The sequence below is a fragment of the Neltuma alba genome, unplaced genomic scaffold, assembly GCF_004799145.2.
Source record: "Neltuma alba isolate B1F8T4 unplaced genomic scaffold, ASM479914v2 tig00010867_pilon, whole genome shotgun sequence".
NCBI lineage: Eukaryota > Viridiplantae > Streptophyta > Magnoliopsida > Fabales > Fabaceae > Neltuma > Neltuma alba.
Genome location: NW_021635659.1, coordinates 437,190 through 509,278, shown reverse-complemented (window position 1 = coordinate 509,278; position 72,089 = coordinate 437,190). Strand labels below are relative to the sequence as shown.

At 30.7% G+C, this 72,089-nt stretch overlaps 1 protein-coding gene and 1 pseudogene across 2 annotated transcripts; one reads left to right on the top strand and one right to left on the bottom strand.

The window, feature by feature from the left end:
* The first annotated feature begins 7,028 nt into the window (after positions 1 to 7,028).
* On the top strand, positions 7,029 to 9,217 carry LOC114759586 (uncharacterized). 2 transcript variants are annotated; one of them, XM_028948788.1, is made up of 2 exons: positions 7,029 to 7,801; positions 8,470 to 9,217. In XM_028948788.1, the coding sequence occupies exons 1-2, from the start codon at positions 7,370 to 7,372 to the stop codon at positions 8,815 to 8,817; spliced, it is 780 nt and encodes a 259-aa protein (XP_028804621.1). In that variant the 5' UTR covers positions 7,029 to 7,369; the 3' UTR covers positions 8,818 to 9,217. The 2 variants fall into 2 exon arrangements, with proteins under 2 accessions (XP_028804621.1, XP_028804620.1); XM_028948787.1 differs by having other exon boundaries at positions 7,036 to 7,908; positions 8,403 to 9,217.
* Positions 9,218 to 42,499: 33,282 nt separating this feature from the next.
* LOC114759572 (homeobox-leucine zipper protein HOX20-like) lies at positions 42,500 to 44,659 on the bottom strand (annotated as a pseudogene).
* Between the last annotated feature and the right edge of the window lie 27,430 nt (positions 44,660 to 72,089).

Below are 72,089 nucleotides of genomic sequence, written 5' to 3'. Positions count from 1 at the left end.
ACTACCAAGAAAAGTTATAAACTACCATGGGTATAACATAACGTTTATCAATCAAGTGTTAATCGATGAAGACTCAAATAACTGGTAAAGTTTTCTTTACTTAATTACTGTGTAGAATAGTTCATGAATTATCCATCACTTTATCGATCATTATTTTATCGATAAGTTATTCAAACTTTATGTGACAAAACATTTCTAGTGAATTGATAATGTGTTCCATCAAAGTATTCTGTGTTATTTTACAAAACAAGATTTTTCACAGTCCATGATCCATCAATTGATCGATCATCCTTTTATCGATAATATGATCGATCATTGTGGTCTCTACATCATCTTTTCATATCACGTGTTCAATCAAAGCATTACTCTGGTTACAATCATTTATCGATCACTTAATCAATTAATTATTAATCGATCATTTAATCGATCATCAACTCATCTTTGTGCATCACTATTAAAAGTATTCTTTGAACCATGTTTCAATCACTTGTTCAACCAACCCTTTATCGAAGAAGTGTTTGATCATCATAGCTTGAAAATGGTATTCACTCCAGCTTAGCTTATTCGATAATATGATCGATCAAATGATTTTCAATCATCTATTTGATCAATGCACCAATACAGTTCTTTATGGTGATCTGTCATAGAACATATTTTCATTTTATCTTTAAGCTTTTCTCAGCCTTCTTTAATCATACAATTCTCTTTTGAAAAGATATAAAGGCATACAAATTTGAGGAAATAAACTTTGAACTGAACTTAGAAATATTTCTATTTATAAAATCACTTTAGTTATATTTTATTGTTTATCGATCACTTGTTCTATCATTCTTTGATCTATAACCTATCGATAAATGCATATATCTGTTGTATCTATCTCTTTGATAATTAATCGATAACATGATCGATCAAAGAGTTATTGATCAAGGCTTCGATCAAGTAAGTTCATTCTTCTTACTGAATATCTGATGAATGATTCTGTGCTTTCCAATTTATGTTTCAATGTCAAGAATTATCACTTCTTCTGTCACTCATTCCTATTTCCTTGAAGAAGAAAACTTGCTTGTGCCAAGAGACTTTTGCATATTACAAAACGCAATGGTTATTTTTTAGTCCTTAACCTACTGTGTCAAAAGCATTAATGGCGAACCACTGTTATAACTGTCGAACACATGTAAGCGATCTTCTAACAGCTAAAAGCTTTTTAGTCTAACAAATAATTGAAATACTCCAACTACAAAAGGAATGAAGAGCATTGAATGAAGAATTGAATGCGCAAGCTACCATCTGCTAAAAATCTATTATTGCATTCAATACTCTGTTTTACCAAACTTCAATATTTATCATTCATATACTCTATGAGAGAGTTTGATATATCTTTCTTTACTCAATTCTGAGAGTAACTCAAGAGTGTGAACTCTTGAGGGGATTATAACCTTACAGGTAGTAAAGGGGAGAGATTAAGAGATTCAATTGTTGTACTGACTGGCGCACCAAGAACCTATTCAATCTTAGAGGTTTAATGGAAATCTTAGAGGTACTTTGAGGACTGGACATAGGTCAAGTAGTTCAGACCAAACTAGTATAAATTCCCTATCTTCATTCTTTGGTGAAAACTTCCAAACTCTTCTCCATTGTTTTATCAGTTCAATTATTTTATTTAGTCAAATTTTTATATATCACCCAACTCGTGCCCCTCTTGGGTGAAGTTGCCACTAACAAAAAGGAAATGAGAGGCACGCATGATCTAGCTAAGAAAACAAAACCTTTTCTTTTAGAGCAAAAGGCCAAAGAACAAGAAAGTGAGGAGAAATAATAATAAAAATGAAAACAAGTTATGCACATGGAGGCATTTCTAGTGCTCAAGTGAGTGCGCCTCCATCCCTTGTTAGAGATGTTCCTTGGGTTAGATAAGAACTTTAGGCTTTCTTAGATAAAAGGTTATAGATGAAACAAATAGTCCATTAACTTTCTCCATGAAAACCCTTCTTTACAAAAGATGATAGAAAGTAATTCTATGCCTTGCCTCTTTTCTCTCTGAAAATCTTTGTGCATCCTCTTCTAACCCTTACTTCCTATTTATAGGCTCCAACAAAGGTTTTTTGAATTTTTTAAATTTTAAATTTTAAATTTTTTTCTTAATTATAACTTATAATATGACTTCCTATTTAAGCACCAAATCATCATCAAATTATGGTTTTTATTTTTATTTTTATTTTTTAATTTCCATAATAATGACATCAAAAGATATTTCCAAACTGATAAGCCAATCATCTTAAATAAGGGATTTTGATTTTGATTTTTTGAATCTTCTTATTTTCCTTTTTTAAAGAGTCTACCCCATATTTCTTAATTTGGCAATCAATTAGCTTTTGGTTCTTATCTTTTATTTTATTAGCATTTATTATAGGGAGGATATTCTTATTTAATTTTTCTTTTTTCATTTGCCACATGGTGGACTTCTCAAACTTGATTTCCAGAAAGAATCAAGAAGAATTTTTTCCTTTACAATTATTCTTTTATTTTTTATCAATTTCATTTATATTTAATATTTTTTGTGGACCCAAACAAAATGGGATGTTCACAATCCTTATCTTGAATAATCATAGAATAGACATGATTCACACTTGGCAGAGGTGACATAAGAAGAATTTAGGACTGTGCTTGTTGGTAGGAGTCATTAAGACCCATAAGGAACTAAAATAATTTCTATTGTTGAACAGTTTTAACATATTCCTAGGAAGTGGCACATTTACGTGAAGGCAAAGGCATAATAGGGGAGTACACATCCAATAACTACTTAAGCTTGGTAAAGTACTCAGCCATACTATGGTGGGAGTAAATCTTAGTGCCATCTACTTTATGGAATCACTCCTGTAAATCCACCTAGACTAAAAACACAGTGTTTGAAAAGATAATTCCATTGGGTATTCCTTTATCGACTAAATTGATCAGCCACGATATAACTACTGCATCACACTGATCCCACTAGTCTTTAAACTTAGGTTCTTTATCATGACAAGATATATCATCAATAAACCACACCTTGTTCTTTCCCCTTAATGCAATGCATATTGCCCAACTCTAAACTGTATAATTGTTCAAGCCAATCAAGACTTGAGGGACGAGTGTGATAGCTTGAAGGTCAAAAAGGTGTAGGTAAAATAGATTATTAATGTTGATGGTTGTCTTTTTTAAAGCCATGGGATAGGTCGTGGTGTTTCTTGAAAGGAAAAGGGAAGAAATAAAAAGACAGATTAAGTGGGAGAAGAAAAGAAAGAGACAAGGGCTAAAGAAAATCACATTGAAGCCTCTCTTGGAGATGAGGGAGTTGATAATCTCTTGAAATTCCTACAATTTAACTTGTTTTAACACTCTTTTGCAGTTTTTGAAAGCTAATTGTGCAGGCTTACTCCCTTGAAGTTGGAAAATATGATTTGAAAATATGAAGCTTGAGTTATGCTAACATTTGAAGATTATTTGTGCAATACGTCTAAAATTCGTAGTGTAAGAATTAGCGAGAGCTAAGAGATGAACGATAAGGAGAAATATTTAACCTATTTTGGTTGATCAGAGAAAGATCATGGATGCAACGTGAGCAAGGATCAAAGAACCAAGTGAAGAAGGCTAAGATTGCATGATCCGCTATGGCCTCTAATGCAACCCACCAATGCCTCTAAAACAGAAAAGAAGGGAAGGGCATTCTGTACAAGGCGCCACAGCACCTAGCTAAATTCGCCATGGTACTTAATCCTTTCAAAGAGCTTCTCCCTCTCTATGTAATCCACCGTAGTGGATAAGCCAATCCACTATGGCACCTGTCCCTACATAGCTATGCGTTTCGCATCACAGCTTAAAGTGATATCTAAAAGGTTTGACAACTTGGAAATGCAAATCAAGAAGGTTAATACAATAGGAGTTCATGTACTTTGAGCCGCTGTGTACACTTGTGATCATTGTAGTGAGGAACATCATTCTGATTAGTGTCCTTATACCTTGGAGACTGTCAATTATATGAATAATATGCAGAGAAGGCCAAAAGGAAGCTCGTATTCTCAAACTTACACTTCGAACTTGAAAAATCATCCAAATCTCTCATAGCAAAATGGGCTAGGTTTAAATCTAGCACAAGCATCATTTTCTAGTGCTAAGAAAATGGTGCCTCCTAGATTTCATGGTCAACAACAACAATAACAAAGCAATACTATTATCAGAAGGAAGAATCCAAAATTGAGAAAATGTTCGCTTAGTTATTGGCTAATCAAGAGTTTGCAAGGGTTGGGAATAAAGCCACCTTCTCTCTTCATGAAATAACCATTATGAATCTTGAAGTTCGGATGGGTCATTTGGCATCACAGATGAATGTTCTTACTAGAAATAGCCTTCCAAGTGACACCATTTCTAATCCTAAGAAGGATGGTAAAGAAGATTGTAAAGTGACTTTGAGAAGTAGAAAGATCTTGCCTTATATTCCTAGTTCCAATAGAGCTGACAAAAAAGCTAAGAATGATGTGGTGATTAATCTTGATAGTAGTGAAGAAAGAAATGAAGAACACATCATTGAGGATGACAATAGGAAGAGAAAGCAAGCTAAAGAAGACATAGTGGATATGGTTAAAGGCAAGCATATAACTTTTAATATCACTGAGGAAAAGAAGAGGAAGACTCATAGCTCTCCTCCCAAATATGTGCCACCACTGCCTTTCTCTCAAAACTCAAGAAACAATAAAAGGATGGCTAATTCAAGAACTTTCTAGAGATATTCAAGCAGCTACATATTAACATACCTTTGATGGCAGCCCTGGAACAAATGTCAAAGTATGCTAAATTCATTAAGGACATCCTTTCAAAGAAGATTTATTGAGTATGAAACTATAATTGTGACTAAGAGTTTCACTAATGTCATCAACCAAATTCCTCCTAAGTTGAAGGGTCCTGGGAGTTTCTTTATTCCTTATCATATTGGAAACAAGTTCTTAGGGAAAACTTTATGTGATCTTGGAGCCATTGTAAATCTATTAAATAAATGATTTGTTGATAGAATAAAGATATATCTATTGACTTAGCATTGTCCAAAAAGGATTTTGGTTTTCAAAGTGTAATCTTTCCAATACAAGCAAGAGATTATGAAGGTTTATTAAGATTATGAAACTTGGTTTCGACCTGAGAAAACTTAATCAATAGTTGTGAACCTTGGACTAATGTATTTTATCATTAAAACACTAAATGAGAAGTTTCTAATCAAGTTTTATGAAGTACAATAGTGAGAAAGAATCCTAGATCCTTATCTGTTTCAAAGTCAAGTTTTTAACTTTAATTTTAACCTCTATTTTCAAAGTACCTTCTTTAAACAACTTCATTTACATTAATTTCACTTAACCTAATCATGAACATAATTGCGGTTTTTTAACTTGTTTGGCCTAAATCTCTAGGAAATTATACTTTTTATACTACTCGCAACCTGTATGCTTACGGTTAAGCTAAACGGCGAACAAGAGTTCGGTCAGTGCATTGGAATTCTTTGAGAAGTGGTTTCACCCATAGTAGCACCAAAGATCAACCCCGCAAGAGAAAGGTCGAACACGATGGTGGAGAGGTCACACACTAGAAAAAAACAATGTTTTTACCCAATGCTTCCTTCTTGGTCATTCAGTCGTACACGTCGTCAGAACCTTCTACAACAACAATGGCGATTGCAAATGTGGGCTAGGGCACAAAGAACATGATTTCAAGAACTATCTTGAAGAAGCAAGAGACATTATCTTGTAGGAACAAGAGACAGTGTCGTCTCTTTTGGATTCAGGGAGCTTGGTAGAGAAGTTGTCATTGGGCTTTTAATATTTGCTTGGATTGGGCTTCCCAGAATGCTAACTTTGGGCTTTGGTACCATGAAAAACAGAGGCTAAGAGACAAAAATAATAAACCCAATCAACCAGTATTGACCGATGGTCCATCTATTTACAAGTTATTCAAAGTACAAGACATTCAACATAATATTGAAACATACATAGCCAAATAAGTACATCAGCTGAGGCCCAATAAATGAGAAAAAAGAATAAAAGAGAATGTATAGAGAAATGTGATGAGAAATAGTGTAACAAATAAGAGAGAATAAATAATTAAAAGATAAAATTAAAAAATACATTAAATGTTAAAACAAACCCAAATTGAAGCATATAAATAGGATTGGAGGAAGTATTCATTATATATAAATACGTATTGTAAAATTAATAAAAGGACGGAAGTTGGTTAACAATATAAATATTTATAACCAAATATTTTTATAAATAATATAATATTTTTAATTTTAGTGATTAAAGTTTTTCAAGAATGGATATTTTTAATATTTTAATTTTTTTATTATTACAATTAAATTATTGGTGTACTTTCTTATATTTTGTTATTAGTGATTATTAATGTTAATTGTATTTTATTATTTTTAATTAAATTATATTATTTTAATATAACTGGTCGAACCTCGAGTTAACCTCAATCTGACCTACTGATCCTTGAACCATTACTCTGACTCGTTGAGTGACTAATTTAGTTTTTTGAACCTTATTTTTAAGTTTTAAAATTGTATTTTTAGTGCTTTAATTTCAACTCTTAAATAAGCTCTACTTGTTTCTTTGCATTTAAAAATCTCATGTCAAAGAATTAAAATTTAGAAAAAAAATATTTAAAAAATACCTTTTAAATTTCAAAATCTCAAATAAAAAATTATTACAAAAATGTGTTATAATTTGCTTTTTAAATATAGTCAATTACAATTAAAGTGTTATAAATAAAAATAATTTAGAATTTTGAAATTTAAGAGATATATTTTTTGGGATTTTCTCTAAAATTTAAAGCGTGTCTTCTTTTTTGTGACAAAATTTAAAGCTGTTTTATTAACATTTAACTTTTAATCTGCTGAGTCAAAATTTTGGGTTAGATGAGACAAACCAAAGTATACTCCACGGGTCAAAACGGATGCTCCTCTTTCTCATCCTGAGCCCATAGCAGCATTGCCTACTCCGTTGTTGTGTTTGGTAACGCCCTTCGTTTTTATCCAACTCTCAGAATCCCTCAAGAACCCATCTACCCCTCAAACCCCTAATCCTTTGCACCCTGGGTGTTGCTGTATTAATCTCGTCGTTGAACTTCGAAATGTGAAAGAACGGTATCGATTTTCCTTTCCCAGGAACCCTTTTCGTTCTATAGTCATCCCCAGAAGTGATCCCTGAAATTCATAGTTAACCCCGTAGTAGGCGCACTCCTCGCTGACCCATTTGGATGGAGTTGGAAGTGATTCGATTCCCTTCGTTTGTTCGCATTTGAAACCGTTTTTTCGTTATTCCTTTTTCCCCCTAATCGGTGTGATACTGCGATGGCCGCCTCTGCTTTAGCATTAACGCCCACATTCTGTTTTGCAAAAGTCCATCACAGAATTTCACCTCCTAATCGCTGCTCCTTCATCGTCAATGTCCGACAATGTGCTTCCAAATCAAAATCCTATATCACTTGTCGCGACTCCCACCATTTGAAGCCTCTTCTTGTGACTAACCATTCTGTAGTATCCAAAGTTAGAGCTTCTTCGGATGAATGCTTGAATGATGTTGATGGAACTGAGAGGTTACTTCTGTTGGAGGATAGGCCGATTAATTTCACTTTTTGGGTCCTCTTTTGTGCTTCTCTGTCTCTAGCTTGGTTTGCTTTTTCTAAGGATGCTAATGCTGCTGCTGACTCGATTAAAGCCTCAGGCTTTGGCTTAAATATTGCAAATGCGCTCAGGAAATTGGGTTGGCCTGATGAATTTGTGGTATTTAGCCTTGCAACGCTTCCTGTTCTTGAGCTACGTGGGGCTATTCCTGTTGGCTACTGGATGCAACTCAATCCTGTGTTTTTAACTGTCTTATCCGTTCTTGGGTTTGTCTCTTTTTTAATTGATATCATTCATCTTTAATTATTTGAAGAGTAGACTAACAATATGGGACTGAATTGTTGGCTATAGTCCTTGAAAATAACGAAGTGTTAATTAGTTTAACTTGTAAATTCACTCATTTCAGGTTAAAGCTACATTGGTCTAATAATTTAGGGATCAAACTGTTAGTTTTTCAGATTTTTCCCTAACATGAAATGATAAAATTCTGGTATGCCTGCTGATCGTCAGTTGGTTGAACTTGTTTGCTTATTGTAATACCCAATGTAGCAAATGTAGCTCTATCTTTCGTTGGCTGGATAGTTTATATTTAGAATTCCTTCTCCCTTATGCCTGTAAGTTGGTGCTTGTATAGGATATCCAAGAGCTATACATCGATTTTTTTTTTCTTGTATCAACTTGAAGATCTAGAAATTTTGATGCTGATAAAAGAGGTGATTGCTAGATAGTTGATTGGGCAAGCTTTGTGTTATTGATGTAGGAATATGGTCCCTGTGCCCTTCATTATTCTCTACCTTAAAAGATTTGCATCTTTCCTCGCTGCAAAGAGCCCTACTGCACCTCGATTCTTGGACAAGCTGTTTAAGAATGCAAAAGAGAAGGCTGGCCCAGTGGAGGAGTTTCAATGGCTAGGTCTAATGCTGTTTGTGGCTGTTCCTTTTCCAGGAACAGGGGCTTGGTCTGGAGCCATTATAGCATCCATTCTTGATATGCCATTTTGGTCCGCTGTATCTGCAAATTTTGTTGGGGTTGTATTTGCTGGGCTGCTGGTCAATTTGTTGGTGAATCTTGGTCTCAAGTATGCCATTATTACTGGTATCATCCTCTTCTTTGTTTCCACCTTCATGTGGAGCTTCCTTAGAAGTTTTAAGAAAACCTTGAAATCATCAAATTGACATGAAATATTCTGTTCTCACTGGCCAATGAAAGACAGTTCCTTAATTGTCAATGTGCATTGGCCAAAAGAAAGTAGTTAATGCGCATACTTGCTTACTTATTAAACCTGCCGTGTTTCTTCGTCTGTATTTTCCAAAAATGATGTCTCAGTAGCTCTATGTATAAGAAAGATCTGATATATAAACTCGGGGAAGGAAGAAGGATTATTAATATTTTTCCTACCAACAGAAACTATACTTGTTAAGCTTGTAGATTACTGGTTGAGTGGTGCCACATTTTTCCCAGGTAGCATATGTTTGCATCTGTCATGATGATAGCTTTATATTCTCCGATATACTGTAACTGCTATACGGATTTTACATGTCAATGTTCATTTCTGAAGTTGAGTTTGAGTTTCAATGGTCCGCCTACTTTTCCTCTCTGGTTTTCTTAGAATGCACAACTAGAACAATTCACAGTTTCAAGTACAAAGTTCCATTTACTATCAAATACTTGGATTGTTTTTGGACAAAAAAAAAATCAAATAATTGGATTGTTCTCTAATCTGATGAAAAATTAAGCGCAAGATATGGATGGTTATGACTTGCAAAAATTGTTATACAATCATAATTGTATTTCGGATTAACTTTGTGCAGCTGCTGTAATAAAACTTTAGTATGTCAAATGTAACGGAATCCAAAAAAAAAAAAAAAGGTAGTATTAAAAAAATTGCAGATGGGAAATGTCCCTTATATCAATAAAAAAGGAATAAGATACAATTGTTGTTGATCGATATCAATATAGGCAGAATACACGTTACTGATCTTGTATAGATATCTTGTACAGAGTTTGAGAAATCATTATTATTTGCTTGCGCATATGACTGGCTATAGATTATTTTATATTCATGATGATATTAATGGAAAGGAATTCTCTTCCTACAAGCTCAACCAAACGGGGAGAAAATACAAGGCATAGGTTGATTTATAGAACTTGCTGCTTATGGGTGTGGGATCCCATTAGGGTGTCGTTATGAGAGGGTGTCGTTATTTTTTCTTTTTTTGGTAGTTTTGTGAGTAATATATCTTCTTCTTTTTTTCCCCATGATTCCCCTCCCCAGTCTCTTCCCAAGCATAAACCTTCCAATTTTGAAGGTAACAAGGTATGCAAAGTTGGGTCTTAGAAGCTTGCGTGCCTGCAAAAGGATAATATGAATTTTCAGATGTAGAGATTCTTAGTAGATTATGTCAAAAAAAGGTGCATCAAACTCTAACTAATTATGTATTTTCATGATTTATTTGATTTGATCTTACTTATCTTTTGTTGACTGAATTCGCTTAAGTGCTTTCCTATGTTGAAGTGTGGAAAAAATCCTTGGGATTAGCCTACTGGGGGACACAAATTCTGTGACAGGTTTTGCTGGGTCTGTTCCTTAAAACTTTAGACCCAAATTAAGGTCCAAAGAATTGAAAGAAGTATAGAAAATTCAAAAGGAAGGGAAGAAGGCGACAATGCAAAAAATGAGACGATGAATTCTCCAACTTATACCATAAAACTTCTTATGGGCCCGATTGAAGTGGCTCATCGCTCATAAGATGCTTCTCGGTCTAGGCCCATATTAAAAAAATAAAACACATTGGTGACATTACCCCAAAAAAATCTAAACGGACCTTGTCCTCAAGGTAGGGAATTTCACTTGCAAAGTAATCTGAGCTACACATGTAGATGGATCAAGATCATTCAAATATCCTACAATCACTGATGGAGGTTGGGTTTGGTGGGAAAGGCTAGTAAATCACAATGTAGTGAACTAAAGTTTAAATTTTTACTAAAAAAGATATTTATATTTAGTACATAACAGTACTTCGAATATAATTGTCTCATATAAGAGAATACTTATGCCTACGGCCAAAAAAAGGGGGAAAAAACCAAATGCCACAATCAGATAGACCCACTAAAACCCAATTAGAGTGTGTGGGTGAGCAACGCCAGGTACTAAGCTAAAACTAAAATGCAGAAAAATATGACAAACAAACCCATTTAGCGTGGTTTGTACATCATATAAGAGATAACTATGTTTCTAATGAACCATATAGTATATGATGAACAATCTACTTTTTCACAAACCGCAAAGAATGCAATATTTGAAATGTGCTTGGTGAAGAAATGTAAAGAATTTTATTACTTGATTTACTTTGTTTTATAAATGTTAGATGAGGCATAACAATTTAACTAGTTTTTATATTGTTGAAATTTTTTTTTGAATTTTCATTATTTATATCTGTTTTATTTAAGATAATTATTTAAAATTTTGAGAATATGTTTACTCTAATTTTCTTATGATTTAATTAGTTAGCACAATAACTCATAACTCATAATGAACAAGTTAGCATGGTCTCAACTTACCTTCACAATTCCAAATACATTTAAATTAATAACAAAAAATATAATTTTAATTGAAAATTATCCTACTTTATTGCCGAATCCCTTTTTTATACGAATAAAATACAAACTACCTTTCAATCATAATTTATTGTAATAATTTTTTAATAAAAAAGGCATTATAATCAATTGGTGGTTTTGGAATACTATGATCCAGACCTTATCATGTGGTTGGGTACGTAAATAATAAATAATTTATATAGGGGTTGGTCCGCAAATATTATTATAATTTGTAAAGTATAAATAATGCTTTTGGTGTATGAATATCCATACCCTCATGTCTTTTCTCTCTTTATATTTTAACATATCAAATCTTATGAATTATTTAATTTGCTTCTTTTCTTTTGTCTTTTTTTTTGGCCAACTAATTGGCTTCTTTTCTTACTCCATACGTATAATTTTTTTTTTAACGAAAATGTTATATAAAATAAAAAATTTTATATATTTTTTAGATTATTATATTTATAATCACACATTCACACACTTCATACACACACTCTATCACACTCCAAAACTTGTCCACTTCTTTTTCTTTTATGTCTTTTCCCTTGGCTCCATTAATATGACTCTTTTTTTTTTATTTCCATACTCTATACTAATTTTCATAAAGTGATTTTATATATTTTTTTATAAAACGTGATACTTTTTCCAGTTGAAGTTTGCACGATTTGCGTCGGGCTAGGTTACATCAGAAGTTAATGCCTAAACAAGTTGGGTAAATAAAACTAGGCTTGCTTAGTTGCCAAGGGAGCTTTCTCAATCATGATTTTTATATACAATTTATTATTTTAGAAATTTAAATATAAAAAAATATTTAAAACATGTCAAATTATTTTTATCCAACCTAACTACTATTCCACATTTTATTATTAGAAAAATTAACTCCTAAGTTCTCATAATTTCACATGATATTTTATTATTTTCTTGTAATATTTTTATTAGGCGCTTATGATTTTCTCAATTATAAGCATTAGTTTCTATGCTTATAATATTTTTTTTTGTACACCTATACTTATAATCTACTCCTCTAGTACTATTTCTAGGATAGAAAGAGAAGAAATTTTAGTTTTATTAATAGAGCAGAAAGAAAAAAAACTTTATATGAATATATAATTTTACTTTTCATTTATTATTGTATTAATTTTATTCTCATAGGGTATAATGTATAGTAAAAGGCCTCGTTTGGATTGCTGTTACATATAGTAAAAACATACGGGAAGTATAAAACTGAGGTTTGTGGCTTATTGTGGCTCAGAAGATTGTTTGGATAGGGCTTCTTTTCTAACTGACTTATAAGAAAAAGTAACTTTTCTAACTAACTTATCCAACGCAATCTGGATCAACTTTTCTAACTAACGTATGGGAAGATTATGCAAAATTTATGATCTAATTAGTTATGTGATTCCATTTACTTAATTAGAGACCAAATGAATTTTAATTTATATTCATGTTTGTCTATTATGTATATTTAATTAATTATCTATAATGTGTTTTCAAATTTTTTTTCGTAACAAATATTTTTATTTTATAATTTCACAAATAAACTATTTATATTTTATCATAATAATTTTACGTGTTTTTTTTAAACTATTATCACATTAAAAATATAAACTTTCAAACACTATTCCATACCCTTTTCAATCATTTTACAACTAAACTAACTTTTCTATTAATTATCCAAACAACTTTTAACTTTTTCAACTGACTTTTTAAAAGCACCTATCCAAATATAAATCGCATTACACTAACTGACTTTTACTCTAACTTCAGTTACAAATGTCAGTTAGATTAAAAGTCAATTTTGCCTAACACCAATTCAAACATATCCAAAAAAAGATGAACTAGAAAAGCTGTTCAATTTTAAGGGAGAACTAATGAAGTTTAAAACTCTTATTGGTTTGTGTAGAACATATTGAAAATAGAATGGATCAAATGATTATTACTAGTAATTGTGACTTATGTGAATGTTGACTAGGTAGCATATAAATTATCATAAAATACAATATAAATTTTTTAAAATAAACTGGTTGAATAAAATTTATTTATTATCAACAAAATAAAAAACTATCACACCCATAATAGGCTCTTGCATTTATATATAATCAATAATCTGGTTAATTTTAATTTTATTCGGATCTATGTAACAAACTTAATCTAAATAATGATAAATGGGACCCATATTGATAGGTATTAACATTGTTTTTCTTCCGAATTAATAAATTATTAGTATAAAGATGAATACCTATAATTTAAAGAGATTACAAGTGTTCAAAAAAAAAACTTGAAGTAAAGAGAAGATTATTTTCCTTTACTATTTATGATTTTTTTTTTGTGAATAAATTTTATGATTTTTTTTTTTAAAGGAAAGATGATAAAGACAAAGGGCATTTAAGTCGGCGTGGATTGGGCTCCAAGCCCACAGTAAAGCGGAGACAATAACGGCACCTACGCTCGTGGTATAACGTAGCAAGCAGCAAGACGTGATACGCACGTGGGCAGTGGGTCCCACGAAAGGGACCGTACAGTACACTTGTTGACATCAGACATCCACCTCTCGTCAAGGAGCCCATGTCGCCCTCGTAGCTGGGCCCCACTGCCATTCTTATCTGGACCTCCTGGAAGATAGAGACGCGTGTCATTGGGCCCCATCACCCCTCAGCTTTTACGCACCACCACGCTTAGCTGCCACGTACTCCCATCACATCCCCATCTTTGTCCACTCTCGTTCATGTAACTCCTTAATCTATTATCACGTGATTACTGTCTGAGTTGGATTCCTCCCCCCGGCCAATAATAATTTATTCCTAATTCTTAGAAATACTTCTATTATAAATACTGGAATTGGACAAGTATACAAAATTAAAAAAATTAATCAACTAAATTATTTGTAAAAATATGCGTTAGTTTTACTAAATTTCTTATTTTAATCATATGCATTTTTATGGAAAATTTCTTAATATTCGTGATTAATAAAAAAATGTATAAAAATTTATAAATTTTAAAAATAAAAGTATTGAGGTATTACATTTAAAATCAAACGAAATATTTTTATTACTATTATATGAAGCATAATATAGATTGGTGAAGCTAATACAAATCCTTATTGATTGATGCTGTCGTTGATTTACATATTTTGCATTTTATTTCATCTGATCTTTGTTATAATGACCTATTCATAATTCTGTATATATTAAAAAAATTTAATTCTTTTAAGAATTACTTTCAATAAGGTTCATTAAGTTTTAGATTTAATTTATAAGAATTTAGAGAATAAAAAAAATAAGGGATAACGGGTATATTGATTACAATGATTTATTTGAATGGATTTTAAGATTGTTTTAAGATTAAGTGCCCATTTGGATTACCGGTGAATAACTGTGATTTTAGATAATCGTGAATTTTATAAGTGATGTTGATTATAAGTGACACTAATTAATTGTGATTTCTGTTTGGATATTTTCTTTTTTTAATAAATGATTTTAAGAAATGTGATTATATTTGGTTTTTATTTATTAAAAGTGCTTATGGATGTATAATCACTAAAAAGGGTATGAACTTAATATTTGAGGAGAGATTTTTGGAAGAGTGTGGAAGGGTAGATTGGAAAAGATTTAGTTGCTGAAAATTGATAAGGATTTTTCAAACACATAAACCACTTCTTATTACTTATCCTAAAGTACGGTAGAAAGATAAAATCACGATTTATCAGGATTTTATAAAAATTACCTAAACAAAACAATCATATTTCATAATCACTTATTTAGATTTAAACAAGTTTATTTAAAATCCTACCACTTAACCAAACAGGCTCTAAATTAAATTTATGAGAAGCAGTATTATAAATTTGGCTATTTGTCGAGGGGCCCGCGGGTTCAATTGGGCGTCTTGGGTGGACAAATGTATGGCTGATAAAGCGATAAAGTAATGAGGGGACACGTGGGGGGACAAGACATGTCGGTTTCAGGATAGAGATTGAGGGTCATGGGCAGACGAATATCCTCTCTTTTACTAAAGAAACAGGAAAAAGCAGTTTCTGTCATATCTGGAAACCACATCATCACCGCCTATCTTCTCTTTGTTTTGATGTTTTCATGTCATTTTCTCTTTTCCTTGGCCTTCTTTTTCGTTTTCTCATTTTTGAGTTAAAATTATGATTTAGCCAGAAGCTATTTAAGGAGACTCCTCATAATCAATTGTTATATATTAATTTTACAATCAATTCTACAAATTATAACTTAAGAAAATCTATTTTATTTTTGTACAAAATTTATTCTTCCCACCACTAATTCTAACGTATTCGTATAGTTTTATTTATAAAATAATAAAAACATTTGTTTAATTTATTTATTAAATTTTGTATAACCTTGGAGATGTGTAGATTGCTATTTGCCCCAATTTGGTTGGGGCAAAATTATGAGAAGGAAGGTAAAAAATTTAATGAGCTCAATTTTAAACAGATAAATGAGTGAAGTTATAAAATTTTGATAGAAATAAGAGATAAAACAAAAAAAAGCAAGTAAAATTAATTAAAAATTTTTAATCCTATTTTTTAAAAAAAAAAAAGTTGAACTCATTGAAATTCTATCATTCCCTCCTTTCTCCTTCACTCCCAAACAGCATTGCTACACGCTAAAACTCTAGGTTGAAAGTTTGAATTCTTTTTTTTTTCCAAGGAAAAGAAAAAATAATATTAAAATAAAAATACACACAGAATGGTTTTTTTTTTCTTGAACTGCACACAGAATGGTTCGGAAGTCTCTCAATTTCCCAAAAAAAAAAAAAAAGTCTCTCAATTAGACTGTCATGAACAAATCTCTCGACATTGAGATCTTGGCTACAAGGCCACTTAGAACAAGTTAGGGAAATCATAATTGTTCTAAACAATATTTGGCGCAAGAAGAATCCCACACTATATGAAGGCATGATTTTAAATCCGAAAAAAGTCATTCAAAAAATTAAAGGCAAGTCTTCATATCTTTAAATAGCTTTCAATTCATTAGGAGGTAACTCACCAACTGAACTTGCAGCTTGCCAATACAAAGTTTATCAATTTTGATGAAAAGAAGTAAGAGGAGAGGGCGTCCTGCTCTCTTATTATCCTTTCTCATATTAGATGCCTTCATTTTTTTTCTTAAGATTAAGAATTGTCTTAGTATAAATTAGAAGCAACAATCAATGTCTAGAAGATAATTCATGCTTTACACCTGCTTGTGGATTGGGAAAAAGCTTCATAACATATATCAACGCTAAAAAAAAAAGTATTTCTTTTATACTCATGAGAATTGTAATCAAAATAAACTCATAGATTTATCATGTAAGAGTATTAGAATCTATCGGATGAGGTTATTTTGAAAAAATACGTTAGTGTGAAACATGTTTATAGAATTTAACCGTCGGCCTAATGAAGTCATTTTGTTTCTTATTATAAAAAGGATAGACGTTATGGATGATAAAATTTATTTTCTAACCTGCTAGAATGTAAGATAAAAAAAACACATGAAGAAGAAATGATAAAATTCACGATATTATGATATGTGGCTTAAAATCCTTTTTCATTTTTCTTATAAATTAAAAATAAAGAGAAATATATATTGCCTCCTCAAACATGACCCGGAAAAAGTTGAAAGAAAATCAAGGTCATTACGATTTTTTCATAAAATATCAAATATATTTATATCTATATAAATATAATACGTTAGTACAACATAAAATGACTAGAAAATATAGTACCCACAAAGATTACATACCAGACACCAGTTTATATTAAAAAAAAAATCAAGAGACTGAACATAAGAATTCAAAGACAACTGTTTGGATTAGCTGTAGAAAAAGTAATTTTTATTTTATCTAATTTTTGTAAACTTAAGTTGGTGTATTGTAATTTATATTTATATTGATTTTTGTAAAAAAAAAAATCAGTTTGACAAACTGAAATTTATTTAGATGATTATTAAAAAATTAAATTTAAAAATAAAATGAATAAAAATGACATGGAGTTTATTAAATGTTTTGTTGCCAACCATGAATTTTATTAAATAAATAATAATTTTGATTTGAGAAATATTAAAATTAAAACATATAAAAACAAAAGTAGTTAATATAACTAAAGTTGAAAAGAATTATTTAAGACAAATTTATTTTTTTTAATTTTAATGAATTAATTAAGGAAAAATCCCAAAAAAAACCCTTGGAATATAAGGAATTCCTTATGCGGTCCTGGAATTGTGTAAATGACAGAAAGAGTCAATGACCCAATCTATCATTTGTAAAATCAAAAGGAATTGACAACTTTGTCCTCATTTGTATTCATTCACTACAATGATTTAAGAAATCACTATAAGGGTTTAGGCATTACCTAGATTCGTGTAGAGAATAACTACTCACTTTTCATAATCAGGAATGCCCCGTGAAAAATTTCATTGTGAATCAGTACAACTAATCATGTAATCACTTTTGCTTAGCCAGGCATGTGAAGGTATCTTGTTATTAATTACAACTAATCATGTAATCACTATAATAGTGTAAGCGTTACCTAGATTCGTTTAGAAAATAACTACTCACTTTTACTTAGCTAGAGCAAAGTTGTCAATTCTTCTTGATTTTAGAGATGACAGTTTGAGTCATTAACCCTTTCTATCATTTATACAATTTCAGGACCCAATCAGGAATTTTCTATATTTCAAGGGCTTTTGGGATTTTCCCATTAATTAAAGTAACTTATATTGTGGATTGAAGGTATTCCCAATTTTTCCTAAATTTTTAAATATGATCTGAATAATAAAAAAAATACATTTATTTTTTAAAATATGACTTTATGAATCCGGGAATCAAGCCCGAGGGAATAAACTTATAAAAGCACAGCCTTCCTGGACCATGCTATTCTAGAACGCGCTGTGGAAAAGCTGAAGGTAATAAAAGGCAATGTTGGTTTAAAAAAAAAAAAAAGGAAAAATTTTGATTAAGGATCATATATGGGAATTAATTTCAAACAGTCCTCAAAAAATTCTGAAATGTCATTACAAGACCAAAAAACCAAACTGAAATTAAAATTAAGAGTAAGATTACAATAATACCCCTTATTTTTATTTTTTTTAAAACAAATATTAATAGTCGCCGGAGTTCCGGCCACCGGAGGTTGGAGGTCCAGCCACTGGCGCTCAAGTGTTTGCCACTGGAGATTGGAGCTCTGATAGCCGCTACTGTAGCTCTGGTGGCCAGAATTTTTTTTTTAAAAGAAAAAAGTGGCCAAGGGAAGGTTTGAACTCATGACCTCCTGGTACACCAAAAGTAATGTGACCACCAAGCCAAACAAACCATTTAATCATATGATGCAAATAAAAATATATATAACAAAGCAAATGCAAGTGTTCAAGTGTAAGTAAACAAGTGAAATTCGATAATTTACAAGTGAAATTCAGCAATTTACAACAAAAATTTGACAATTTACAAATAATATAATGGAATTCATAACCCCAAATGCAAGTTTTAAGTGTAAATGAGTAAGAGAAATTTGATAATTTACAAGTGAAATTTAGTAATTTACAACAAAAATTTGGCAATTTACAAATAACATAATAGAATTCACAACTCCAAGTGCAAGTGTTTAGGTGTGAATGAACAAGTAAAATTTGACAATTTACAAGTGAAATTCAGCAATTTACAACAAAAATTTGACAATTTACAAATAACATAATAGAATTCACAACCCTAAATATAAGTGTTTAAGTATAAATGAGCAAGTAAAATTTGACAATTTACAACAAAAGTTTATGAATTTACAACCTAAATTTGGCTATTCACAAGAAATACAAGAGAATTCACAACCCAAACGTAAGTGTTTGAGTGTAAATGGTCAAGTGAAATTCAGTTATTTACAACCTAAATTCAGTGATTCATAAGAAACATAAACATTACAAAACTAATACGAGAATTCACAACTTCAAATACAAGTATTCATGTTTCTTATGAATCGTTGAATTTGGGTTGTAAATATCTTAATTGTTGTTGTAAATCGCTAAATTTCACTTGTTCATTCACACTTAAACACTTACATTTTGGGTTATGAATTCTCTTGTATTTCTTGTGAATAACCGAATTTGGGTTGTAAATCTATAAACTTTTGTTGTAAATCTTCAAATTTCACTTGCTCATTTACACTTAAACACTTGCATTTGGGATTATGAATTCCATTATGTTATTTATAAATTGTCAAATTTTTGTTGTAAATTGCTGAATTTCACTTGTAAATTGTCGAATTTTACTTGTTTACTTACACTTAGACACTTGCGTTTGCTTTGTTATATGTATTTTTATTTGCCTCACATGATTAAATGGTTTGCTTGGCTTGATGGTTACATCATTTTTTGTATGCCAAAAGGTCATGAGTTCAAACCTTTCCTTGGTCACTTTATTTTTTTATAAAAAAAAAAAAAACACTTCCAGCCGCCAAAGCTACAATAGCTACCACCGGAGCTCCAATCTCCGGCGGCGGCCACTTGAGCGTTGATGGCCGGAACTCCGGCGACCATTAATATTTATTTTTTTAAAAAAATAAAAATAAAGAGTATTATTGTAATCTTACTCTTAATTTTAATTTTAGTTTGGTCCTTTGGTCCTGTAGTGACATTTTAGAATTTTTAGAGGCTGTTTGAAATTAATTCCCATCTACGGTCCTTAATTAAAATTTTTCCTAAAAAAATATCCATTCAAAACATAAATTTGTTTAATAATAACAGCAACAAAAGGTGTTCATGGGACAGGATCAGGACAGGCTCGGTCTAGTAAACAAGGGTTTTCCTCTTTTTTAAAAAAAGAAGCTTGTACGAATTTTTTTTATGTTATAATTCTTATTTTTTATTGAACTTCTAAAGATAAAAACATTACATACAAATATTATATACAAAGCTCAATTATATAGTATATAAAAAAGATGTAAAAACAATACTGTAAAAAAAATACCATAAAAGAAATATTATATAATGACTTTATGAATATTTTATTGAGAAAAAAGATTTTGTTGAGATAATATTACAACTTAAAAGTTAAAAATCACTATAAAAATAATAATTATTATTAATAAGTAAATTGAATAATTTAATAATAATTATTAATAAATAATTTTTTTAAAAAATACTTGGCCTAGACACGGGAAGGGAAGACCCCATCCCGCGTCCCATCCTGTCTAGTCCCGTACTTGTCTCGTCTCAAAAAAAATTTTGTCCCGTCCCGTCCTGTCTTGAACTCATCAGGACCGGGACAAGACGATCGGGAGAGGACAAATTGAATATCCCTAACGACAACCTAAACATAACTTCTATGCCAACCCACTCAAAAAGCTACTCTTTTTGGTGTAAAAGTTTAATACGGGACAACCCGCGGGTTGCGGGTTGGCCCGTGGCGGGTTGAACCCATGGTGGGTCGGGCTGAAAAGGCTCGTTTGAAGGCGGGTTAGCTTTTAGCCAACCCTAACCCGGCAAGATGGGTTGGTGGGTTGGCCCGCCAACCCGCCAACATTTATTTATTTATTTTTTAAAATATTTTTTTCTTATATAATATTTAAAAATAATAATAAACTTTTTGTTTTTCTTGAAATATTTGATTAAAAGTACCAAATAAATTATGTAAGTATTTTTTAATATTTTTTAGATAGGATATACTATATAATAATATAATTATAATAATTAAAAAAATTTTAAAAAAATAAATGCGGGTTAGCCCGCGGGTTGGCGGGCTAACCCGCGACGGGTTGCAGGCCTGGCGGTGCGGGTTAAAAAGGCTCGTTTATTGGCGGGTTGGTTTTTGGCCAACCCTAACCTGCCATTTTTGGCGGGTTGGCGGGTTGAACCCGCGGGTTCAACCCATATTACCAGCTCTACCATCCTGCGTCCCGTCCTGTCTAGTCCCGTACTTGTCTCGTCTCAAAAAAATTTTTGTCCCGTCCCGTCCCGTCCTGTCTTGAACTCATCAGGACCGGGACAAGACGATCGGGAGAGGACAAATTGAATATCCCTAACGACAACCTAAACATAACTTCTATGCCAACCCACTCAAAAAGCTACTCTTTTTGGTGTAAAAGTTTATTTGGAACTCACCAATATGATCCCAAACACACCTTAAATCCGTTATAACCAATAGCAGAATTAAAACATCTAGTGTCTTGAAAAGTAAAAAGATACAACAACGTTTAACAGTAAAATGAAAACAATGCCAAGCCAAAGGCACAAAATTGATTATCCATAAAAATGACACAAAAAAGTAGTACATTTTTTGAAAAATTCTTGTACCGTAACGCTAAATAATGAAGAATTTATCAACAAGAAGTTGTTGAGTAGTTTATGCCATCAATTTTGCTGCTAAAGGAGGAAAATGATCATCTACTTAAATTGGGTTTGAATGAAATGGATATAAAAAATGTTTAATTCGATTACGGATGTTACAATAGTGCATAAATTTACCTGGTCTCAAATTTGTCTAGATTATAATAGTATAAAATATTTTTTCAAAACATGGTAATGCCATAATTGAGTTCTAGCCCACAAAGTAATTGGAAATTTAGAGTGAAACGGAAGTTAATTTGCCTATTCCAATTTAAGTTTGAATTTTGTTAGGGTCAAGTGAATGTGTTTCACCTGTAAAATTTTAAGAACAAAAAAACATTAAAAGGTTTACTTAAATTTTAAGAACAATATTTGAACATGATTTAATAATATTAAATATCAAATATTATATTAAAAATGTGAAAAACCAGTTATATGCATACTTTTCTTTTGCCAGCATTTATATGTATAGTTGCATGGCTTTTTTTGGGGTTTAAAAGTTTGTGGACAGTACACATATGTCAAAATACGACCTAAAATCTAATTTATTTCAAATATATTCATGAATTTGAATTAATGGAATGCGTCATCTTTTTTAGACCTTTTCTTCTAATTTAAGAATTGGATTAGACTAAATAGTCATACTAGTTGAATTGTTGACCGAACTCGTTAATGGCTCAGTTTATACTAAAAATCCCTCTTTCATGAAATTGGATTAGAGATGAGTTGAGCCATCATTGAATGGAAACCCAAAATTAAACGAGAAATTGAAATGGTTTTTTGAAAACCAACTAGATTTTTGGGTATAAAAAAAAATGTTGACAATTTTAATAAAAGTCTATAAAAATTTAAAAAAAAAAAACTGGCCCTAGCAAAAAGTTAGATATATTTTCAGTCAATCTGCAGTCATATGTTGTTATTTTATTGAAAATGTCATGTACTGTGATGTTATTACGTTGATAATTAGGCTTATGATGAATTTATTTCTTATATATATATATATTATTATATATAGATAATTTTTTTGTTAAAGCATAGATATCCTTTTATTGGAGGTAATCTTATTCGAGACACTGTCGGGTACTAAATATGAACACCTCTCCCAGCAAGAATTCGAATCTTAGTTCGTCACATTGTGAGAAAGGATATAGATAAATAGATAAATATTTTTTGTTGATGTTTTATTTAATCTTTTACGTTATCAGTTCTACTGCTGGTCGAACTAATTGAACTATGAGAACTATAAACCACTAGCCCTTTGATTTGATGTCTAGCCTAGCTTTTAAAGTATTGCTTCTAATTAATAGGTAATTTCTTACACCTTTAATAACTTCTCTTTTATATTTTGCTTTTTTTTCCCACCAATTTATTTCCATCTAAAAAAAATACGTGCATGTAATAGGGAGAATGACAAATAAAGTCCGTGAAGATTGTAAAATCCCAAATCAAAATTGGTTACAATATTTAAGTTTTGACAACAATTGACTTAAAATAACAACACTTCTTTATAAAAATAGTTGATTTGAGATTTTGCAATTTTAATGATTTTTTAATAATTTTCCCAAAATGATATGCTTTTCCAATTAAGTTATTTAAAATAAATTATTCTAAATATATTACCCTAGCCATTCTTTAAAATATAAGAGCTACATAGGTGGCCAAATTTGATTTTAATTATAAGATTTCAATCTCTTTTATTTTTCATATTTGTAATTATTTTTTTAAATTATCCATATTAATTGCATATAGTAGGATTTCTATAAGGGTTATCCAATACAAATGATTAAAAAAGATAATTTAAAAAAATCAACACATATTATTTATAAATAATTAACTCAACTATTTTTTTAATTTGTATAGATAAGTTATCTATCTCTTAATAATAAGAAATTAAACAAAGATTTCCATAAAACAGTATCAAGATATATTGAATAAATATAACAGTTATTTTTTATTAAAAAACAAAAATGATATTAAAAAAACGTAATTTTTACATGGAAGAAAAAGAAACAAGAAAAAAGTGCATATCAGAAACTTAAATTTTTTTTTAAAAAATTGCTATATGAACGTCAACTCTTGTAAAGAATACAGGCAAATGGTAAATATCATGCTACCACATAGTAAATCCTAGCTAGTTTCACAACCAATCCAAGAAGATGAACTTTTTCCTTAAAAAAAGGGATGAATATTTGAGTGACTGATCTAGGAAGAATTACAATGAGCTTTTAAAAAAGAATAACTATCAGTAAATCTTAATAATAAGTGAATGGTTATCATTTATTATTTTAAAGCTTTTTATTACAGGTTGTTTTGTTGTTACTGAAATTATTTAAAGATTATGTTTCTTATACGAGACTTCATAATAATTCCCCCACTGATTCATGACAAAACAACATGGGAGCAAGGTGCACGCACATTAAAGGATGAGAATAATTCCGTTTTAAAATAAACTGCTGCAAAGGCAAACCTTCTAGACATATAATAAGGTGATAAAAGGGATTTTATTCGACCAAATAAAAAGTACTACAGGTGAAAAATCCCACGATATCTTGATATCCCTTCTTACCAAAAGCAACTTTAATTTGTCACTGAAAACGCTAGTAATTTTTTTTTGTCAACAAAAACGTTGGTAATTAATAGATTATGACATCACCAAAAAAAAAAGAGGATGACATGTAAAGTATCATTCATCATTATATATTTATAAAACAATAGTTTATTGTTTGATGGAAACCAAAATAGAAAAGCAGAGAAAGTAAAGCACCATTGCCATGGCGCTTCATTGAATTAACACGTTGTTGCTAGATTTTTTTTTGCAAGACAACGACTCGTTGGTTGATTGATTCAAATTCAATCCAGAAGATATCATAATTGGACTCATCACATTTTTGCAAATGTGATATATTCTCTCCAATATTTTTATAAGATATAAATCATCAAATTATGTAGATAAAAGAATTGATTAGAGATAACAAATATGTGAAAAATATGAATTATTATAAAAAAAAATACTTTTATTTGCGGAGAAATGGCGAGTGAGAGTATGTGGAAAATATTTCAAAGGATGATCTTATTATATTTATAAAATATTTTCAACACATTTTATTGAAACCATGAAAAGCTTAAACTTAGATAATTTTATCACAAAATTTACTCATAATTTCTTCATGGAAAAATCATTCTGTAGGTAACTATATTTTTTCTTAATTTTTAATTTGATATCCACATGTACTTTTATCTTTTAATTAAATATTTCTTTATTGCACTATTAACTTTTGTAGGGGGGCCAAGGATGCTAGCAGAGTAAAGTTGCAAGAACTAGCAATTCTAACAGAACAAAATTAAAATGTTTACTTAAGAGAAAAAAACACAATCATCAAATTAAAAATTGAACAAGAATATAGGTAATTACAAAATGGTTACTCCTGTTTAATAAATAGTTTACAAAATAACAAATTAGATATAAAATTATACATTTATATAATAAATTCAGTGAACGAACTTTATATTAAACAAATACAGTGACCGGTTTTTAGATTTTTTTTTTTTTTTAAACTTTGGCCGAACGGTTCTTACATTGAATCAGCGCTTAATTAACATCACTTTCACCAAAATCAGGTGCCCAAGTGGTGTCCTTCTTTTTAGGGACCACTTTAGACTTTTGACCTAGAAATTGAAGCTGTGACATTTAAAAAAATAAATAAATACAATAAATATATCAATATGACATAGGGGGTGTTTGGGTGATTGCAATGTGGGAAAAAATTATCCAAACACCCATCAATTTTTTGAAACTATGGTTTTATGATAAAACCATGGTTTGCCTATCAAAACCAAGATTTTGTAATAAGCAAAATTTTTTTGCTTTTTGAGCGGTTCTCCCCCCACCTCCTATAGTATTTTTTTTTTTTGGTTGAAAACAATTATTTATTTTTCTAAAAACATAATCTTATATATTATAATTATATATACACATATTAACAATTACTACATCTTGTCTTTAATATAAGACCTTATTTGACTTTTATTTGATCCTAAATATAAAACCCCAATCTATTTTATTTCTCAGATTTGTCTATCGTTTTTCAAGTTATAACCAATAAACTTGATTAATAGGAATATTGTAGAAAAGGTAACACCTATTTATTACAAATAACTAACTTAACTTATTTTTTTAATCTATTCAAATTAGTCAACTAACTCTTACATTTAGAACTGGATATAGTAATTAATATATGTTTTTATACATTGTTTATTATGTTGGCAAAAAAAATTAATAAATTTATTATTCCGGTATTTAATATAGGACCTAATTGGAGAGTTAATATTGGCCTTAAATATAAGATTATTATTCTGGTCATTAATGTAAAACCTAATTGGAGAGTTAATATGTAGACAAGGTCTTAATACCTTCATCAGTAAAATCTTTATCTCACATGGTTCAGCTTCATGACTCCATAAGAGATCAAATTATTCACTATATACAAGAATAGTCATGTCTTTTTTATTTTCTTTTTTCTTTTCAGATAATGTAATGTGTTGTTAAAAAAAAACTACTTGGACAAATATATTTCGTTACAATCTCTATTATTAAGACAATTAATATGAAATTTTTTTGTGTGGTTATTTAATTTTTGTAAAAAAAAATTATGGGATTTCATCTTTAAAATTTTTAAAAAATAATAATTTTTTTTCTGGCAAAATAAATCATTTTCCTAAAAACATATTTAATTATTTTATTAATATATATACACATTAATTTTTTATTATTTATATTATTTATGTCTTATTTATTATGTTGCCAAAATATATATTATTAACAAATTTTTTACTTCAAATAAACATATATTATGAAATATATCTTACATATTATTATCATTTAAACTTATGTCTTTTTTAGTAATTTCCACATATCAAAAAGCACTTTTGACAACAATTATTCAAACACTCTCACTTTATCAGAATCACTTTTTTAGAAAATCTATTCTTTCCAAATATATTCTCTCCGGAATCTATTTTCCATAAACTTTTCTCCAAACCATGGTTTTGCTTCATCCAAACACCCCCTTAAGTTGACTTCTTTGATCCAAAGCTTCCACATCATTATTGATTTGGAACCCAAACCATGGTTTGGGTTCCAAACTTGCCAAACAGGGAAAGAAATTGACAAATCATGGTTTTAGATCAAAATCGTGGTTTGGAGCTCAAAACCATGGTTTCAGAAAAAATGAATTCATTCTGCTTCTGACTCAAATTGGAAAGTATAATTGTACCTGTCAGAGTAGATCTCAACAATAATATGACTTTAACATCCCTCAATTATTTTTTTATAAACATATTTAATCTTATATCTTATAAATATGTATAAACATATTAATTATTAATTAATTATATTATCTTATGTATTATTAATTATGTTGGTAAAAAATATATTATTAATAATTTTACTCCTTCAAATTAAAATATATCATAAAATTTATCTTTTATGTAATTATCATATTAACTTATATTTTTTTAAAGTAATTTGTATATATAAAAAGTGCTTCTGATAAACACTCTCACTTCTCAGAATCATTTTTTCACAAAATCTTTTCTCTCCAAAATCTATTCTCCAAACCATGGTTTGGTTTCATCCAAACACTCTCTAAATAGCACTCCTCAACTTTTTTCTTAAATAATTTTCTATTTTCTCTCATTATTCTTTACTCTATTGCATCTTTTTTGTTCTTTATTTTTATGCCCTTATTCATAGAACATAGAAGGTTTTTTTTAATCTTATTTTTTAGTCATTTTATTAAATTTTTAACATGAATGTACTATTTCGTTCTTTATCTATTATAGTATAGAAAGTTATCTTTTTTTTTTATAGATGTATATATTAAATAGAGATAAAATTAAAAAATTATTATATTTTAATGGAGAGTTAATACATTTTAAAATTTTTCTTAATCTGTATAAAATATACTGAAAATACCTTATAAATAGAATCAGAGGTGTATCTACTTACTAGTACTTATCTCTCTTATGTATCTCTTTATTAAATAAGGGCACCCTTGAAAAAATTGTTCAATGCTTAGATATTTATTGCTTTTTAATTAACTATGGAGTAATTCGATTAAAGTGATCCTAGTAAAAATAAGTACAAATAACTTTTTAAAAAAATTTTAAATTTTTTATGCATCACGTGGGTCCTATAAGAAATTTATCCAACTATATTTTTATTCTGATTTTAATTATAAAACGTATTTTATATTATAAATTATGCTATAAAACAACCACTTGTCACTACGTGCCAAAAGGTCCCAACGATGCCAAGGCGTTGCTAAGTACTTCTTTTCCGATTCTTAATATAAGATCTTTTTAACTAATTTGATTAGATTAAAAAAATTAAGTAAGTTAGTTAATTATAAAAAAATATGACATGTTTTTCCTAAAATACCATAATCATTTTCTTTAATATCCTCCTTCCCTTATCTACTTGATTATAGTTGAGCGAATATCTATAAGGGTAATTTAGAAAAAATTGATAAATATGATAAATAAGTTTTATATTTAGGACTAAAATCAACTCAATAATTAGGTCATATATTAAAGACCGGAGGAGTATCAACTATTAACGCCTACCCTACCCTTCTTTTTAATAAAATATGATCAAGCATTACCTGTTATTCGTTTCTTTTTTTGACCAGAGTACCTGTTATTCGTTTCACGTGAATCAGGTTGCCAAATGATGGATTTAAATTATAAGTAACAAAAAAAATTGTCCTCCAGATAAGTTTTAATAGTAAATATTTGATCATAGTTTATTTTGTTCATAATATTTTTTTTCCAAAATAGCAATAATTTTCAAAGAAGGATATTACAAATAGGAAAATTTTCTTAAAAAGACATTCAAATAATCCAAATACAAATTTAGGTTATTAAAATTGTCAAATTTCTAACTAGGTCACATGATTCAAAGAAAATTTTAAAAATTTTATGAAATCAGTCTAATACACATTTCATTAAAAACTTAAAGAAATGATGATTTTCTATCATTCTCCCATAGTATAAGATTTCTAAGCAAGAGAACCTTGAGATCTACTATTACAAAGCTGAATAATCGACCAATGAGACAATGATAAGACAGTTTTTATATTAGATCTTCCATCTTTAATCCTCATAGTTTCATCTTGACAGAAAATTATTAATTTAAAATTAAAACATGTTAATTATGAAATGAAATGTATTAATTTTTAAAGTTGTGTTGTGATAAAATTTTATTTATATACTTATTATAAATATGTTATGGAGACAAAAAATTGTTAATTTAGAATCGAAATATGTTTAATTGTGAAATATAACAAATTAATTTTCAAGATTGCATTGTGATTATGTTTTATTCAAAGACTTTTGCAAATGTGTTATGGAGACAAGAAATTGTGAATTTAGAATTGAAACATATTAATTATGAAATAGAACATGTTAATTTTCAAAGTTGCATTATTATTGAGTTTTATCCAACGACTTATTGCAATTGTACTTTGGAGACATAAAACAATTAGTTTAGAACTGAAACTTGTCAATTACATAGTTGAACTTATTTATTTTCAAGATTGTATTGTGATTAATTTTTATTTAAAAACTTATGCACGTGTATTATAGAGATAAAAAGTTATTAATTTAAAATTAAAGTAAACTGTGAAATGAAACATGTTAATTTATAATTTTTCTCTTTTAGTTTCTAATGAAAGGAATATTAAAATCATTTTATAAAATTTTAAGATCTATTTTTGGGTCATGTGACTTACATAAGAATTGGATAAATTTAATTATCCGAGTAAGAATTTGGGTTATTTAAGTGCCTTTTTAAAGGAGTTTTCCTTGCAAACATTAACAATTTTTTTATAAATAACTAATTTAATAATTTTTTATTTTACATAAATTCATTGAACAAACTTTGCCGATATATAAGCTGATTAAACTTATTTTGATGTATCTGAAAAATAAGATCATGAATAAAATTACACAAAAATAGGTAAAATTACACTTCTAAGAAAATTGAGATGTTGGGTGCACCTGAAAAATAACAATAGAGGTAAAATTACATTTTTACCTTCTCTAAAAACATACAAGCGAAGAAACAGAAAAGAAAGAAATGGATGGAAAGGTAATACCCTTGATTGTGTTGGTCTCGGACTTAGGGGATGATAAATGATTTTTTTTTTTCCATTTTTTATATATTCAGTTAAACTAAAAACAAACTAAAGTTACCAAAATAACGCTGAGGAATTTCTTCCTCTCCCCTCATGCAGCTTTTTTAATTCTTCTTCCGCTTCCCTATGTTTGTTATGCGCCTCTTTCCGTAGTCTTTGTGATTTCCTCCTTCCATGGGAATCAAAAACAACACAGAGATAAACCATTAGGGCAGCTTTGGTGGAAATGAAAAGAGCGGTGGAGAGATATTTCTATGAAACGATTTTTTTTTTAATCTTGTACTAAATGTACTAAAAAATATTTTAAAATGTTAGATGCATAAAAAATATTTTAAAATACTGTATATATTAAAAAATACTTTAAAGTACTGGAGCACTTGGAAAAATACTTAAGGATGCTACCCTAATAGTCAGCAATATTATTTTATTTTCAAACTATCTCTATTACTGTATAGCCTAATGGATGCGAGTTTCCAAAAGAGAGATATTTTAAGAAAATTAATATTTTTTTTACAAATAAATAATTTAACTAATATTTTTGACGTAAAAGGTCAAAATTTCAAGGGAGGAAGTAATGCCTAATCTGATATTTTGTAAATATAATTAAACAACAAAAATGACATTATATCAAAACATTTATAAACAAGTTAACTAACAATGATAAAGGTTGAACAGCAAATAATAAGAAATGTATTGATAATGACAAGTTATTTATTAATAAGTTGTGAACTGATAATGATAAGTGTTGAACAATTAAAGATGACAAATATACTAGTAACGACAAGTTAGATAGTTTTTTAAAAAATCTGATACAACTATATTTTATTCATTTGACTGCAAAATACAAGATTGTGCACCATTTCTTCTCCTAAAATTTTGACTTTTTAACGCCTAAATTAGAATATTGAATTTTCAATATCATTTTTCCTTAATTATATGACTCTGATATTTAAAAGAGAAAATCTCAAAAAATGATTGTTGATTTGGAATTTTAAAATTCGAACATCAAATTTTTTTGAACAGTATTTATACAATGTATGCGTGTTGGAGTAATGTTTCTCGTGAATTGTGTCCAGAATTTCAACGTCTATCATTGAAAGGTGCTTGCATTGAAATCTTGTCAAAGGGCTGCCCTTCCGTGAATAAACAATTCCGATCCTTTTTTCAAAAAAAAAAAAAAGTAAAATACACTTTGCACAGTCGACTTTTTCCATTGGCGAACCATAATGCAACGGCAACGAAATTCTAAAAGCACCAAAAGCAGGTGGGGTTTAATTACAAACATTAAAATAAATAATTATATGATTAACTAATTATTTAATTAGCCAAATCAGTTAGCATCCTCAATAAGTTACCACTCATCAGGCTGCTGAAAAGTCCTCCCCTATATAATATCCAACTTGTCCAAAGTATATAACCTCACCAGCAACTTTGACTCCTTCAACATCACTTGTGGGACTCTTTACTATTATTTTGTCATTTTACTCGAATTCTTATTATAAGTCACCTGGAGAGAACATTTTTAGTCCTGTAAGTCACTTATAAAATATTAAATTATGGTTTTAAGTTTTATTTTTATTTAATTTTTGTTGGAAAATGACAAAAGAAAAGAGAGAAGATGATGATGTGTAAATAGAGAGGGAACTTTAATTAAGACAAATTTTAAATTTTAAATAATTTTATCAATTTAATATATTTATATGAATGAGTTACGAGTAATTCATAATAATAACCGGACTCATACTTTTCGCTTGTTATTTATGCAAGTTCAGATTCATTTCAAGTTTCTTACCGGACAACTAGAAAATAATTGATGTCCATCAAGCATGGTCGAGCATTAGTCTCTCCTCTCTTTATACAAAATATTTCACTAAAACACGTGAATAAAAAATTAATGAAAAACAATAAATATATAAAGATGTTAGTTTTCCCCCTTAAAAAATGCTATTATTTATGGGGAGTATAAGAAAGAAAATAGGAAAATAAATAAAGGATGTTTCCAAAAATGACATTATGAATATATTGAATATTAAAATAAGTAATTAATGTATTACAAAGAAAAAGCAATTGATGGGGTAAAAATAAGAAATTAGCCGAGAAAATTTTGAGGCATTCTACGAGTAATAAAAACAAGATAAAAATGATGGTTATTTCTTATAAAAAAAAAAATAAAAGGGACCGAGGGAGAGGGCATAGAATGAGTCAATGAAGCTCGTGAGATATTCAAACAGGGTCATGGTTTATCTGGCAGCGTGAGATATTTTTATAGGAACATCAAACACCCTAAAATATTTTATGTTTCATATGACATTCTGAAGTATTTTTCGAGATATATCAGTATCTAGCACTTTAAAATATTTTTTCGTTTCATTTAGTATCTTGAAATATTTTCTTCAAGTATGTTATTAACACCCTAAAATGTTTTGTGGTGCAATTTGCCCTAAAAGTATCGATATGCTAGGTTCACATGGAAAAGAGTACTTGAGAGTGTACTGGCAATTTTACCTTAAAAAATATTTTAAAGTATTTAGAAGCACCTGAAAAAAATACTTTAAGAACTTAATAAACATATCTGAAAACATATTTTAAGATACTGCTTAACCCCTTCAAATAATTGTCACAACATTTTCAATGTGCATTTTGAAAACGTAAGCGTATCAGATCTTGTATGATCTAAGAGGAAATGTTTTGAGAGTGATGTTTACTTAATCAAAGAGATATTGTTGTTTTTTTTTTGGGTCATATAATTAAAAACAATCACTTGCATGCATGCATCTAGGGGTGAGAGAGACAGCCATGGTATTCAATGTGTTCCTTATGTATACTGACACTACCTCCTGTTCTTAATATAAAACCTAGTTTGACTTTTAATTTTGTTCTAAATATAAACTCTAATTCATTTTGTCCATTATATTCATCCATTTTTTTCCAAAATAATCTTTATAATAGTTATATATATATTAAGGATTTCATTAAATAGTAAGGATATTTTAGGAAAGATAACATCTATTTATTACAAATAACTAATTTAACTAATTTTTTTTAATCTACTCAAATTAGTAAACTAATTTTTATATTAAACACCGAGAATAGTGTGTGTATATATAATATGAAAAATGTGCAACAAGTGTAAGCATAGAATGATTGAGAAGGGAAAATATTATTTTAAATGTGTCTTGTCTTTATATATATGAGTCATATGCGTCTTTATACATTGGGCACTGCAGATTACTTGATCAAAGCCATACTTTCATGTTTCAAAGATCTCCTTAGTTTAATATTTTGAAACACCGATAGATTTTTGTCAAATATGTGAAGATTATGTCTGGTGGATCTCTCTCTCTCTATATATATAAATATATATATAAACATTTTTTTAGTCATGTTTTCACAGTTACCTTCAGGGCACAGTAGTATTAATGACATTGGCTTCCATAACCATTTGGGAAAGTGTCTACATCTCAAAGATTACCAAACGTGAAATGGGTGAATTTTTTTTTGTCCCTTTTGATTAACTGTTTATTGTTCAAATATGACAAACACAATCTTAGGATGTGATTGGTTGGAGTGGAAGGAACGGGAGGGGAGATGCCATTTGCTTGAAAATTTCAAAAAGAAGGCAAGCCAAAATCTCACACCTTCTCATAATTTTTGTGATACTCCTCTGATCTTATTTATAAGGTAGTTTCAACATATTTTATACAAATCAAGAAAAATCTTAAAATGTATTAACTCTCCATTAAAATATAACAATTTTTCAACTTTACCCATATTTAATATATACACCGACAATTACTTACACTATGATAAATGAAGGACAAAATAGTATATTCACACTGAAAATTTAAAGAAGTGACTTACAAATAGGACAAAAAAAAACTTTTTCTCTCTACCCTATAAGTAGACTAGAGAAGTATTTTATTAATGCTTATGAGCAAAAAAATAAAAATAAACTATTCATTCACTACAAAAAACATAGCCCATTCTAAAAAAATTAGTGATGAAAAATTATTTCGTTACTAATTTTTGACGGGTTACAGGAAAAAATTCTAGTAACGGATTAGCGACTGAATTTCATTCCATTACTAATCCGTCAAAAAATTTGTCAATAAATATTTAGTGACGAAATTTTTTCTGTCAAAAATTTTTCTCGCTAATTCCACAACTAATTTCAATTATAAAATTTTTAGTGACAGAAAATTTTTTTCACTAAATTGTTTGTCATGACAATTTTCATTACTAATTCTTTTGCTAATTTTAAATTTTATTATTTTAGATTATAATCTTACAACAATTTATATAATAACATAATTAAGAATATAATGATTTAAATATATTTTTAATTATAAAATAAATTCATATATTTGTGGAGTTGGTGTTAATAAAGATATCATCATCATTCATCTCATCATTAGATACATACTGATAATAGGAAGACAATTTTTTAGAAAACGAGTCTATATTTGATTAAAATCAATTCCTCTTTATTATTAATAATAATTAAACAAATATGATGAGAATATTAATAAATTTTTTATACAAATTGATTGAGAAAAAAATAATTCTATTATATGTATAATACATTAAAAGATGTAATAAATGATAGAAATTCAAAATAAAAAAATAAATTTATATGAACAGCTCAATTTATGATTATAAATCAAACTAATATAGAAGTGAATTTTGAATTTTAATAATTAAATAATAAAATTTAATCATGATATAATTAATACCTATGATATATATTGATTTTCATCTTCAAAACAAAAATAAATTATGTAGGAATTTTAAGAAAATAAATTATATAGGATACATATATAAACAAGAGATTCAAATCATTTAAATTTTTTTATATAGAATAGTTTATTAAATTTTATTATAGTAGCCATTTTTTGAGTAACAAAATTTTTTACTAATTATAAATAATTTTCATCAAATATATAAGACACATATAGATAATATAATGTGATGTAATATAATACATGTATAATTAAATTATATATCTTATCAATGTTAATTAAAAAAATTAAATTTCAAAAATGTATTTATGAAAAAATTATTTACAATTTAAAATTCAAAATTAGTGTCATTGGAAATTAATATTATATTAAAAATATTTTTTTAAAAAATAAAACACTATAAAATAAATAGTAAAACAATTATTTAAAAATTATTTTGTCATAAAAATAGTTATGATTAAAATTATCATATAACTTATTTTTAGTTTTTAATAATATATATGTATATATAATTATTTGTGTAAAAAAAGTATTATATAATATATAATTTTGCATCATAAATTATCAGGTTCATTGCAGTTCAACTGGTAAAGCTGTATGCACACATAAACGAGGTCCTTGGTTCAACGACAAAAGGTGGCATGTGCATGTCATGTTAAATTTTTTTAAAGAACAGATTAATGATAGAATTTTTCCGTCGCTGATTTGTGACAAAAATTTTCCGTCACTAATTAGTGATGAAAGAATTTCATGGAATTTGCAACGGAATTGAAATTTTGTTGTTAATACAATTTGTAACAGAAGAATTAGTGATGGAATAAATTCCGTCCCTAATGTAATTCTATCACTAAATAAAAATTTTGTCACCAATGGCATGTTTTTCTGTAGTGATTTATTCCATCTATGAAAGACAAATTAGTTCAAAATAAAAATAAAAAATAAATTCCTCATTCGTTCCAAACTTAGAAGAAAGACTAATTTAAAATAAAAGTATATTATGTTTTTAAAATATACTAATATATTAAATATAAACAAAATATATCATTATATTAGTTTTTTATGAGCTTATTAACATGTTGGGATAAAAATGAATTGTAATAAATTGTAAAATTTGAATTAAGGTATAAATTAACTTATATAACTTGTAAATAAAAAATACTCCTTCCGTTCCTTATTATAATAAACATTTGATGCTTATAGCATATTCCTATATATAATAGAGACACTTAAAAGTTGTCTATACTTTTTTGTGTTGATTTCCTATTTTACCCATATTTATTATCTCTAACTCACACTCTCTCTCCCTCCCACTTCTCTTTTTTTTAATAATTTAATTGTTCTCTCTCATGCTCTCTCTCCTTATTAATGAGGGCATTTTTGGAAAAAAAATTATACTTTTTACACATTGATTGTTCTTAACTAATTTTAACTGTTTTTTTTATCAATATATTTCGGTTATTCGTCTCTTATAATAAGGAACGGAGGGAGTATAAACTTATAGGGAGAATTACAATCAAGTCTCACAGAAGAGAAATAATTATCAAAAGGTTCTAATAACAACATCAACAGCTTATAATGACAAGTCCTATAGTGAAAATAACAACCTCTAGGACTTGTTTTTCAATTGTTTTCTTTGCTTGGGACCTCATTGTAATTCTCCCAAACTTATATGTAAAAGGTAGAATAGAAAATTAATTATTACTATCTCTTCCCTTCCTGAATCAAATAAGGGATCATTAAAAATATTTTCCTTTTGTCAAACCAAACATAAACTTATATGCTTATGAGTGATAATAAAATAGAATTGAAACATGGTAAAATAAACAGAAACATTGTTCAATAATGTCAGTTAGATTTTTAAGGTTATAAGAAAAAGAATAATTAACTATTTTTGAAATAATGAATACGCAATGAGTACTCTGAATTCACCAAATGCGAGTAGGGCTGAGCATGCAACCCGATACCTGGAGGCCCACCTGCAACCCGCAAAAATTGGGCCTGTCTGAGCCTGTCCAAAAAGGAAAATAAATGGGCGGATTTAAACGGGTGGGTTTATAACTTAAATGGGCGGGCTTCGGGCACAGGCACGGGCTGCCCATACTCACCCATTTAACTTTTTTTTTTGAAAAAAAATAGGAGAGAATGAGAGATATGCCTTGCGCCCTTGCCCTGTCCATTTTTGTTTAGGGAAAACCAAAGCCCAGTCCATGTTCTCTTTCCCTCTCGGTCAACGGTCAAGGAGTCAGAGCGGCAGAGCCTCACTCACTCACTCTATCACTCACGTCTCACCCTCACTCACTCAGATCTCAGTCACTCTTACTCGATACTCCCTTAGATCTCAGTGCCTCTGCCTCGTGCCCTCACCTCGTCTTGACACTCACTGCTCGGTCGCTCGCCCTCTACTCTCTTCGTCTCGCTCTCACCAGTCGCCAGTGGCCAGTCACCTCTCGTCTCAGCATCTCTGTCTCCACAAACTCTCGTCGGCCGTCGCCACTGCTCGCGGTCTCGCTCTCACTCTCGTCGGCACGACTGCTCAGTGCGTCACCCTCGCCCTCCACTCTCCAATCTCTACTCTCATCTCTGCTTAGTACTCATAGAGTCATAGCTCTCCACTCTTTGGTCTCTTAGAGTCTCAGTCTCTCACGCAGCCACGCAGGTCGCAGGGTCACCGCCAGTTCCAGCTCAGTCTCTCACTCTCATCAGGTAAGCTTCAACTTGAATACTTGATTTTGCATATCTGTATGTTAAGAACCTCCTGCTCAGTTTACTTAGGGGCTCTGCAATATTGCTTATGTATTTATATCTTGATATTGCAATTGTCCAATTGAAATGAAAACCCAGTTGGCCAGTTCCAAATATATACATATATTTTTTGACACCTAATTAATATATCTATACATGGCTTATTAGCTTTGTTCATTGTTGCCGGCCCTCAAATCATGTGGAAATTGGAATCCTCAATCTTATGTTATCAAACAACAACACATTAATTGAGTAATTGACCTTCAGATGATATCATGATCAAATATTTATTGCTTCTATTGCTCTTGCTGAATGCTGAATTATCTTTGACTTATGCTGCATTGCTGCTTGTGTTTTTTGTAATTATGTTTAAATGAAAATTGGTTTTGTTTTGTAGAACAAGAGTTAGCAGTTCCAAATGTAGCCACCTCTTCAAGTAACTCTGAAGTAGAAGAAGAAGATCATGATGATGATGATGAGTGATGATTATATTTGTGGTTGTTTTGCTTGAAGCTTGAATCTTGAACATTTAAAATTTAGCATGATGGATTGTGATTGTAATGTATGGACTATGGAGTGTGGACTTTGATTAGTTATGCACTATGGAATATGGACTTTGATTAATTATGGTTAGATTATTAATATCCTTTAAGTTTAAACTGTCAAGGATTCCAATTACCCTTTTTTGGTTAAACGAGATGCCCATAACACGCATCAACCTGTCCATTTGACCCAGCCCATTTAAGAACAGGCTTAAACGGGCTGAGTACTGGTACGGGTAACGAGCTAGCCCGTACCAGTGTAACTATTAACAGGCAGGCTACGGTAGAGCTGGGAATCAGGGCCGGCCTCGCCCTCCAGGGCTGGCGGGCTTAAAAGGGCCGGCCCTCCAGGGCTGAAATTTTAAAAATACCCCAATTTGCTAAGCCCGGCCCTTAAGCTACAGGGCAGGGCCGGCCTGCGGACTTTTGGCCCGTTTAAGAAAAAATATTATTTTTTATATTTATCATATTTTTTTATAAAAATATAAAAATAAACCAATGAAATTATTAATAAAAGACATAAATATGAATAAAATTAAGTCACAAATATAAAATTTCATCATATACAAATATTCATCAACATCTAAGAACATTTAAAACATTTATTAACAAGATAACATCTAAAAGTTTTATCTATAATGCAATTGTGCAATAAATAAACACTATCATTAATCTTTTGAAACTTCATCATCACTATAATTAATTACTTTTCTTCATAAGTATGTTTTTCTTTCGTAACAAAAATATCTAGTTTTTCTTCTTTATAAGAATTTTATTTTTAAATTTTGCAATCTAACTATTATTTTACTTTAATGTGAGAAACATTATTGTTGAAACTCATGAATTTCTAGTTTAAATTATAGAATCACAAGTTATATAAGTATAAAAATATTCTATTATCAAATATATATATATATATATATAGTTTAAAAATATCAACGCATATAATATAAATCAAGTCATTATTAAAGTCTAAATTAACCCATTTTTTAAAAATTTAATTGGATAAATTATTGTCTAAAACTAAATTTAATTTTAAAATGATAATAATAACTAAATATTTGAAATATTATCAACAATATAAAAAATTAATAGCATTAAAATTATATAAAAAAATTTAAAAAATAAAAAAAATTATAAAAGGGCTTAAAAGGGCCAGCTCGCGGCCCTCCAGGGCTTATTTCTCATTTTAAGAGAAAAATATCAAGCCCAGCCCTCATAATTTCAGGGCCTAAAAAGGCCGGTCCGACGGGCTCGGCCCGTTTTCCCGGCTCTAGGTTACGGGTTATGGGCCGGGCGACCTGCCCGTTGCTTATTGCTTTTGAGTTGGGAAATATTTTAGAAGTTTTCAAAAGCACTCAATTCACCTCTGAGCGTCAGTAGTATCCAACGTGAATAAATATGACAAAAGTATAGCTGTTAAAAGAGATGTTCTACTATAATACATCAACTTTTACAAATAACATGAATCTAATAACATGAATCTATATATCATATAAAAACTTTAACAACTTACATTATTTAGAAGATAAAATCTAATCAAGAGTCCAATAACACGGGAATGAGTTAACATATATTACTTACTAAATGACACGTCATTTATATTGAATGTAATAAGAGACCAATATGTTTGTACTCCTATTAGGAAAAAAAGCTTTTAAACTGGTTAAAATAGACCTTTGACATTAGAGTCACAACCAGTGTAAAAAACAATCGGTTTTAAAAGCAACCACTTTTTACATAAGTTTCGCAACTACTGTATAAAACTTCACTTTTTAGACTAGTTATTTTTCCAACCGTATTTATTAGAAATTTTATAAAAGAAGGTTAACTTCTTAGACTAGCCATATTTACTATTGTAGGTCTAAGGTGAGGACCATTTTTTTAATTAATTATTTTTCTTATACTAGCTAGTTATTCTTATTATATTTGTCTTTTCAAGGTTTATTCTTTTACTTGGTTATTCTAATTTGCCACATCCAAAGGGGTTAAATGATTTTTGAGTGTTTGATTTTGTGGATGTAATTTAACCTGCTGTTTGATTGAAGCTGAAAGTTGGTTCTATTTGCAAAGATCATGAAGTGGAATTTTACCACTCTTGGATTGGACACTATTGTTCAATAATAACATGCATTTTGATCATCAACGTTAAAATGGAACATACAAATATTCTCAAACTATATATTGTTTGAGGTGGTAAAAGAGAATAATTTTATTTAAAATAATTACAAAACCAACTTGATTTTGATTTGGTGTGCTACACTTCGCATGATCGATGATGATCAAGTAGAGTAGGTTTTGGTCACCAAATAAAACTAAATTGAAGGTCTTGGTTGCCCTTTACTTTGAGTTCACTTTCAACCAAAACCTACCCAGCTTGATCATGATCAACCATGTGAAATGTAGCTTGTAAATCCAAAATTAAGTAATGTAGCTTGTAAATCCAAAATTAAGTCTATTATACTTAGTTTCTCTAAATAAGATTCTTCCCCTTTGCCGCTCCAACCAATAGGTTAGGGATACCTGCATATTTCATTTTAACACCACAAGAATCTAAATGCATAAGCTTCTAGGGTGGCAAAAATCAACCATAGTGATGCTCACAACTTAGACATCTGCTGCAAGTAGAATTCCTAGTTAAATTTCAATCAACATACATCTAACACTTAGAAAAATCATCCAATCAGCAATAAATACAATATATATATATATATATATATATATATATATATAAAGAGGCTCAGAATGTAGTAACACCCAAAAAACCTAGACTCATTCATCTTCTTTAAACTAGTATGCCTTGTTCCAATTTTAGGGTTTGATATCTATTAGTAGATATATAAAAGAAAGAGCACTACTGCAAAAGAGGTATTTTACAACAGTTAAATGAGCTTTTCATGGCAGTTTTGAGTACGACATCTATGCAACTGATGTAAAAAAGGTAGAGGATTTCACAGTGATTTAGAAACCGCCATGATATGTGACTTTTCACGATAGTTACTGCCATAAAAGTTTATTTATTCTTTATTGAATTCTCCTCCTCTCGCTTTGCTTGAGATCTAAACCCCTTCGCTGTCAGTAGAATATCAAAGCCTTCAACCACCAAATCGAACCTACTAAGATTTAATTAAGGTAAAATTGAATGCCCAGATCTAATAAAACTTCTGAATTTTAGGCTGTCAAACTCAGATCTACAAAATAAGGGGAACAAAAATTAGATATATTCAAACTTTCATATATCAAAGTATGTTTAAGCAATGATACTAACAAAAATAGATCTATTCAAACTCAAAACAAACATCATGTTTTTAATCAACAAAAACACTACTCATATCTTTTCAAACAACTAAACTACCAAAAACAATGAAACTCACGAAAAGAAAGGAGGAGAAATGGCAAAAAAACTCACAGATAAGGATGATGAAGATGACGTGACGGTGATGGCGATGGAAGAACATGGTAGAGACAACAGAAGCAAGGGAAAATACCGCCCATTTTTTAATATAGCAAAGGTGGGAGGAGGGAGAAAATTGAGTAGGGACGATAGTGAAGGACTATGTGCTTTAACTGTGAAAAGTCAAAAACTATCACGTCATGAAAAAGGTTTTAAAATTCTGATAAAGTTTTTAAGGAAGGTTTTTAAGATAATCCCCGTGAAAAGTAAAATTTACTTTCATATAATTACAAAAATATCACAGCCATTTTTTAACAGTGTTTTTCCTTATAATTGGTAAATTAGCGTCATTAAAGCTCTTTTTTATACTGGTGAAGGCACAAAAATGACAGCCATTAGAAATACAAAATATTGTTTAAAAAAACTCCTCTTCGTATATTCATGGTTAACTAGAGGAGTAGGAGGAGGATGAGCTTCTTTTTCTTTAGAGGAGGAGGCAGCACAAGAATCATTCATCATATTCTACTCGATGCCTCTATTATCGATGATGAGGTGGACTTGTTTTCGAGAACGTCAACGTTGGTGGCGAGACGGCGGAGGCACCACTCAATGGCTGCTACTCTGGTGAGTAGTTGGTCTAACGGTGGAAGAGGAGGTGAGGGAAGCAAGGGAGAAGGAGGAGGAGGGAGTAGGGGGTGGATAGGTAAGATCTTTTTTCGGCTTTTCACCATTGCGTGGCAACTAGGGATGAAAGAAAACGATGGAGAAGAATAGCCAAGTTTAAATATGCGATGACAAGACATGCTGGTGATCTTTGAACTTCGGGTGTGTTTGGGATAGCGGTGGCAGAAGTAACTTTTTTTCAATCTGACTTCTATAGAAGTCAGATTGAGTAAAAGTCAGATAGGGTGATGTGATTTATGTTTGGATTAGGTTTTGGAAAAAAGTCAGTTTAAGAAGTTGAAACTTGTTTGGATGATAAATGTAAAAGTAAGTTTGGATGTAAAATGACTTAAAAGGACATGAATTTTATTAAATAGTACATATCTAATATTAGATATATATATATATAATGTGACTATTTTTTAAGAAGTAAGGAAAATAAAAATTATTAAAAGTAAATAAATTTAATTTATTATTAGAAAGAAATTAATATAATATGACCATTTTAAAGAAATTATTCATCCGCGTCATTTTAAGAATAACGAAGACGAAAGAGATAGGCAGGGTAACCTCAATCTGCTTAGGAATCAAACTCATTTCTTTTAATGAGCTTGTCCATGAACCCATGAAAGAGCGGTTAATTTAAGTGAACAAATTAAGATGATGAGAAATAAGAAAAACCAGATGAATTTCCGATTGATATAACATGATGTAATGAGTAATACCATTTATTTATCTCATTTCATTTCATTTTGTTTCTTATACATAATACATAATAGTTACAGACATGAGGCGTGATAACTGTGTGTCGGGAGAAATTTGTGAGCGAGTGAGCGAGTCTGCGACTCAGTAGGGCCAAAAACAGAAGGCCTGATCTTCAACAGGGAATCCAAAATTGTTACAACCTTCGGGAGGATCGTCGTAGCATCCATCTTCTTCTACCTTCGGGAAGCAAGCCAGATTCAGCAGGTTGCTCCTCATCAGTTTATCGTCTTCTTCGTCCTGCGAGAAATCCGAGTGTTCCGCAGCTTCAGCTTCCGCCGCCGGCGACGAATCCGCCGGCTCCTGCTGCATCCACGAATGGTGGTTCGCCTCCGTGTCCTCCGAATCCAACACGTCGCTTTTCGCCGATGAATTCGCGTCTTCCTGCTGCTTCCACACCGTTATTCCCTTGGCAGTTACTCCTTCGTCTTTGGTTCCATCTTCCCGTGGCTCTCCTTCTGCTGAATTCACTGCTTCTGAATCTCCAGGATCCGCATTGGCCTCTGACTTGTGAGAATCTTCTTTCTCTTTCTCCCTCGCATTTAATCTGTCTTTTAGGGATTTCACCTGCGCACCGAAGATAAAGGTTATCACTTATTCGACCTTGTTTCCTCTGATTCGTGTAGCTCTAGATTGATTTGTGCTGTGCGTGTACTTCTCAATCGATTTATCGTATCAGGTCAAAAACCAATTAGTTACATGAAGATTACAGAATTTGCAGAAACAACATAGTTTACACCTAGATTGAAGAAGCAGGCCTTAATAAACAAAAAGCAATCACCAGTAAATTCCTATTTTAGTCCGATTAAAATTCAAGCCCATGATAACAACATTGTAAATCTCACAATCTTTGCCGCCAGCTCAATCCATATTAGTGGGTTACACTTTCTTTCCTTTTTTAAAGTATTTCAGTTAAAGATATCTTTAAAAACCAGAAAGCAGAAAAGCTGAGCAGGGAGATGAAAACTGAAAGAGGGAGAAAAGTAGCATGTGGGGTGTGTTTATATGTCTGATATGGTTAGTTTACCTCTTCTTTTAACTTGTCGTTCTCCTTGACAAGATTGTCATGATCACTCTTGAGCTTATCATAGCTAGCTTTCAACTTGCCATAGTCTTGCTCAAGCTGTTTGGTCTTGAACCTTGCCCTTCTGTTCTGGAACCATATAGCAACTTGCCTTGGCTGCAATCCTAGTTCCTTCGCTAGCTGAACCTTCCTCTCTGGTTCTAGCTTGTTCTCCACCTCGAAGTTCTTCTCCAGAAACTGAACTTGCTCGGTCGTGAGCCTTCTCTTCTTCCCAGCCTGATGAAAGCACACTTCGTAATCTTCCTCCCTGTCTCTTCTTTCTCCACTCCATGTAGAAATGGCCGGTCTGTCACTCTGCACCCACTCAGCCTCTCAAAATTCACCATGGATTTTGATCCTGGAAACCAAATTTCAGAAACTGGTCATCAAAACAGAGTCATAGAAACTTAGTTAAATCGGAAGCTTTGGGGTCTGTTTCTTTTTCTTTCTGCCTATTACATGAGTTCAGACTGTGGGAGGGAAGTACAGGTTTATAAACTTGAAAAGAAGCAACTCCAGTACAGTAGGATGGAAGTATAGAACAGAGCAATTATAAGAATGGAGAAAAAAGCGTTCGTGTCAAATGAAATCACCTGGGAAAGTGGGGTTTGAGGTGTGAGTCCAGATAGAGTCGAGAACGTCAGAAGAGGGAGGAAGTCTTTCGTTTTGGAGCAAGAGTGTTGTCATGTTGGATGCCCCGAAGAGTTTTCCACCCGCCGCCATAGATAGACCTTGAAGAAAACTAAAGGTGGTTTAGAGATTTTAAGTTAAAGGATCATATTGAGGACGATGATGATGAAATTGATAAGGAAAGACAAAAAGGAGACTAATTATGTGCTTTTGGATCTAAAATTTAAGGCGAAAGAAGCATGTGGTGAGGATGAATGTGATGAAGGAATCCAGAGAGATAGCTGAGAGGGAAGAGTAGAAGACTAGAAGCTTAATTACGGGCAGAGGCAAAGGAGATTTTCTTCTTCTGGTTATGGTGTTTGAGAAAAGAGAGAGAGGTGTGTGTTCTGAACAGAGAAATGGTTGATTCTTCTCCGTGCTGGGAGGACTGGGCGGGCTTATATGGAGCCTTGGTCGGGTGAGGTAGGGAACAGGGGAAACAGCACATCACAAGGTCTCAAATTACCATACTGCCTCTCCTCTTTTTTTTTTTTTTTTTCTTTTTCTATGATATTTTCACATGATTAATTATATATTTGTAATTTTAATTGTTTAATATTTATATTTTTAGAAAATAATTTAATTCTTGTTTTTTTTTAACCAGAAATTCTTCTCGTCAAGTCTTCAATATATACTGTTGATTTACTATTTTGATATTTTATTTTAAGTATGTATAATTTATGCCGACTTAGTTACCCATAATAGTTTTGAACATGTATGAGTGCTAAACAGGTCTCCTTTGTACATTGCGCATGGTATGAACTATGAATAGTATTCCTCTGCTATCATATTGATTTGATTTGATTCTGAGAGAATTATAATAAGGTTCTAACGAAACAAAACATTTTTGCGGTTTTAAATATAAAACCTATTTTGTAGTATAATTTATATTATAAAATATGTCTTATATTTAGAATTGGAGTAGTAATTACCAAGAAATCCAAATGATAAGTAAGCAGTTATCATTTTCTACTTGGAACTTATCATTGTAGGTATCTGTTGCCACTAAGACTTTTTAGTAATTAAATTTTTTTCCCTGAAATTTCATACCAATTCTTTTGATTTCATTATAACTCACTCCCATCATATTAACAAATTCAAGGCTAGACTGTATAAAACTTTCCTGAGCTAGGGTTGTAAGGAGAATTCTTGGAGGGATATGTATGCCAAGTAATTTGTAATAACCAGATCAATTAATGCCGAAATTTCAAATAATATTATGAGAAGGAAATCATAATAGCAATAATAAGGGTGAGCAGATATGAAACTACTTCTTTCCTTTATTTCAAGTTTTCCTTTTAAAAAAATTGATGATCATTTCCGTTACACTATTGTGTTAGAATGTCGTATGACATGTATTTTTAATTGAATCTTAGTATAAATCATGTTATTACCCAGTAAATGATATGGCCACATATGCTTTTAATATTTTGTTTATTGTAGATTACTTATATTATGATATTATCATATGTGTAATAACTACATCCGGTTCTTAATATAAGACTTAGTTGACTAATTTAGAGAGGTTAAGAAAATTAGTTAAATTAGTTATTTGAAGTAAATATATGTTGCCTTTTGACTAATTTTGAGAGATTAAGAAAGTTAGTTAAATTAATTATTTATAATCAATAGATATTGTTTTTCTTAAAATATCTTTATTGATCATATGTGTTTGAATCACCCATTCATAGTAACTCCTTAACATATTCAACTACTATAGGAATTACTTGGAAGCAAAACAGATAAATATTAGAGACAATATAGATTAGAGTTTTATATATAGGACTAAATTGAATGTGAGACTAACTCTTATTGGAGGTAGTCCTCCTTCAGTCTTTAATGTAAAACCTATTTACCTAATTTTATTATATTAATGAAGTTAGATAAGTTAGTTACTTATAAGAAATATGACATGTTTTTTCTTAAAACACTATAATCATCTTTCTTAATATCTTTCCTTCTAGAGGTGGAAATCAGGGCCGGCCCAGCCCTCCAGAGCCGACCCTTCAGGGCTAGGGAGCTTAAAAGGGCTGGTCCTCCGGGGCCGAAATTTCAAAATATCCCAATTGCTAGGCCTGACCCTTAAGCTAACAGGCTTAGGGCCGGCCTAGGGACTTTTGGCCCGTTTAAGAAAAATGTTATTTTTTATATTTCTCATATTTTTAATCAAAAAAATGAAAATAAACCAATGAAATTGTTAATAAAAACATAAATATGAATAAAATTAAGTTACAAATACAAAATATCATCCTATATAAATATCTATCAACATCTAGGAACATTTAAAACATTCATTAACAAGATAACAACATCCAAAAGTTTTATCTATAGTGCAATTGTGGAATAAATAAACATTATCATTAATCTTTTGAAACTTCATCATCACTATAATCAATTACTCTTCTTCATAAGTATGTTTTTATTTCGTAACAAAAATATCAAGTTTTTCTTCTTTATAGGAATTTTACTTTTAAATTTTGCAATCTAGCTATTATTTTATTTTAATGTGAGAAACATTGTTGTTGAAACTCATGAATTTCTAATTCAAATTATAGAATTACAAGTTATATAAGTATAAAAATACTCTATTATCATATATATATAGTTTAAAAATATCAACGCATATAATATAAATCAAATCATTATTAAAGTCCAAATTAACTCATTTTTTAAAAATTAATTGGATAAATTATTCTCTAAAACTAAATAAATCAACTCATTCTGTAAAATTTAATTTTAAAATGATAATAAAAAAATTAATAATATTAGAATTACATAAAAAAATTTTAAAAAAAATTATAAAATGGTTTAAACGGGCCGGCCCTTTTAATCCCTTAGCCCTCTAGGGCTTATTTCTCATTTGAGGGAAAATTTCAAACCCAACACTCATAATTTCAGGGCCTAAACAGGCTCGACTCGTTTTTTCGGCTCTACTCCCTACTCCCTTCCTCACTTAAGGGTGTGTTGGTTGGAGGGGAGGGGAGGGGAGGGGAAGGAAAATGAGCCCCTCCCCTCATTTGGTTAAAAATTTTGGAGGGGAGGGGAGCTAAAATGTCCCCTTCCCTCCCCTCCCTCCCCTCATTTTGGCTCCCCTCCAAATTGGGGGTTTTTGGAGGGGAGCCAAAATTTTGGACCATTATACCCTTATGATTTTTTTAATATTCCACTTCTACCCATAAAATATATTATTATAATATTTATGTTCAAATAAAAAAATATTATCATAAGTAAAAACAAATAAAAAATATCTACTTATTATATAAAAAATATATTATAAAAATTTTTAAAAATAAAAATATTTCAATAAAAAATTATAATATTATAAAATTAATTGTTTTTTTCTCCTATATTATTTATTAAATATATTTTAAATTTGGAAAAAAAGATAGCCTAAAAGAAAATAAAATTTCATTTTTCTTAGAGCATATAAAATTTGTTAATCTTATTTTAATATATTATTATTAATTAGAATGAAATATACTATAACAATTTTTAATACACATATTAACATGATAAGACTGAATTTTGATTAAATATATAATTAAATAAGATGTAAATTATTTATATATTACATCAATAAAAAAAATAAACTAATATATAAGGGTAAAATGGTAAATTGATTTTACTATCCCTTCCCTCCTCCTTGAACCAACACAGGGATCATTAAATCCCCTCCCCTCTCCTCCTTTTTATTCCCACCAAACAAGGTGAGGATAAAACCTCCCCTCCCCATCCCCTACCTCTCCCTCCCTCCCTCCCCTTCCCTCCCCTCTACCCCTTCCGACTCTTACTTGATTATGGTTGAGGAGTATCTATAAGGGTAATTTAGAAAAAACTAATAAATATGAAAAATAAGTCTTATATTTAGGATTAAAATTAACTTAACAATTAATTCTTATATTAATTACTGGAGGAGTATATAATTAATTAGAAAAGTTCAACTATTAGATGGGCTCTTCTAATAAATATATTCAAAATATTTAGCAAGCGTGAAAAAATGCAAATTTTTTTATTGTTTTGAATAACAATATTTTTTTAATACATAATAATAATGATGATGATTTTCTTGCACAGTATTTTTATGAAATAATTTAGAAAATAACATATACCTATACGAGACAACATCTTTGTCAAATTACAACAGTTTCCAACTGGCTATTCTCTTTTTTTCTTTTTTTGGCGGCCAAAACAGCTAGCTATTCTAAGACAGCCAAATCCTGTGGAAAACAAGTTCCATGGTCCTCCGAAAATACCGGAACAAGTTTCCATTTTTTTTTTTCCATCAATACCTTATCAAGATCATATTTAGAAAATATATGGCTGCAAGTGTGTTGTATATTGAAATTTAAAACGAAATAAAATCGTGTTTCATTATTTGTAATAAATATATGTTGTCTTTTCTAAAATATTCTTGCTAATTAAGTATCTTAGCTAGAACTACAATTATTATAAAGATTGTTTTGAGAAAAAAATGAATAAATATAAAAAACAAAATAGATTAGGATCTTATATTTAGGATAAAAATAAAAGTCAAATGAGTTATTATATTAAAGACCAGATGTAGTATTATATTACCTCCAGTCTTTAATATAAGAGTTAGTTAACTAATTTGAGTAAATTAAAAAATTAGTTAAGTTAGTTATTTGTAATAAATATGTATTATCTTTTTAAAATATCCATACTAATCAATTGTATTGGTTAAAACTATCATCACTAGAATGATTATCTTGAAAAAATATATAAATATGAAAACAAAATGAACTAAAGTTTTATATTAAAGATCAAAATAAAAGTTAAACAAAATTTTATATTAAAAAATAATTAAATATATTTTTCTATTCACTTGTTATTATTATTTCTTAAAATATAAAGCAAAAACAAGTGGGAGAAAACAAAAGCATCCTGTCTAATCTGTCGCTATCAGAGGGGCGCTCGGAATTTAGGGAGATATGGAGGACTCATTATCCTCTTTATTATTTATTTATTTATTAAAAATATATTTGTTTTGTTTATTTCAGGGTTAAAAGACTTGGACAATAATTTTTTTCTCCCGTGAACAGTTGAACCATCAGCAAGTAGCACTTAATTATTAATTGCATTAATATTGTCTGTCAAGTGCTAAATTCATTGATGTGTTATTCTTTAAGCTTTAACTAACGAAGATTACTCCTCCTTTTTTTTTCATAAGAAAAAATTAATCAAATTATGTTGTTTAAGGTGTTGGTTAACAATAAATATGTAAAAGGATAATTTTTTTTGGTCAAAATACTTTTATTTATGTGAAAAAAAGAATGTGTAGTGGGAGAGAGAATATGTGAGAATTAAATATAATAATATAAGTAATATGGGTAATTAAATGGGGTAAAATGAGAAACCAAAAAAAAAATGTAAGATAACCTCGAAATATCTTTTATAAAAAGAGAACATGCTATACTCTATAGCAGACGAAATAATATAGGTCATTTACTTTGCACTAAGTTTGTTGGGTTTGCTAGTCTAACTAAATTCTTAAAGTAATCTCGCAAGGCACACTCGTATTATAAAATTGTACTGTAAGATTTTCTTTTAAAAAATAAATAATTATTAAATATTGTGTAAATAGGATACTAAGTTAGCAGGTGGACTCTTAAAATCGCTTATAGAACAAATTTTTGGTTTCGAATATAAGTAAGTCACTTAGAGGATTATTAACAATTGTTTCCCAACTTTATCCTTACTAATGAGAGAGAAAAAGAAAAAATGTGAGAGATAACATATATAGCATTTTTTTTTTCAAAACATATCTTAACAAGGACAAATTTAGAAATTTTTATCAATTTAAGGCATAATTTGTTCAAAATGGATAGGGACCGGAGTTGTATAAAGACAGGATAGATTGTGATTGTGTAATTAATACAACTTATCTTCTTAAATGATACGAATAATTTTGAATATGCATATAATTGTATGATCAAATCAAAAGCATAAAAATGATTATTTATATATATAATTTAAAATCAGTAATTCGTTAACCAACAAGAAGTTTTTATTCTATATGAAAGCATTATGCTTTATCAATGACCAAATTTTTAGATAAATAGTTAATTATAAGGTCCCACTTAATAATTTTATTAAGTGTTTTCTTTGTTATTTTTTTATTTGTTTTCAAAAGATTCCATAACACTTGATCTACAATTCTCACCGACACATCTAGTCGTTTCTTTACACATACATGATGTCTGAATTATCTCAAATAATTTTCTACCATTTTCTTATTAATAAATGCCACTTTAACTCTGTCTGATATATGTTTATTGTGAATTTTATATAACCACACATGCATCCTAACATTTTCATATGAATTGGCTCCATTTAATGCTCTTATTGTCCCTTTAAAACCCAATATTCACAGCCCATATAGCATTATTGGTCTTATAATAGTATGATAAAACTTTCCTTTTGCCTTATTATGTACTTCACAATTACAAATAATTCTAGTAGTTTTTCTCTATCTAAACCACCTGACTTGACTAAAATTTCTATCAATTTCACCATCATCTTGTATAATTAATGACAAAGATATGGACTTTTCCACTTGTAGATTGATTTGATTTTCCATTTTGACTTCCAAAACACGTCTAACCTTTTTCTTAATCAAAATTACAATGTTTGTATTCTGTTTAACTCCACCTCATGCAAAAACCCTTTGATTCCAAGGTCATACTCTACAATTTAATTTTAGAGTCAATCTCGAGTCACTCAACAACTATACGATGATTCAGGGGATAACTGCCATTCTTAGGATCTTCTAATTCAGTGACCCATCCAATCCTCTTCGCCATCATATGATGATTCATAGCCAACGTCCCTCATAAGGACGATTGAGGAACTGACCCCAAAACTCACAATTGTTGTTAACATAAATCTTATCATCATAGATAAAAGGTTTTATTTCCTCGTTTGTAAATTCAATATATGGTGTAGTACAACCCATGTATTTTCTTTAATAATTCTTTGACCTTCTCACGCTACTCAAAAGTGAGAGAACACATATCAAGCCTACCCTTGATCTTCCAAGCTGATTGTTCTCAAACAGTGATATAACCCACAATTTCCTTTGTCCAAAACGTCACTACTTATAATTTTTTTTGGGGACTAGGATTTGAGTATAACTGCATTAACGAAAATAATGCCGTTAAATACAGAGACAAGACCAAAACATATTAAAAATATAGAAAGTGAAAAAAAAACCTCATTAAAAGTATTAGAACCATAATCAAAACTTGTTAAAAGTATAAGTAAAAAAAGTCTCCTTAGAGAAATCTGGGGAGTAGTCCCCCGTTTGGCAAATTTTTGGGTCAAAACTCAAAAGGACTTGCTTCCATTATTCTTAGCTAATGTAACTTCTCCATAACTATGTGCAAAAATTTTCAAGATAGAAGTCATTTGCACATGGTTAAAGATATGTTATACAAAATTGAAAAAAAGTTGCACTTGCTGAAAATGATTACAGCCTCTGAAATTGATGAAATTAGATTTGAAAGTAAGAAAGCGAAGCTTAAATTCAAACGTGGGAAATCATATTTTACTGTTGAAAATTGATTTTTCCATTCATTAATTTTGTTATAATCAATTTTCACGTTAGTTTAATCAATTCTTTTCTTTTTTCACGCATTTAAATGATTTTTTTAAAAAAACATTTTATATTTTTGTAACAAGTTTTGATTCTGATCCCAATATTTTTAATGAATTTTGGTTTTATTCTTTATACTTTAATAAGATTTGGTTTTGATTTCTATACTTAATATTCAAGTCATTATAAAACTATAGGGACTAATATTTTGAAAGAAAGACTATATGAACAAAAAACCACTATTTGAAACTATAGGCAATAAAACCAAAGTTCAATCATCAATCATCATCAATCATCAATATATATATATATATATATAAAAGTAGAGTAGTCAGTAGCCCTTCTGTTGACACGTGTCTAGCCACACAACTAACAGTTTGTTACATTAAAATAATAAAAATTAAAAACGCTAGATTATTTTGTTATCAGCCTATTTATATCACATAATAAATTTCTTCCATGAACACCTTCCCATAAAAATAGAGTAGTTAATAGCCCTTCATTCGACACATGTCCAACCACTCAACTGACAGTTTCTTCCATTGAAAAATTAGAAATACAAGATTGAGGATGAAAATCCAAAAAAAAAAAAATCTAATATTATGTACAAATAAGTCTTTTATAATTCGGTAATCTAATAACAAAATCATCCACACAAATTGATAATTCTATGGTTGCATATTATATTACTCATATTTACATATTGCATGTAATATAATCATATGTACATCTCACACTGAATTTCAGATTGGGATGTAAAAAGCAATGCAAATTATTGGCTCCTCAAGCTTGGTCCCGTGCATCTAGTTAAAATAAAAAATGGTATTACCCAGTAAAATTTTAGACCATGCTCGTGCATCCCTTGCAATTGATTAATAATGTGTTTTCTTTAGATAAAACTTAGGTCAAATTGATTAGGTCCATTAGGCCTAGGTAGCCAATAAAATTCTAACACTTGGATTAGTTTAACACATCAACACTTAACCTTTGTTAAACACAATTAGCATCCGTCATGTTCCGTTCTTAAGTCGTTCTCTCATGAAATAATAGAGTCGAATCACGAAGACCAAGGAACATATATGCGAAGATAAAAACAACATTAGCTCTAGCAATAAGATCAGACTAGCGCAAAGCTCTGAGAAAACAAATAGAGTTCATCGTCCATGGTGTCTTCAACCACGTGAGGCCCATAATGAGATCACCCATGGCCTTGGTTCCTCTCCAGTAAAAAATACTCATTTGTTGCAGAGCAATTGAAGGAAAGAATACATGATCTTTGATGCTTTCAATGATTTGGGTTTCCGCATTCGGGGTGACCTTGAGAATTTCTTTTTGAATTTTGAAGTGGAATTGTAGGGAATATTGTGAATGTTGGGACGTTTTTGAGATAAGAATCGACAAGGTGGGTTGTAAAGAAGGGTGGGGAGAAGCATTAGAGGATTGAAAATAGAGAGAGTGAAGAGAAGAAGAGTGATGAAGATGAAGAACGCATAGATTGGAATGATGGATTGAGCTTTAGAGACGAGCAAATTCGAATCTCTTCCATGGAGGAAGCAGGTGATTTAGAGGGCGAAGAAAGCACTGTAATTTTAAAAAAAAAAAAAAGAAGAAAAGAAGTGAGCTAGCACTTTTTCACATCAACAGATAACCTCGGTAAACCACTGTTTGCGATTCTTGTCCACTCACTTCCCTCCTTGAGAAAGCTAGCACTGCCTAATGTTCCCTAAAGATAATTCTGCGTGAAAGAAGAATTATAATTTTAAAAAAAGAAGACCAGGATGTTAAATGTACCATAGAAAATATTAGGATACTGAATACACTTAAAAAAAAATAAAGCCTTACACCTACTATTAGTTAACACATGTTTTTGACACTAAACGTGGAACCCAAATAGCATGGAAAACGTTGTCGTGTCCATATGGCGTTCCTCATCTTTTTAAAAAATATATATCTTTATTTATATGAGTGAGTCTCTTTTATAACTGGAGTTTTTATTTATTGAGTTGGAAATAATCACTGCTACAAAAAGATCTATTTTCATCAGAGAAAAGTATTTTACACTTATTTGTTAGGCTAAACCAGACGAGTACATTGCATAATACTCGTCTATTGGTCCAGAACAGACGAGCATGTGGGGCCCATACTCGTCTGTTGACTTGAAAATTACATTAAAGTCCCATCCAAGAGAGGTAAATAAATATAAAAAAGTTTCTTGAAATTATCAAATTAATTTGAAGTTTCAAGAGACCTCATTTAAGAGATTTCACTTGTTCAATTACTAAACTATCATCATATTCTTTTTTAAGTATGCATTGACAACTAAAAAGATAATCACTAACAATTTAAAGTGCAACAATTAGTAATTATCATGGTAGGTATTAACAACACATCTTAATGTGTTGTCTAACACATACTACTAAGTGCTGATAAAATGTATTGTTAATATCTGCTGTAATAGTTGTTAACCGTTGGATCTTAAGTTGTTAAGGATTGCCTTTCAGTTGTTAAGGCATACTTAAAAAAGATTAGGGTAGTTTAGTAATTGAACAAGTGCAATTACAATGAGATCTTTTGGGACTTTATATTAATTTGATTTGATGATTTCAAGGGATTTTTTTTTTTTTGTATTTGGGCGAGGCTTAATGTAATTTTCCCATTATAAATATTATATGCATGATTTTTTTTATTATGGTGCACAGCTTTTATTCCTTGGCCCTTTGTGTTCCCTTGCCTTCATGGCATATTCGATGAAGTCTAAATAATTGGTCCGGAAGGTTCAACAGAACCGGACCCGTAAAAGATCCACGAAGATAATTGGACTAAAAGGCCTAACCAGTATGGGCCGTCCGAAGCTCATTCTGCCGTGAACCAGTGGAAATGCTTTTAATTTTTTTTAAGGGAAAATTACACTCAGGTCCCATACAAGACAATTAATTCACAAAAAATCCCTTAAAATCCCAAAATAACCCCAGTCCCCAGGGACCTGTGTGTAATAAATTGTAATTATGAAATTACTTATTTATCCCCATTCATTTACAACCTCAATAGTGGCTGTGATAACCCAAGGAGAAGTGGTTAACAACCTCGACAGTGTCCTTGGTATCCCACAGAGTGAGTTGTTAGGGGTACTGCTGAGGTTGTTAACTACTTCTTCTCGATTTGTCAAAAGTCACTGTTGAGGTTGTAAATAAATTACTGTAATAAAATTAATAGGGGTAAATAATTAATTTCATAATTTCAATTTATTACACACAGGTCCCTGCGAACTTAAGAATCATTTTGGAATTTCCAAAGACTTTTTATGAATTAATTGTTTTGTGTGGCATTATGTGTAATTTTTTCTTTTTTAAAATGGTGTTTGGAGAAATTCTTGCATACACCGAGTGTGCCACCTCATTTATAGACTGGCCAATAAATTTTGACAGCTTAACCATTTTTTTTTTAAATGGTGTTTGGAGAAATTCTTGCATACACCCGTGTCCACCTCATTTATTCACTGGCGAATAAAATTTTGACAGCCTGTCTCCATTATTTTAATTTTTCTTTTTTAAAAATCTGCTTCTTCATCCTCTCCCCCCTCTTTCTCATTTGCAAAATTTTTTCAAAATCTTTCACTCTCCCTCCCTCAATTTCCGCTACTCTTCCCTTCTCTCTTCCCCTCTCCCTCACCCTCTATGGCACCATCTCTCTCCTTCTTTCATACGTGATCTTGATACTTTAATCCCACGAGCTCTGCATTTGCGTTTCTTCCACTTGAATAGTGCTTCTTCTCCTTCATTTTCACCCTCGCTTCCCCTCTCTCTCGTCCACTTCCTTTGTGTCTCTGAAAAATCTAAGGCTCTGGACCGACAACTGGAGGAGGGAGGAAGAAGAAGAAACACAAGTGCGATCAACATTATGTTGCGCTTTACATCAAACCCATCACAAGAGGAGAGATTACTGGCTGATGAAACAACGGACAATAGTTCTCTTGGGTTGGCCCAGGACAGAACTCGCCGGCCGGAAAGATGGGAGGGAGGGGGAAAGAGAGAGAGAGTAACGTGGTGGAGGAAGAGAGAAGGCAGGAGCGGCGGAAATTGTGGGAGGAGAGTGAAAGTTTTTGAAAAAAAATGTAGATGAGAGAGAGGGGAGGAGAGGATAAAGAAGCGGATTTTTTTAATAAAATAATTAAAATAATAAAAAAAGGAGCAGTGACATGTGGGCAGACACTAAGGATAAAAATTGGTTGAGCTGTCAAAATTTTATTAACCAGTGCATAAATAAGATGGCACACTAGGTGTATGTAAGAATTTCTCACGGTGATTGAAATTGCTATTTATGTCTTTGGTTCACATCGTCGATAGGGTTTTCAAAACTTTTACTATTGCTATGGAATTAGAAGTGACACAAGCATATTGATAAGATTAGATTTAATAGAAGGAGTTAGTCTCTCATAATATGGTGAATAAAGGTTTGAATCCTCACTAAAAGAAATGTCTATATTTAGTTTCTGACAATACTTTGAATAGGATTGCCTTCAGTAGAAAAATATTAAAGAAACTAAAATTGTAATTGCAATTTTATAATAATAAATAGATAGAACTTATGGATCAAGTGATAATATTATCGAAAATTGAGGTTCATTATACAGTGTCACAATCTCGAGATAATTTTAATTAATTGTTTTATATAAGATTTTAATTGATTCAATCAAACAATCACAACTTAAAAACTTTTTTAAGTCTTTCCGGAGAAAAAATTGGGAGAAACATAAGAGGAGCAATCTATATATTTTTTGCCCACCCTTTCTGTAAATTGAAAAATAAAAATCGAAGACGAACCTCTCTTTCTAAATCTGTCCATTAATATTTTACTCTATCTTAATATTATATTATATATTTTCAATTTCATAAATATTTCCTAAAATAACATGTGGAATATATGTGTGTATGTGTCAATCCCCAAACATACTGTTTATTTAATGTATATAATTTAAGATGCATCCTTATGGCTGATGAATTATAAAACTTTATAAATAAAGATAATTGTGTAATAAATTGATATTATACCATTTTATTATGTTTTTCGTGAAATTTTCCAATTTTATGATATAGGAGTTGGAGTATTTGTTTCTAAAGGCCTCTCTTCTGCCCTTTTTTGGGTCTGAAATGAGAAAAGACTAAATACATATTTGTCATTTTTTGACTTATTTTACTTCTGTGATGAAACTAAACCTAGTTTTCTTAATTCATATATAACATTTGGGATAAGTTATTCATGATTTGTAAATAATTTATATTGCTTCAATTACTTATTTATTATCTCATTATAAACAAATTGACTTTCAACAGCGATAAAAAAATGGCTGCTTGTTTGCTGTGCCAATGGCCATCACTGAAAGTATTAGCAATGACATTTATCAATTGTTGTTGAAAATAGACTTTTAATGACGACAAGCTATCATCATTGAAAATGAAGCAAATTGCTTGTGGAGGATCATTGCTGAATATATGGTATATGTTGCGGCTAAAAACCTTATTCAATGGAGACTTGAAATGTTGCCGCTAAAAATAGTATTCGTCACTATTGAAAATATTTTTAGCAGCAATAACTTTTTGCCAAAAAAATTAGAATCAGCTGCGATTGATGATTATTGCCACTGAACCACTTATATGCGGTGACTTTTTGTTGCAATTGATTCTTATTTTTAACAGTGAAATTCTTGTCTCTGCTGAAAACTTATTCGAGAGTGACATAATCAATTTTTTTTAATTTTTAATCAATCAAATTGTTAAAACTACAAGTTTTATTTTTTTCCCTAAATATCATAATATAGTTTTGGAAAGCTAAAATAATTCATAAGTAAAATATATTAAGCAATAATGTTGATAACATTCATTAAAATCATAAAAATAATTCAATATCTTTAAAGAAGATAAAAAAAAACTTGTTCAATTGAAAGACACACATTTTATAATTTGACAACAAAACCATACAGAGGGACTAGTACAGGCGACACTAGAAGTAGGAGTAGACGTAAGAGAATTTGATTGCATCTTTTGCATGAAGACAATGAATTCAGTTTATATTCTCTATTATTCCATAATTTGTTCTATCTTTTGCTCGAGTTGTACATGCTCTACTTTCATCTTTGTACACTCTAAAGCGAAATTTGCTTCCATCTTTTCTTGCTCCGTAACAAGATTTGCTTTTATCTTTTCTTACTCCTTCTAAAATCTTCTATCAAACTTTTCTTGCAATTGGGCATGCACATTGTTTAGTGAATTATCACTAGATTGAGTGTGAGAGCTATTCCTTGGGGGCTCCACTCCGTAGCCTTTCCTTCTAGCATATTTTGACCTCTTGCTAAGAACATCTATCAATATCACATTAGAGGTCGTTGGGGCATCACTCTCACATTCTTGTTGCTGAATGAATTCTTGCATACGAGCCTACAATTAAAAATAAAACTAATGGAATAAAAATGAAATTAATTAATTAAACATAAAAGATGAAATTACAATGCATATATGAATCTTTTTAGAATGCGGATTCACCTATGCTAACTACCCATTTGCATTGTTTCTAGCATGTGTTAGCTCCTACACCTGATCAAGGTTACAAGCTTTCCAGTGGTTAGGTTTCTCTATAAAGCATAAAGTTACAAAAACAACAAATAGTATGCTCAAAGATAAGAAAAATGATGAAAAACATAAGACAAAGTGAAGGGCAGAGTGAACTTACTATGGAGTAGTTGACTTTCGCAAACGATTGAGGACACTAGACAAGTATGCTTTTGTCATTTATTTTGCTCTATTTTTCGTGTTTCTTGCACTTTCAATCTACAACAAATTTGGATAATTGATAAGGATTTACAAAATGAAGTAATAATATGGTTGGTCAAAAAAAGAAGAAGTAATAATATGATCTATTTGAAAGGTTAGCAAGGTGCTTTAAAAACATCAAACTTACAGTATGTCAATAACCACTCCTAATTTTCAGAACTTATAATTTGAGGTGAATTAGCCAACCTTTCTTCATTAGTGTCATATTTTTATAGTGGCTATGTAAGTTGGTCTTCTAATTTCTAAAAGCATTTTGCAAAGTAGTTACTATAATTTTTGTAGCTTTTCTTCATTTGTTGCAATTGCATATTCAAATTTTTCCTAAAACAAATATTAACATAAGTACTTGTTATGAGAATATAAAAAAACTAAAGTAAATAAAATTATTTGACATAAATAGTACGTTTTGAACCGTCAAATAAAGAGGCGTCATATTTGCTATGTACAAATATTTGACGGTTATTCACAAGAACTGTCAAGTAAGGGCACACTTACTTAACAGTTCTTGTGAAGAACCGTCAAGTAAGGGTACACTTATTGATATTTTATAATTATTTTTTATTATATATTTTTTAATAATTTTTTTATTTTTAATATTTACTATAACATATATTATAATCACAGAATGATAGCAAGCGAACAATATAAAATAAAGATGTTATATTTATGGAATTCAAAATCCTATACATTATAGATAAACATCATATAATTCAAAAGAAATTAATCACCTGAGCACTCCATATATAAAAATATTGTCTAATAAATTCTTTGAATTCTTAAAAAAAAAACCTATGTTGTAAAAAATTTCCTAGATATTGTTGTTGATCAAACACCATAATCCAAGCTTCTCTGTTTCCATATGCATATATCCATAACTGTTTGGAAAAATCTAGCTTCTATTGCCTCAATTTGTAACAAAAAATTTCTAAAAATTAGCACAAATTAATAGCCATCTGGCTAAATACAAGGAATAGATTTTGACTGAAACAAACTACTAATTTTATTTTTTTGATCATCAAATAATTCCTAAAAACCGTAACTAAATGAAATAATGTTGCAGCTAATGCAGCATATCTCAAAACTAATTGATTGTTGAAAATCAAATTTGATTGTCCATAAAGGATAAATGAAAAATCAGCATATGACCCAGCCTTGTATAAAGATCTTGTTGTTCTTCAAATGTTATGTCCATCAATATTTGAAGCAAACATTAGTAGCAATAGTTTTTTTTTTTTAGGTTCAAGTATTAGATTTGATTCATAATTCATGCTATATATAATAATACGCAAATTACCTAGTCTGAAATCATTCAACTGACACACTTAGTGGCCCATAGCAAATGATTAATGATAAATATATGTAAAAACTACCATCAATATATACGCAAATTGAAAATAAAATAAATATGACAACAAGTGTATGAAAATTTGGGTTGATCAATATGAATAGTTAAAGATCTTAAAATACTCTGTCAAAGCATAAGAGTGTTATTAAAAATACCTATGCAGTACTTATGCAAATACAAAAACAGTTCAGTGCAATTTACTTCTTCCAATAATTGTCCTATCTCTTGTGTGGCTTTAAGCAACTCTAGTGCATTTTCTTAGACTTGGTTTATCCTTGTAAAGCAATACATTATTGAAAATTATAATAAAAACACAATCAATCAAAATTATAATAAAAACACAATAGAATAACTAATAAAAGTAAGTAGCATAACAAAATCAAAATATGGCATAACTGATTGTTGTGCTTCTCAAGTTAGAAAAAAGGCATAATCTGTAAATAAAAGCATACAATGCATTCACTTTTAGCCTATAAGCTAATTCAAACCGTAATTCAAATATCCAATCAATTAGACCAGTATCTAAAACTTGTGTAATTCAAATATCCAATCAATTAGACCAGTATCTAAAAACAGAGAAAGGGGAAGGCTATAAATTTATGTAATTCAAATATCAAATCAATTATTCATAGAGATGAAAAGAACAAGAAGAAAATTTCTAAGAATTTCATCAAACTATAAGCAAATTTCTATGAAGAAATTAAGGAAAAATGAACAAGCAAGGCAAGTCAAGTATTACTAACTCCTTCTTTAACTCAATAACAGCATCCTTATAATTCATCTCCTTCCTTTGGCTAAACACACAAATTGGCCTCTTGAACCTCAATTATTTCATATCAAAATTTAAAAATCGAGACTAACTGCTTACCTAGTTTAGGTGTTTGCCTTTTGGCATAAACGAATGATTGGAATGGCACTTTCTTGTGCACTTCTTCTCTATGCCAAGGTCACGAGACAATGGTTTAAGGTTTAGGAGTCATTGCTTACGCTACTCCAGAGGCTAGGCTAAATGAGAGAGGAAGCCATGTCTGCTTTCATTGAAATAAAGCTTGAGAAGTTAGGGCACAAAATCTGAGTAAGTATTTCGATGCTAGATATGAGATTGTGAGAAGGGTTGGATTCGACTTTAGAATAATAGATAAACAAAATATAGTGTAGGAGAAGATTTGAACCTTAGGTCAATCAGATCTAAGAATGAAATCGATCTATCCCCTGTAAAATCAAATGATGAGAGCAATGGCCGACACCGATTTGATTTCAATGTTCTCTTCTTCACAACGTTCGTTAAGTTCTTGAATGGGAGAGGTGGTAGTGCGATGGTGAGAGAAGGGCAGTTGCCTAATGCGTATACAGTGGGGGCTTCAACAGAGCGATTGATAGAATCAGGATTGATGATCACCTAAAATAATATGAAAAGGGTTAATATTTGACGGTTATATAATTTAACCGTCAAGTAAACACTTATAAGTTTTTTTTTAATTTCTTCATAACAAATATTTGACTCTTCTTATTTTTAACCGTCAAATATAAGTTTCTAATACTTGACAGTTTTTATAAATAACCGTCAAATAAGCACTATTTCAATTTTCATCTCATCTTGTTTGATGTTTTTATTCAATAAATGTCAAATATTAAGTGTCATATATGATAAAATTTGTGGTAGTGATTGTCTTCCACTTTGTCTTCTACATCACTCTCTTTTGTGCTATCACCATCATAATCATCAAGCACATCCTCTTCGTCATTATCTTCGCGAACTAGTGAATCATTTTAATCCTCATCAATAAATCCAATCTTGATATTATTATTACAATTACTTTTTGTGACTGTTCTCCTACTTGAATAAAGGTTTGGGGTTGTACATCTCTCTACACCAGTCAATGAAAATATCAGGTTGTACAATATTTGTATTTTGAATATTTATGTAAGCATTCAAATTGGTGTTTAAATAAAAAAACATGGATTGGAACTTGTGCAGCGTTGGTTTGAAGATTGTGGGTTTTTTGGATAGGCTTTTAGCCCAACCAACTTTTGAAAAAAAAAGGTGAGATACTGTAGGAAGCTAAAATTTTTAGCTTTTGCTATTGGTAACATGGAGTAATGTGGAGAGAGAAAATAATGAAGATAAGAAGAAAGATAAGGGTAATTTAAATGGGTTCTATCTTAACCCAATAATTTGATGTTTTTCCTAAAAAAATTTAAATAATAAGTTTTAAATAATTTAATTTATTATTTTTAGCTTTTGCTATTTGTAACATGGAGTAATGTGGAGAGAGAAATAATGAAGATAAGAAGAAAGATAAGGGTAAATTAAAAGGGTCCTATCTTGACCTAATAATTTGATATTTTTTTCCTAAAAAAATTTAACTAATAAAATTTAATTAATTTAATTTATTATTTTTCTAAAATTTATCAAATTGTATACGAATGATATATTACCTTTGCCTCAATATAAGACCCCAATAGATTAATTTGAACAGATTAAAATAAATTACTTAATCATATTATATATTACATGATCTTTTTAATATTTTCAAATTAGTTAGCTTAGTCTTATATAAAAACTCATGCTCTTTTTAGTCATTTTACATCTAAACTTACTCTTTTATTATCCATCTAAACAAGTTTCAACTTTTCAAATTGACTTTTTATGAACACCAATCCAAACATAAATTACACTACACTAACTAACTTTTATTTTAGCTTGCGTTTGCAAAAATCAAATGGAATAAAATAGTGTTGCAACCACCAATCCAAACACACAGTAAATCAATCACCAATTTTTGATAAGTCTCTTCATCAACCATTGTAATATTGATGCCGTCTAACATTAGTAACATTCTCAATTGGCATATTAAATAAGTTATGTGGATTTGTTTTGATAACAACAAGCCAACTGGTTTTAACAATGTCATTCATATAAAAAGCTTACTCTGCTTGAGATGTAAAGTGAATGATTCATAATGAATGTTGAGTATTGAGACTTGTGAATCCATACGTATCAACCTTACATTCTTTTGTCATAGTGAGTCACATCCCACCAATGACACTTAAACAAGTATATTTTTCTATTCCCCATACAAGATCTCTCATAAATATGCTTTAACCCATAATTTTTTTTTATCAATATTGGCATCATCACCCTTAACCATGGCTCCATTATTTCAAGTCTTTTTGTCCTATTACCTGATTTTTTCTATATAATAGAAATTCATTACCTATGAATATGGAATAATGATTAACCACTTTCAGTGGACTAATTGACAAAATTTTGGGTTCAATACTTACATTTCCTTGTGTGGATAACATTGTCACCTATATGATGTGGACCCAACAAAAACTTGTCTTAGAAAACTCCAAAATTACAAATTAAATGAGATGTGTAAAGGAAACAATTAAAAAATAAAATAACAAGAATAAGAGAGAGATAAGTGATTTTGAAACTAGAAATCTAATAAAGACGCATTCCAGAAAACACTAAGTATACAAAACTTAGCACCCAAGAGAAACAATGGCTAAAGAACTCCAAGTATAACAAGCATGAGAGTAAATCATTCTCTTGTGCCATCCATTATTCTATCAAAAATTCATAGCCAACAAGTAAATATTTGTACAAAAAATTCTTATTTATAATTCCATAATGGATCTCTCTAAATAGCATACATAGAAGGAAACACAATAAACCACTCTAACTAGAACTCTTAACTCACTAAGATTCTTCTAAAAGTTTTAATTTAATTTAAAAACCCTAAAAGATCAAGATAGATAATGGCATATGGTTAGAGGTCAAATGAAGATATTATGGATATTTTAATTAAATTATTTATATAATCTAATTTGTGTGAAATGGTTTAATAGATAATGAATTAGCCAATGAACCTTAAGGATATGAAAGGATATTAGATTATTTAAAATAATCTAATTTATGAATGGACAAGGTTTAAAGGTTAACAAATATTTTAAAATTGTGAAAATCATTCATGGAAGATAATCTAATTACAAAGATATAGGTTTGATGATGAAAGTTAATCTGATTTATATGAGGATAATATTATGGCCTTTTAAACTAAAATATTAATAACATAATAAAAATAAATAAATAAATCATAATATGTCATTAATGATCAAATGGCACCTAAGAACTAATTAATGACTCTTGGCTTAAGGCAATATTGAAAAAAAAAGATATAAATAAATAGAAAAATTAATAAATTAAACAAAATGAATAGACTCTAGGTAGATTGGTCTTCAAGTAATGCTTATTGAATCTAAATATGCAAGAATACAACCCACCATGTCTCGAAATTGCCCTCTAGGTTTGCATCACTATGCAAACAAGAACCATTTCTTAAATATGCAATATTATTATAATTTATATAAAAACCAAGGTTTAAAATATTAGAACTTACTCATGAACAAAACCAATCAAGGAACTCCTTGTATTGACTTTGGTCACTCATTGATATTTGAGTTTTAAGCTCTATGCTATGTTCTCTTAATGTTTTTGGCATATGTGAGAAAAATATAAATTATAACAAACACATTTTTTTCAAGTAAATTTAGTATACTATATAAATGGCCAAATATTTTTCACAGTTTTGGAACACATACATTTTTACCTGACAATACTTTTCATGTGAAAAAGAGATTAACTTAAAATATCCCTGAACTTCACTTTTTTTTTTTAAACACTAAAAGTTCATAGTTGATATTAGCAATGATGCCATCATTCTTATGTTACACATTAAATTTTGTTGGAAAGTCTTACAAATATCATGAGCAAAAATTAAGACTTTTATCTACCAAATATCTTTTTACAATTGATCCTATAGTTTGAGCCTTATTGCGTACATATGATTTGAGAGTTAACAAATACCTACAGCGATAAAAGTATTTTGGCTTTGCATGATTTTGAATGATCAACTATAAATATAATTCTAAAAAGGCTACATTAATAGTATGTTTGGCTCAGTGGAGGGACCACATATATTTTTGCAATTCATCTTGTAGATTGAGTCTTATTGTGAATATATGATTTGAGAGTTCACAAACACCTACAACAAAAAAGTATTTTGGCTTTGGATAATAAATTATAAACGTAATTCTAAGGGGCTACATTAATGGTATGTTTGGCTCAATCGAGGGGAAAATGACATTAATTATAATTTTTTTAATTGAACCAACATTTTTAAAAAAAAAGTAGATTGAACTTGTCTACCAACATATATTGCAATTAAAATAAACATCCATGGTTTCAAAATAAAAACATTTATGTGAAAAAAGATGCCTAGGTGAATATATCATTCACATTAAAAAGAAATTTACTCATCCTTTTGAAGACATAGTAGATGATAGTAGGTCCATTTCTATAGGAAATGGCAAGTTTTGATTCATCACATCTTTAGAAAAAATTTAGGAATTGTTGATTAATTAGCTAAGTCTTCCCATACCATGAAGGTCAATTTGCGTAACCTCCACCTCTTGTGTAGGAAGAGGAGAAGTTTGGTGATGAGAATTAGCCTTGCTGTAATTGTTTTGTACTAACTTTTTTGATGAATATAGTTTACATTAAAAAAAGGAATTTAAATACCAGTAACATGATATAAGACTACTCCTAGTGGAAATATGAAGATCCAAACACCATATCAATTATTACTGCTTTACATGCTTAGGATGGGTATTGAAGAACTAATCTCAATTTATCAACATCACTCATAAGATAATTATAAATCCAAGGATTTTTGTCAGCACTAAATTCACATTCAGTTATCAAATGCCAAATTATTCACATGACATAGGTAGAATTTTATGAATAAAACTCTCTCTTTTTGTAACATTTAACTCATGTTATCATTTCCTCGATTCAAAACGCCATGAATTTAATCATAACCTTGAGCTAATGTTTCATTGCCTTCTCTAACTACTGCTGCCATGTCAGATACTATGTCGTTTACTTTGTTGAGATTAGTCTTCTTATCTTTAGCATGCTCTTTCATTCTCCTTTACCCCAATCACTAGTTGCTTCTTATGGCTTCTCTATATAGGCAAGCCATTAATTTTATTTGTAGTTTTATTTTATAAATTATCTTTTTAACATTATAAAAATAAATATATGAATACAAAAAAGTTAACTCACAAGTATCCTAGGAACAAATGTTATTGTTACAATGAAAACTTATTCTAATTACATAGTATTTAGATGGGAGAATTGCAATCAAGCCCATAGAAGAGATATAATTATTAAAAGGTCTCAATAACAACTTGAGCAGCCTATAATGATAAGTTCTATAGTGAAGAATGACAATCTCTAGGACTTGTTTTGTAATTTTTTTCCTTCTGTGGGATTTGATTGTAATTCTCCTTATTTAGATAGTGTTAGACTTTGATAAGAATATTCTCAATTAAAACTAAGTAAACTCAAATTTCAATGAATAAGTGCATAAGAAATGCCAAAAAATTTACAATCAAAAGATAAAAATTAATATGTGACAAACATAAGAAAGCAACACACACATACTATTTATCAACGGCACCTTAAGCAATCTAAGCAAGCAACATGTTGATAAAAATAATATATACATCATCTATTGGTGGTAGCACTAGAAATTTAATGGTTCGAGTAGCCTCATAAGGATACCGTCCTTAAGAGATATTCCTTAATCCCTCTATAACTTAGAAAGTGTTACTCCCCAAGATTAAACAAACCCTTCTCACAAAAGTAAGGTGATAGAATAGTAGAAGGTAGAAGAACTCAGAATAAATATGAGAGAAGGAAGGAGGAAGATTGGGATTGCATGTGTGTTTGACACTTCTATAAACGCCATTTTTATAGGTAGCAAAAGGACACACTAAGCAGGAACATATTTCATATGGGCATAAGGCACACTGGAAAAAGCATTCGGTTGAAATGCCAGAGATGCACTAGTAAAGCCACTTTGATTGTTTACATCAACGGTCAACTAACGCTAAAAAACACCTAGCCATTTAGTTTTAATTTTAAACCACGAAAAACAAAGGTTTTGTTTTGGTATTTCATTTAATAATAAATTTTTTTTCTTAATTTTCATAAAAATAATCATGTAAAAGGTGCCTAATTCAAATCCTAGCAGCCTATTGTTGTGTGCGCAAGGCACGCCTTCCTCTTAGCTTATTTACTCCCCCATGGTCACTTTTTTTCTTATATACCTTTGGTCCTCTTCCCACCAAACTACTGTGGGACTTTGTTTGTCACACCCACACATACTACAATGTACAACAACATCCAACTAAAAGTGGTCTTCAATGAATCCTTAGTCTAAGAAAGCAATATGTAGAAAGCAGCATGTTGATAAAAAAATCTACCTATATATCATTCAAATGAGGAGGTTTTCAATGGATCCTTTCCTAACATCAATTATAGTACTGGAGTTCAAATATGGAATCAAGATGAAAAAAACCTCAAAAGAGAAACATAGATAGAGGAAAGGGAAGGTGGAGTATGATACAAAATTCTCTCTCATCTCTCCTTTAAAAAACCTAGCTTTTAGAGGAGAGACTAGAAAGAAGGAAGAAGGGGAGGAGAACCCTCATCTCTTTAAAAAAAATATCATAGCCAAATGAAGGGAGGGGAACACCTCCTTTTTTTCCCTTAAAAAATGTCCCTGCCAAACGGGGGGAGAGAACCAACATTTACCAAACTAATAAGACCAAAATCATTCATCTTCAACCAAGATGAAAGATAAAGTTCAAAAAGTGACAAAAATGAAACTGAATTGAAGATAAAAATGAGGAATATAACTTTTCCTACTTGCCTAGGTGAGATTTGATTGCAAGGGAGGGGGTTTAAGTGTTCAAAAACATGAGAGAGAAGATGCACGGGAGGGTATTCAAAATTTGAAAAACCTAGGATTAAAGAGATAATGATGTAGGGGAGAGAAATTTGATCATAGCCTTCCCGAATCCTTTTCTTGAGGGAGGGAAGATATCTTCTCGATTAAATGATTTTGAATTTTGAATTTGAATGCAATTTTTTCTTTCCAAGGATTAAAGACCAATCTAAAACAAAAATAGATTTTCTTTTGAATCTAGAGTTCTTGGCCTTTTCTCCATCTTCATGTTTTTGCTTTGGCCAAAGAATCCTTATTTTTTTTATATGATTTTATATCTATTTTAAGGTTTTTTGTGATGACAATTGAGTAAAATTGCAGCAAATATATAAAAAATACAATAAAAAAATTAGATGAAAGAAATAATAAAAAGGGGATTATTTATTTATTGTTGGATTTATCTATGCGGATGAAATGTATTTCTTTCCTATTATTGTAGGATGATCCAAAGAGATTCATAGGCTCAGGTTAAAAACATTGACAGAAGGTCCAAATATTGTTGCTAAGATTGATAATAAACTTAAATAAAGCAAAAAATGCGAGATTGCAATTGGGTTGACTTACAACATGGTTAGAGTTCATATATAAAAAGAGAGCTCATGACAGACTACCGCAAGAGAGATAACCCACTCCCATCATTAGAAGAGAAGGACGCCATGGACCGGAGCAGGAAAAAAGTGAGAGCAGGAGATGTTGGCTTCACAAACGATCATGCTATGATACCTAGGGCTAAACCATGGATGCATGAGGATGCTGCGAATGGTGGGGAGGGCAACACGGGGACGAAGAACGCGACCAGTAAGAAGGAGGAGGATGAGGGTGTGTTAGGGATGAAGTGGAGAAGTTTCAAGCAAGCAGTGATGAAAGAGGTAGAGTCGGTGGAAGAAGAAGAGGATTGGTGGAGCAATGAAAAGTGGAAGGAACACGTCCAAGTTGTGATGACTGAAAAGGGCCCGAACGTGATAATATCTGATCAGGAAAAGAAACGTTTGGCAAAGAGATGGCAAAAGTGCAGTAATAGTAAAGCTCTTGGAACACATGGTGAACCCTAAGTATTTAGAATGCAAGCTTCATCAGATGTAGGCGAGGGCGGGTGATGTGGAAACAATCGATGTGGGTGCAGGATTTTTTGTAGTATACTTTACTGATAGAAAAGATTGTGACCTCACTATCACTGGAGGACCTTGGTTGCTGTTTGACCACTACATAGTAGTGCAGCCATGGAAACCAGATTTTGACCCAGAGGAGGAGAAAATCTCTAAGCTTTCTGCCTAGATTCGAATCGCAAAGCTACCTCTCAACTACCATGATTGAGGAATATTGTATGTTTTAGGTTCACAGGTAAGGAATGTCTTGAAAGTTGATATGAACATATTAAAACACAAAAAGGGTCGCTTCGCACGAATTTGCATAGAACTCAATCTGAACTCTCCATTGCGTCCATTGATCCTAATTAGTGGTAAGGCTCATCAGATTCAATATGAGGGAATTCATCTCATTTGCCTTCAATGTGGGTGATACGGCCACGATGGGAATCACTGCCTGAATAAAAGCAGTAGTGTAAACAGTGCAACTATCACTAATGGTGAGCAGTTGGAAGGGGTTGAAGGGGTTGCGGGAACGAATGAAAACCCTTTGCCTAAGTCACCTTCTCTGGCAACCATGAAGGAGAACGCTGAGGACAGATTCGGGCTATGGATAGTGGTTCAACGGTCATGTCAGGTGAAACGGTTGAATGATCCTCATAGAAAGATGAGTGATCTTAGGAAGGATCTACAGGCGAATCCTGAAATAACAGGACGGGGGTTGCGATTTGATACTTTGAATACAAAGGGAGAAGATATCGTAGGAGTGTTGCATGAGACGACTGTTACGGATTTTCCACGTGTTACTATGCTGAATAATGGTATTAATAAAGGGAGAGAGGGAATAATGCCAGCTCAGAAGGGAGAGAAAGTGACCGTACAGAGAATGGACTGAAAGTTGGGCTGAAAGTGAAAGGGGCTAGTAATGATGATGCATAATATCGGCCATCTAGTGGCATAGGACACTCAAAACCGCAAGAGCCTGTTGGTAGTGAAAGTGAACTAGACAGATGGGTGAGAATTAAGTCAAGATTAGACCTAGGCCCAAGAGACGGACAAGTAGAAATGCATGGTAGTTTGCATTCTGACTTAATAAACGAAGATCCTGATGCATCCACAGTGGACACCAATATATCACAACCCATGCAGTCGCGTGGTAATATTGTAAATGAGCAGGATGCTGTTATCACAGACATAATTGAGGATGACAAACCCCCAGATCCAGGAGCCACGTCAGCTTCTAAATTTCAAATCCATGAGAACCCGCTGTTGGAGATGTCAAACACTATCGAGACTACCGGCCCAGGTGCCCGCTGTTAGGAGCTATTGCGCTTCTTATCTTCTGAGGTTACTTTGTGGTTACTCCTCTCAGCTTTGTGTTTTTATGGATATAAAACTTTGTTTGTGGAACTCGAGGGGTATGGGTGGACATGCCTTTGCTGGTTTATTGTTAGACATGAAAAGAAGATATCGATTTAACTTCCTAGCACTGTTGGAAATGCGGCAATAGAGTGAGAAAGCCTAGCCTCTTGCAAGACATCTGGGTTTTAAGAATGTTGAAGTGGTGGATGCAGTGGGATTTAGCAGTGGAATTTGGTGCTTCTGGGAAGACAGGATTGCATTCTCTATCACTCAGAAGTTTTCTCAAGTATTGCATGGTAAGTTTAACCAAGGAACAGAAGATGCTTGGGATTTATCGGTAGTTTATGGTCATCCACATTCGCTGCAACGTCGTGAACTCTGGCAGCAACTTCACCTAATTGAAGAAAGTGAAGTAGGAAGATGATGTGTTGGTGGAGACTTTAACGCTGTGCTACGTGCAGATGAGAGAACTTCAAAATCTCCCTTAAGCAGTCACACAAGTCCAGACCAAGCTTTCCTGCACTGGTTTCGTTCAAGTGACATGGTGGAAGTAGAGTTCCAGGGGCCTATGTTTACTTGGAAAGGGGGAGTATCAAGGAGCAGAATTGATGACGTGGTCGCTAACGCTGATTGGTTTGAATACTTCAAGGATGCCATGGTAATTTGCTTGCCTCAAATGAAGTCAGATCATTGTCCCCTATTAGTTAACTTAAGGAATAATGCTGGAATACGAAAAAGTGGGGGGTTCCGCTTCTTTGCCCCTTAGGTCTTGCATGAGGACTTTGTTAGCTTGGTCAAACGTAGTTAGAGTAATTTGGGTGGCTGGAGAGAAAATGTGGAAAACTTTTCAAAAAGAGTGAGACACTAGAACAAGTAGGTTTTCAGAAATATTGACAAGCAGAAAGCTGAGCTATTGACACAACTAGAGGTGATTAATAACTATGGCAATGAGAGCCCGGTCTAGGAGAAGAAAAGAGTTGAGGTCTGGACCGAACAAGAAAATGCTTCATTCAAGAGGAGGTTATGTGGCTGCAGAGGTCTAGGTGTAATTGGTACAAACATGGGGATAAGAATACTCGTTACTTTCACATAGCGACACAATATCAGAAATGAAGGAAAAATATTGAGGCGCTTCAGGGGCTGGATGGGGAATGGTGCTACGATCAAGATCAATTAAAAAAAATCAAGGTATAATGTTTTTTCAAGATCTTTGTAAGGAAAATTATTGCAGTAATTCTTCCATAAATTTTAGGGGCTCTTACTCGGAAGTAGAAGGTGAGAAGTTATCTAAGTTGGGAAGGGAGCTTTCCCCGTAAGAAATTAAGCAAGCTCTCTTTAGTATGGGTGCCTTGAAAGCACCTAGGCCTGATGGGCTTAATCCTTTATTTTTTCAAAGTCAGTGGGACATAGTGCGTTCTTCCGTGATTCATTTGGTGAAGAACATTTTCTCTTCACCAGAGGAAATTAAACTGATTAACGGGACAAATATTGTTTTGATTTTGAAAACAAACATGTCGTAAACTTTCAAGGATTTTAGACCCATTAGCCTCTATAATGTGGTGTATAAGGTGGTGACAAAGATTCTAGCTAATTGCAGCAGTGTTGCCCTCGATTATTGCTCTGTATCAGTGTAGCTTTGTGCTAGGGCGACAGAGCTCTGACAATATTATTC

Coding starts and splice junctions, on each gene's coding strand:
- LOC114759586 (XM_028948787.1), top strand. CDS start 7,370: ATGGCCGCCTCTGCTTTAGCATTAACGCCCACATTCTGTTTTGCAAAA. Junction 7,909..8,402: donor ACTGTCTTATCCGTTCTTGG/GTTTGTCTCTTT, acceptor TTATTGATGTAG/GAATATGGTCCCTGTGCCCT.